This window comes from Falco punctatus (assembly GCF_963210335.1).
Source record: "Falco punctatus genome assembly, chromosome: 6".
NCBI classification, from domain to species: domain Eukaryota; kingdom Metazoa; phylum Chordata; class Aves; order Falconiformes; family Falconidae; genus Falco; species Falco punctatus.
Window position 1 is genome coordinate 56,492,422 of NC_137585.1, and position 72,089 is coordinate 56,564,510.

At 43.0% G+C, this 72,089-nt stretch overlaps 1 protein-coding gene across 3 annotated transcripts; it reads left to right on the forward strand.

Annotated features, from left to right (window-relative positions):
• Positions 1–10,741: 10,741 nt before the first annotated feature.
• Positions 10,742–43,830, forward strand: DYRK2 (dual specificity tyrosine phosphorylation regulated kinase 2). Of its 3 annotated transcripts, none has more exons than XM_080390772.1 (4): positions 10,742–17,386; positions 17,820–17,879; positions 18,665–18,801; positions 27,603–43,830. In XM_080390772.1, exons 1-4 carry the CDS (start codon positions 17,194–17,196, stop codon positions 29,202–29,204), a joined length of 1,992 nt encoding a protein of 663 aa, XP_080246898.1. In that variant the 5' UTR covers positions 10,742–17,193; the 3' UTR covers positions 29,205–43,830. The 3 variants fall into 3 exon arrangements, with proteins under 3 accessions (XP_080246898.1, XP_080246900.1, XP_080246899.1); XM_080390774.1 differs by lacking the exon at positions 10,742–17,386 and adding an exon at positions 17,461–17,537; XM_080390773.1 differs by lacking the exons at positions 10,742–17,386; positions 18,665–18,801 and having other exon boundaries at positions 17,556–17,879.
• The last annotated feature ends 28,259 nt before the right edge of the window (positions 43,831–72,089 follow it).

Sequence of the window (72,089 nt, forward strand, 5' to 3'; positions counted from 1 at the left end):
CATTTAAATATTGAGCACAGGCTAAACAGCTTGGAGAATTGTCTTTTAGAAAACTGATATTATAACGTGGAAATGGCCGATAGTGTTTTGCTTATGCATGTAGAACTGTTATCAAGTATTTACACGCTATTGTACAAAGACAATAAAACTGGAAAAGTACATTTAAATTAAATTAAATGTCCCAGACAGCTTGTCCCAGAAAATCTACCTCAAATTTTATGTGCAATATGCTTAGCCTGAAAAACACAGATGAGAGATGAAAGTCTTCAAAAACTTTGGCAGAAACTTCACGCGCAAAAATAGAAAGCTAAGGTTTTAACAAATGACTCCTGGTTCCTGAACACAGGGCTAATGGACAAACTGGCAGCTCTACTGAAAAAATATAGTCAGCTAAATATATACCATGATATCAAGCTCCCAGACTAGCCTACTGAAAACCTTTCACTAGTTTAGAAAATGTACAGTTTTATCTGTATGCTAAGAACTGCTTTATCCTACAAAAAGGATTTCTAAATTTGTTCTAATCTTGGAGATTTAATTCTGTGAGGATATGCTACCTTTTCACCTGGAAGGTACTTCATTACGTCATCCACATAGGGCTAGAAGCAGTGCCATTTTCTAGTGTTACAACCAACCTTCAAGCCAACAGCAGAACTATATTTGGAAACATTTTTGATTTGCAGGCTCCATTTTATGTCACCCATTAAGTACAAGACGGAAGAGACCCCTGTCCTAAAGAAAAATAAAACAACCTTTTCCAACAGACTGCTGTTTGAAATTTCCTGATTCATTATACTTGTACAGCCTGACTGGATATAGTATGTCTGTTCTCTACAAGGGAAGTTACCTGGTTTTAGCCTATTGAATCTCTGCAGATATAATCACAAAAAACTATCTTAAATGAGGAAAAAATAAAAGGTTGATTTATACTGGGAACCAAACTTTAAGATGGCTAATATTGGCAGAGAGGACTACGGTCCTGATGACTAAAACTCCAGCTCCCCCACCTCGGAATTAGGAAGATACATTCCATGCAAAATTTTGCATTGTTGTTCAACAACCCAGAAACAATCAAAACAAAATTATTTCCTGTGGAAGAATCTGGAGAGAACCTGGTTCTCTGTAGATGATGTCCATAATAACATACAACTGTGACATTCCTAGAAAGTGGCTGCACAAAGTCACAAGGCTGAATTTTGCCAATACCGAACATTTTATACTAAGTAGTGCCTAATATTTATGCTTTATACAACTAATTTCAACTATTATTCAAACAGGACCTTTCCAATGACAAACATACTACTACCATGCTCCAGTCAGTCATGCTGGTTCTTGGAGTGGTACCACTTTGTGCTGATTGACCTCAACAGACTTTGGCACTAGATCCAATAAGAAAAAAAATCCCATAGTCAACCCTTCTGAGAAAAAGCTCTGCGTTGAGATTTGATAGCCATAGCCTGAAGCTGAACCATCAATGCTGTATATGTAGCTGTGACAGCTTAAGCGGGCAGATTTTAGTTTTGTACGGCTAGGTCCTGGTTATTGAACAAATTTAGCGGTACATAAAATAGAAGTGAATTCCTTGGTAGTCACTACTCTCTTTAGTGTGCCTGCATGAGCCTCTCCATTCTGAAGTGCAATATTCTGCTGTCTATCCCATGCTTCTCTAATTTTAGGACCACACTATACCTACTTCTTCCAAGGACGATCTACAAGTGTGCCAGCCAAAGCCCCCAGGACTAACTCAACGCTAAGCAGAACTTCTGGTCTTCCTACCCAACGCCAACAGACAAAATGACAGAAGTGCAAAATGTATTTTTACCTGAATACCAACCATCAGAGCCACCACCACATGCATCAGAGGGGAACCTGCTATGTGCCGTAGAAGGTAGTAGCAGCAGTCAAGCAACTTCCATGTACCTTTGAATGACAAGGATGTCTGCCTTCGTCTGCCCTCAGCTTGAGGTTCCTACCCAGAGACATCTTATATCAGAAAGTCTGGCATGTGCACTTGTCATAAAACAAGGACTTTCAAGCTGTGTGCCTCAAGGCTGAAATTCCTAGCTATATATTGGTCTTCACCCCAGGAGCCCACTGCTAGAGACTTTGTGTGCCGATCTGCCAGAATGCTGCTAGGGCCCCTCGAGGGCTGGACAGCCCTGCCCTGCTCCCCTGCCAAGCCTGGTTAGCCCTGGCCAGGCTCAATCAGAAACTCTCAGGCCCTATAAGAACAAGTGTGAGACTCCCTCAGACCTCTGGATCTTCTTCTCATGTGGCAAGTACCCCTCTTGGTGTGTTAACATGCATCACACTCCATTCCTGCTCTAAGCCTTGCCCCAGGGTGTGACAAGCTCTGGTGGGAAGCCAAAGAGATGCTGGTGCCTCTCTGGATCCAGGGGTCTCCTGATGCCTGGTGCATTGGTAAGGTAAGAAAAAGCCTGAGCAGTCAGGACACTGTGTTGTTCTTCTTTATTTACCAGTAAATGCCTGAATAGCCAAAACCACATCATTAATTTATAACTACCTGCTCTGAAATGCATTTGTAATTTTTGTAATACGTACACTTATTTTTCTTTGCATATTTTATTTCAATTCATGTTTCCCTAGTATACCCATGGATACTTGCAAGCCTAACTCCCATTGATATTAAGCTCTCTCCTGACTGTGAAAAGAGGTCTCAGTAAGGTCATAAATAATGTTTATAGGCCCTGTGAGATTCTTTCTCATTGCCATGGTTGTATGAAGTCATGTGAAGTGGCCTCAGTGTACCTTGTCTGGTCTCATTCATGTCCGTAAACACTGGCAAGCAACGTTGGTGTGTTAATCTATTTTTCACCTGTGAAGCACTTGGGTTTGAATTTCATCCTTCGTATATTTTGCATTAAAAAATGCTTCTGGAAGCACAGAGGGTAATTATTCACAATCTTTGTTGCTGCTGCCCCTTTTGATTGTTCTTAGTTTGTTTAAACCCACAGGAAATGTTTTTCATGTATCCTGGTACTTCTATTTGCCTGGAACAACCTCAATGTTGTACACAGATTTTCCAAAACCAATGGAAAAACCCCACAAAAAACATAGTATCTACTTAAATGCATTCTGATTTATGTTCTGGTGGGCCCCACGCTGTTTGGAAAGATTCACTTTCTTCTCATTGGCTGAAATTTTTTTAATGCATAAAATCCAATTACATATATCATGTACATCACATATTTTATGCCTTTACTCTCAACAGTTCTGTAGTGTGACTGTGATATAGTCAATATCACATAAAATAGATACTAAACAGATACTTTATTTTGTACAAACAAGGATTTTATTTCACTGGTGAGGTAAATTGATTTAAAGAAAAATACATCTAAACTCTTAACCTGGGCAATATAGAATCTATGTATTTTTCACTGTTCAGCCCTGAGCATCAAACAAGTGAATTTACTCACTTTTTAATTTACCATTTCCCTGTCAAAAGTATTTTGGAATCATCCAGAAAAAAACCCAAAGATCCATCCTAGTCACTTACATCGACCTGAGCATAACTCACTTCATCCAAAAGAATCCAAAGACATTTCAGAAGATCCAATTCTATTAACATATTTACACAAATAATCCTACTGGGCTTGGTTTTGTACTGCCTTGTATTTTCTGTAGCTGTTTTGGTCTCTGACAGAGGCTGTGAAGTGATTCTTCTCCCACCTGGAAGTATTTAAATGTAGTGCCTAAAACCTCCAATGCTGCTGTCATTAGAAAGAGGAGCATAGTATCCCTGACAGAGTAAGATGGAATAGGATCAGACCTGAAAACTGTGAAGCACAGAATGGAATCAGTTGCTTCTAAGTTGCAGGGTAAACACCTTGCACTTATATATATATATATATAAATTAATATAATGAGCACTTTTTCCATAACTATCCAAATAAAATAATCTTTTCCAGCCAAATGATGCTACATGTAAAGGCAAAGTAAGTTAGCTTTGATATCAAGATGAAATTAACTACAATAACATAAATTTCTCTTGAAATAGAAGTATGGGTTACAAAAATAAATAAGGTTATGCTCAGAAATAAATGTCTAATAGCTCTGGGAGGCAAGGTTTTGGTCTATTGTTACTTTCTGAGTTACATATTTATTTTCTGCTATGGATGGCAAAATATAAGCTAGCTGTCAGGCAAATTTAATGAGTATTTTTGGGTTGGGGTTTTTTTTGGTTTGTTTTTTTTTTTTTTTTTTTGCAGGTGCCATATTTTCTCAAGAATCAAAACAACCTGATTTTTGCAGTCAAGGAAAAGAATGTCAGATTGTTCAACACAGTAGCAATCACAATACAAATTGCAGGCAGCAAGCAAAATCTGACCTGTGTGGTCCAGGAGTGAGGACTGTTAATGTCCATTCTGAAAAAAAATACATATATTCTGCAGTACTTTATTAATTGATCTTGAAATATTTATTAGTTTTATTGAATGCATACATCATGAATCTTATTTTCTATCTACCGACCACATGGAAATGATATGAAACATGAATGCAGGGGGAGCCTAATAATCTAGCTGGGTAGCTGAATTTGGTAATAGAGGGCACTCAAAGCAGACACAAAATCCTCCAGACAAGAACTAATTGCTGGAAGTTGAAGACAGACAAATTCAGACCAGAAATAAAATGAAAGTGTCGTAACAATGGGGATAGTCACTGAAGTTCAGCACACAGGGCTTATGAAGAATTCTCCACCACTGGAAATATGATTGTTGGGTGTTTTTTTTTTTAATATATGCTCTCTTTCAAGTACTGATGTGGGGTCTAAAGAAGGACTTTCTCGTAGTGAGTTCTAAAGCCTGTATTACACAGGTCTTCAGACTAGATGATCACCATAGAGCCATCTGAACTTGAAATCTATGAATCTGCATGTTGAAACAGCTTTGAAATCAGTGTTCTGATGGGCACTTGTCCCAGGTAGATGCTGAGAGTTCTGGGGTAATTTATATTTTGACCCATTTCCTAGATTCAGAGCTTCTGTTGTAGAATACTCTCGTGACCCGCTTCTGCAGTTGTCTCCACTTCTGACAATAGCGGCATTTTCTCATATCTTTTTTCTCTTGCTTGCAGGTAAGATGCTGTTGTGCAAGGTGAACTTTGAAAAGGCAGTCTAGATTCAGAAGCTGCTCTTCAGCTGTCTAACAAGAAAAATGCCTGTGGGCTGAAAATAGAATGGTTGATCTAGATCTGGCTGATAGAGTGGTTACACGAAGGATATCTCAGCTAATCTTCAAATACAGAACAAGGACAACATTGATAAAAGAACAATGATTAGGAAAGCTTGCAAGGTGAAAGAAACGGTAACAGAAAGGACTAATTCTTGCCTACAGCTATAACTGCTCCCTCTTCAGCATCTTGTTAGATGTGTGGGTTTTGTATCTTTTTGACAGATGGGCGAGAAAGACAAAACCTACAGGAGGATCCAATTTACCAAATAGAGCTGTCAACTTTGTGCGTCGCTTGTGTGTGACTGGAGATTACTAGAGATCCAAATAGTTCATTTTCGTCACATCAAAAGGAAGAATGAGTCTCATTGACCCATTCTCACAGCTTGTAGTGTTTAGGATATCAATCCATTCTTCTGCAGTCAAGGTCATAACTTCATTCTGAAGTTGTTTGTGCCTGCCAGATCCTTCCATATTGCATATGAAAAGCGTACCCCATATGTTGTGAAAAAAGCCTGCAGGAACCGACAAAGATTCCTTGGTATTACTAAATGGAATAAGAAACCTTAATTGTAGTATGCAGTCTATTTGCCCCCAAAGAGATCCATCTTCCCAGAGATCTGCTCCACAAGCATGTCCATCCATCCCTTCAGTGCACAGCTCCCCATCCACACTGTGCACTGACTTGATACTGGCAGGACGTGGCAAATACTGAATTCCCTCGTTTCCCCTCTTATAATCTTAACACAACCTTACCACATCCTTCCCCTACTTCTGGCTTCCAGCACTGTCTATAACAGCATCAAAGACTGCAAAGCCTCAAAAATTAAAAGATGGGGCAATTATAGCCTAAGGGGGCAAAGTCACAGACAGTTGAAGGTGGAAGGAAAGGTTAGGGCTTGTCATGGATGGGCAAAGATGCTCTCCCCACAGCAGTGCTGAGGAGGGACCCCCATGGGGGCTTGCAGCATTCATGTTATTCTTGCCCAGGGCCCTGCTGAAATTAGTGTCAGTCTCAAAGGAAACATGCAACCCTTAAAGATACAAAGCTAACTATTTTGCAAGTACAGACTATATGCACTATGAACCAATGATTAAGAAGTGGACATCAAATCATTGATTTGAAAGAGATTTTAAAGATGCAAATTATAGAAAGGTAATTTTGTTGTTCTTGTGTAATATCACTGGGAACAGCAAAGTAATGTCATCATTTCCTACTTAGAGCTGGATGAAGAGCACATTTGTTTGAAGATCTACCAGGACTGTGCTGGTACTGAGCATTCCCATCTGGGGCACAAAGAATTCTGTGTTTGCCATGATGTCTAGTACTTGTGAGTCAGTCTCATACCAGGTCCTTCTTCTGCTATGAAAAAGGCAATGTCAGGACGTTCCGTCTACTTCCCTGGGATCTGTATCAAAATGGAAATTACCCTCAAAATCACTTTAGGAGAAGAAAATGGCAGTCTTTAAATTTTAAGAACCATATGGGAAAGAAAGGCTTAAGCTCAGTGCTTCTATTTCTTTCTCTCAACTGAAGATGACAGTAGTCTCGTTGTTTTTCAAGTTTCTACATCACAGTTTGCTTATATCTAGGAGAAAAAAAAAACACACACAAAACCCAACCAACCCTTGTATGACATGTCTGGCCTAAGCTGACAAGCATACTGCATGGGTGATTTATATTTAGAGCAAGGCCCAGAGGTGTCTAAAGCAATCTACTTTCAAAAGTAGAAGTTGTCATATTCTAAAACTGCTCCTAAAGAAAACTGGACCTCAGTGTTATTTTCTGGTTAAATTATACAATACTCAGAAGAAAGGGCAACGTTTGAGAACAAACATGCGATGCCCAGAGTTTATTGAGGCACCTGATTTCAGGATGCTTTATGCTTAGAGGTGAAAAGTCAAAGCAATTTTGTTTTAGTCAGTGAGTTGTATGAACAGTGTTTATGCAAGTGATAGACATTCTTACAGAAGTTACTGGCAAGTGCATTGACTGTAGACGGCTGGCTTTTGGGGAATTATCTTTGCCTTCTTCCATGTGATGCTCATGGCGGAAGTGCTGCATTGGGTGCTATTTTTTAAGTTGATGTCTTCCTCACAGCTGCTGGAACCACAGCATGTCCCTAGGGCATGTTCTCTGCCTGAGCCTCTGTCTTTTGCAGCTACTGTCCTTTCAAAGACTTCACATCACAGTGCTTGGGGAAGATGGGAAATGAAAAGGCCTCCTTGTGGGACATTTGATTGCTCAGGGTTAACTCTTGGGGTTTTTTTCCAAGCAAATGTTTCTTCTCAACTGGGTGTGTGTTCAAAGATTGTCATGTTTCATGGTTGAGATATTCTGGTGATCCTCAGTCACCCTCTCACGTAATATGAGGGATTTCACTCCACAATGGCAAAGAAAGCATCCAAATTTTCCTGAGGATAGGTAAAAATAAACTGAGGAAGTTTCTTCTCTTCATACTCATCTGCATAGCAAACTTCTAAACATTTATGGCCTTCTTTGTAAAAAGCATGAAGCAGTCAGGTGTCGTGCCTGATACTCATGGCCACTATCAATGGCCTTCTCATCAAAAAAGTTCCTTTCCACTGCCATTAGCACCCTAGAAGTGAACACATGGGATCTGTTATATTTAACTGATGTTGTTACAGCACACCTAATGCTATGACAGCTGAATATTTACTCAGAAGCCTTCTCAAGGGATCAACATGTTTTGATCATTTCTTTTTCCATTTTAAACAATTAAATATGTAGATATATGAAGCAATGATTTTCCTTTGTCCATACTTCTTTGCGCTCCAACTTTCAGCCTGAAAAGAGCAAGCTCTTTTGAACTGAATGCCACAGGAAAACTCCCAGAAATGGACCAAAAGATTTTGTATTCTTAAGGATTTGGGAAAATCTGTGGAGAAGTCTGGGAATTCTACTTTAAGTCTTGGAAGCAGCAACTACAACTTTGTCTGAACGCCAGAAGAGGAAAACTATTTTAAAAAAAACCTCCAAAACCAGCTAACCTTGGAAGAAGTGTGGTCCATTCTTATCTGCTCCTGTGCCTCTGGTCCTCTGGTTTACTTCCATGGTTCTGGCACTTTGCTATCTCAAGTTTTTGTTTTTGTTTTTTTTTTTTAAAAAGCTACTGGCACATATTTACACTGAATTACTTCATTAAAAAGCCAGGGAGGAGAATTTGCTTTGAAAAAAATGTTTTCTCTTTCTTTTTGGCAATATATATGTATTACCTCTCTGTTCAGTGGTACTCCCCAGGTACTGAAGATGTCTTAGTCAGACCCGTGCTGTAACCTCACATCACACATGGCCTGTGTTACCTCTCAGAAACAGACCATTTAGTACATATTCTTGAAACTGCCATTTAGGATAGTTGCCAGTGTGGCACTCCATTGAAGCTTCCAGAAGGAGAAGACACTCATTTCTCTTCACAACATCTTTTTGCTGCCTGAATGAATCTTTATGCATCCGGTGTATGTATCTTTGTGTATTCATTCTGAAGTGCCATTACAACCAGGAGCTCTGAGTTTTTTGTCAACTTGCAATAAAATATTTCTCAGGAATGTGGAGTCCTTCGTGCTATATAGATTATCTCACAGTGACAAGATGCTTGGTGTGCCTTACTGAGCAATATAAGGGCAAGGTGAAAATCCTGTCCAGAAAGCTAATTGTGAAGATGTTGCAACCACGAACATCCGATGCCTGGCTGTCAGGGAACTATTCATTTTATAATCCTCCATGACAATAAATAGCAGAAGTGGAGGATATCAGCATATGAGAAGGACTCACCCCTGCAACTGCAGACTGGATAAACCTATCAAGCTGTTGGAGAGGGAAGGAAGGACCTAGAAATAAATGGAAAGTGGGATAAAATATGGATTTAACAAAAATTGATTGACCTGAAACTAATGAGCTTTCAGTTCCTTAGAAAATGTCACTTTTTTTTTAATTTACCTCTCAGGGCCCCAGTTGCCTTGCCAATAGGCTGCCACTAGCTGGGTGCCCGCTTCCCTGTGCTTCCTCGTGCTGCCTCTACTCTCATGGGTAAGTGCCCCAGATACAAATCCTGCAGCTGTAGGAGTAGGACTAGCACAGAGCCCTCAGGAAAGGAACTGAGAGAACAGCGAGTTATTTCCATTCAGGGAAGTCCCCTGAAACTTTGCTCAGCACTCTTAAGCCTACTTATCCTGCCCAGTCATCCTCACACTTCCAGCTCTCCTTTCTCCTAGCTGGTGTTCTGCAGATAGCAGGACTCCAGCCTTCACCCACTGATTCCTGGAAAGAAGCAGCCCTGTGGTAGCACCATTTGTTGGGAGATGAACAGCCATGGCCAGAAAGTGTTGCAGTGCAGGGCTGTGGTCCATCGGCAGCCTCCCCACTGACTGAAAGACAATGCTAGGAGAGAAAACAAAGACAAGAAGTACAAGACAAACATTCAAAAAACACTTTTAAAGTCTAACTTCACAAAAACAGTTGTTGTCTTCATCTTCTGTAACTCATTTGCTTTCTGGCCCAGGGAGTCATGAATCCCTGTTTCCAGATTCAGCAACTTGCAGTTTGTTGCACACCTTCAGAGGCTGAAGGTCGAATGTTCTGAACTTTCCCAAATTAGCACTTCTGCCATTAGTTTATTTTACAGAGGGGGACTCTGTAATGATAATGACTCTTCCCTGAAAGAATATGCAGATGACATCTCCAGAAGATGTTCTTAAGCTGGCCAGCTCATGCAGGGTGAAATCTCCAGGGAATTCCAGTCACTTGTGGTTTCTGTCTGTCTGCTTTGACACTTTGCAGCACACTTTTCCAGGCACTGGAATGAGCATTGGCACCTATCTTTTCTGCTACATGTGATTTCCTTTTATGAGCTAGGCACTTATTAGACCTAGCCCCAAATGTTTAATGTTACCCATTTGACACACAGCTAAATCTGTTTGCAGGGAGTTACCTGTAGGTAGCAACCTCCACCTTTCTGCAAATCAAAATTAAAATCATAGCTAAGTAAATATTTTTTCTATAATTTAAAGTCAAAATCATCACAGGTGGAACTATGTGTGAGTGGTCCTTTTGAAATCACTGGGATTAATTTCACTAATAAAGTAGCACACGTACTGAAGTGTTCCCTTGGGCCTCCTTTTTCTCTATTTGTAGAACACCTGCAGGAATTCTCTTTTGTTTACTTAATTTTCCAAATTATACAATGATTTTAAGTTGCAATTTTCTGAACTGGTTGTGAACTGTTTGTGTGTTAACGTGCGCATTTATTCCTTTCGAAGATTACAAATGATGGTAATGAATTAAAGTCTCTGTTTCATTTTCACATCATCAATTTTTTTCTCCCACTCTTCACATCTGAATACACACATCCACCAAGCATTCACACAGCAATCTAAATGAGAGGCTGGAAGCTCAAGGTACTTCCACACCAAAGGATCGGTAGCAAGGTACTGAAGTGGGCACTGGGGAGATCACTCTTAACTTTCCCTCCCCAGTATAAATATAGGCCTGCACATCCCTTCTTGTTATGCAAGTATCAGTCTGACCACTCAAGATAAATGGAGAAGGGTAAGGAGGCTCATTACTGAAGAAAACGCACTGTGTATGTTGTGCACACTACCCTTAGGAAACATGACCAGGGGCTCCTCTTACCACGTGCATTCAACAGATGTAGTCCGTGTTTCCCAAGGTAAGTCCATGCAGGGCTTACACCCTGTGAAACGGGGAGCTGAAGAACTCTCTACAGCTGTCTGATACCTTCAGTTCCCACTCGGTTTAATTCAGCACATCAGGTTGGTTCTTTTCTTGTTGTCCTAACAAACCTTGATTATATTTTAATGAGAAAGTTCTTTCCCAGCATGTAGCCTTAAATTTGCTTTTCAGCAGGTGGCTTATGGTTTAACTCAAAAGTCACTATGTAAATCCTGACAGTAGATTATACTAGTTAATAATATAACACTCAGGCCTTGGGACTTAATCTTAATGATTCATTTTCCTTTTATTATTAATAAATTCTGCCCAGAGAAAGCCTGGGTGAGGAAAATAACTTGGTCAGAGTTCTTTCTGGATTCTGAGTTCCTCTGACCCATTATCTATTAATTATGTCTCACTTTTGTACTTTTGTAGAGCAGTGACTTTAATGATTTTAATGAGCTTTATCACAAGTGAGCGAGATACATAATTTCTCAATTTCAGTGCACCCTGTGAGATATTTGGCTCCCTGACTCAGGGGAGCTGAAACCTCTCAGCACCTGACAGAATTAAATCCCAGCTTCTATGAAATGCTGCTGTGGAGAGTAACTGACTCCCTAAAACCTTTAAAGTTAAGGCTCTTTCATTACACATGTGGAATCAGATGAGCAAAGGTTACCGGGGTTTCAACAGCTGGGACTAACCCTGTGTGTGAACAGCTGGTTTTGAAACTGAGTAGCCCACACAAGGAGTACAAGAAAGATTACACCAAGGTTCTATATTGATTTTCAAGGTAGTTAGAAAAGGAAACTGAATTCAGAGAATGACACAAGGTTATACAAGTTTGTGGTTTCTCTCTGAAACAGTTTGGTAGAAATCCTAACTATCATAGCATACTAAACTTGCAGTAACAGTTATTTTATAGGACTTATTTAGGAAAGAGTAACATTCAAGTGACATGAGACAGTAGTTTTAAATTATGTCTTTGCAATTTGTGTAGCTGAGGGAATGGAGGAGCTTCACAGATGAGATGGGAAGGGTCCACAGAAGAAGAGCCAATGACACATACATAATTTCCTTCTTTTCTTGTTCCAGAGGTTCACTTTTTTCTGAGTACTTAAGAGAAGGGTGTACCAGCAGCTTAAGAGAATCAGCCACCATTAGGCTTCTTCCCTGAGATTAGTTTTATATTAATGCTACTCTGCTGACTCCATCAGGATTGCTTCTGCTGTATGAGACAAGAAAACAGGAATCTTTCTCCTCCCATTACGCATGCTGGGGCTTTACACAAAGGAGTAAGTCTAATGATCTAATTAATATTAATGGTATAAGAATCCAGAAGCGATATAGAAAACATATATTAAAGAATCTTAGAAAAATTGGTATGGTCTGGTGAAAAGGGAAAGCATTTTCTTTAATGTGCAATTTGCCAGCACTAAAATACAAATATATTGTGAGATAATCTCCCACAAAATAGCTGTAATACTGTAAGAATAAAAACCTACTCATATGCTTGCAGACTCATAGGATCTCAGAGTATCTCTTCAGAGTGTACTCACCGACCACTAAAAAAACCTTTGTTGTGTCTTAATACTGTAATAGAAATGGTGACTTACGTGTTCTTAAAGAGCAGAAAGGGCAAACCCTTGAAGAAAGAATGAGGTTTAGCCTCAACAGAATACACACTGGAATAAAGGCCAACAAACATCTGGACCTGGCAAGCCAGTTTAGCCTCATATATACCCTCATGTCAGTATGAATATGTACTAGCAAACTGATTTGTGGCAGTGATTCTTTACACTCTTGCTCTGAACACATAACCTCATTTTTCATATTTTTATGGAAATACAGCTTTATCCTAAGTTACAGGGGATGCTTTGCTGGGGATTTTTTTTCTGGGGAGGGCAGAGAGAGTGGAGTTGCAAACCTTACATGTATACCGCACACTGAAGTGCATGTTTGAGAGCTAGTGGAGCCCTGACCTGTGCGCTTTCCATCTGCAATGCTAGCACTTGTAGGTTGCTGTATTTTGAAGTGCCTACACTGTTCTGCTGAAAGATCACACTGTAGTGTACACAGTCCTGCTCATGCCTAAATTATCCACAACACATTAACGGAAACCTGGTGCTGATTGTGTTCAGGCCCTCCTGAGACAACCACTTACTGGGCTTAAAGGTTTACTTTTAAAATACAGATTACTGGCTGAGACAACAGGCTTGGACCTATGTTTAAGCGATGGTGAGACATATCTTAATTGTTTTAATGTCTCCAATTCAGCATCGAAGGTCTGTGTCACAAAAACAATGGGGAAAAGCATGTATTTTTAAATGGCTTAGATCCTAGAACATTTTAAAACGTGCTGAGAGTATCGATTCTCCTTCTTATGCAAATTCTGCTTAGTATGAAAGGATGATTAAAAGGTGGCAGAAACCCACATTTTTACTTTCTTCCTTCTAGGCTTGTCTTGCCTTTCCTTTTCACAGAATCATAGAATCATTTAGGTTGGAAAAGACCCTTAAATTCATCAGATCCAACCATTAACCTAACACTAGTAAGTCTACCACTAAACCATGTCCCTAAGTGCCACATCCTCCACCCCCATCATGTTTGAGGAGCCTCGTATTTGTTCTACCTAGCGGTCATTTATCTACAGCCAAAGTAGTTTGCTGTGCCCGGCGAGAACAGTCAGAGCATAGCAACGTGCTGAGCAACGGCTGCACCCATCACTGTGGGAGCCCCCAGAGTCATCATCTGAGCTTTGGACATGCATGGCTTCTCAGGAATTCCTTGGTGTCTGACCACATAAGCATTTGCTAATATCACAGTGGCAGAGATGCTGCGTGACTGACCAGCCAGCCTCTCTTGCCCTGCAACTACATACCAAAGCCCTGTGTAATTAAACTCTAACCAGCATCCACTTTGGAGAGGTAAGAGGACTGGCATGGGACATTTCACAGTGATGCTAAGCAGGTACAGTGTTCTAACAGGATAACTGGGACCCAAGGCCGCCCAGCAAAACAGACCTCAGCAAACCCCTCACAGTTTGCTTGGAATTAGTATCTGTCTTGGTCACAAGGGCCCTGACCGAATGGCTCAAGAAATAAAGCATGCTCTGTATTTCTCCTCATTGGACTAGCATATTATCCTCAATAATGCATTTTAATGTACTATGTGGGCAGGAATACTTTTAGGCAAGGTTTTACAAATAACGTCTTATTCTAGACTATTCTGGTTCTGTTTTGTTGTTGGGTTTTTTTTAATGAATTTTAATTTTCTCATTCAGTGGTTGTGACTTAACCACTTTATTTTCACCAAATAGTTGGTAATTTTTGTTCTGGAACACTTTGTGCAGTTTGTCACAGGAGGATGATATCTGTAACAGTCCAGCCTAAGCCAATCAAGACAGCTGCAGTAAGCAGCCTTTGGATTCCACCTCCAGCTGCTGAGCCCTTCATCTCTTTCCTTAGGTGGCCACTGTGGTGCAGTATGGGTACTGCCTGTGCCCCACTGACTTGGCACATTCCAGTCTGCAGGCCTGTTTGGGTACCCACCTGTAAAGAAAGGTTTCAGACATTTCTCTTCAGAACAAGCGCTTTGATGAAACTGCCTCAGAAGCCCCTTGCAAGTACCTGTTGGAGCGAGTCGAGAGGAGGGCCACAAAAACGACCAGAGGGCTAGAACGCCTCTCCTCTGAAGACAGGCTGAGAGCTGTGTGTTCAGCCTGGAGAAGAGAAGGCTCCATGGAGACGTTTCAGAGGCCTTTCAATATTTAAAGGGGACTTATAAGAAAGATGGGGCAAACTTTTTACAAGGGCCTGTTCTGATAGGACAAGGGGTAATGGTTTTAATCTAGACGAGGGTAGATTTAGACTAGATATAAGGAAGAAATATTTTACAATGAGGGTGGTGAAACACTGGAACAGGTAGCCTGGAGGAATGGTAGATGCCCCATCCCTGGAAACGTTCAAGTTCAGGTTGGATGGGGCTCTGAGCAACCTGATCTAGTTGAAGATGTCCCTGCTCATTGCGGGGGGTCGGGGGCAGGCGCTGGAGTAGATGACCTTTAAAGGTCCCTTCCAACACAAACGATTCTATGATTCTAAGCAGTGTGACACTCATGAACACTCAGTAATTAGTTTGTAAGAAAGGGAAGACTAATCTTCTGCCATCACAGCTTAGTTCACACTTTGGGGTAATAAAAGCTAAGGGAGAAGGAAAAAGGATCAAGAAAACCCTGATTCACTTGCTGTCTAATTTCTGAGCACCGTGCTCCTGCCAGGTTATTTCAGTCCTAGGAACTGAAGTCTGTCAATCTCATCTCTTGTAGTACTAGTCTGGAAAGTGCTGATACGTTCAGTTAGCCAGTATCAGAAGGAAGAAGGTTTTGTGGCCACCCAATGGGATTCAGATTCCCAAGTGTAACTCCCGGTGCGAAGGAAGTAATCTTTGCTTTGCCTTTGAGTATTTAGGCCTTGCTTTCTTCTTTTGTTTGTAGATCTTCAACTATGATTTTGAAGAAGGCTGTTAAAGGTGTTGCATTTGCAACTAAGGATTTCACAATTTTATTAGCATGTTCTTCCTCTCTATCAACCTAAATCCTGCATGAAAGAGGCTTATAAATTCAAGTTTCTTGTATTGTGTTCAGAAGGAACCAGGATGGGCTTGCCTTCATCTTGAATTCCACTTCAGACTCCACCAGGTACTGTCCTCGACAGCAGATGCCAGGATGGATTGCAGAGGGAAAAACAGACGGAGAGAAAGAGAAGCATGTAGGCAGGCCCAAGCCCACCCTGAGGCTTAAAGACTAATGCTGAAAAATTAGAACACACACAGTTTTAGAAAGGGAATAGCCCAACAAGTAATGTGTAGTGTGTTCCCACTGACTTCATTAAAAGACTTTACTATGTGATAGGCGTCCCACATAGTATTCATAGTAGTCCAAGATTGTCTGAACAAACTGTGGGAAGCATACTGTGAGTGGTACACCTGGCGGGAAAGCAGTTGAAGCAGGGCTCTTGACAAGGTTTCTCTTATCTGGATGTTTAGGTGTGACTAACCCCAGAACCATGGATGAAACCACCTGTGACTTTGACAGTCAGAGATGAGGAAAGAATTCCTGCAGGCCCTGTGAAAAGATCATTTATATCAATTTTGTTTTTTCTTACCTAGCTTGAATGTGAATAAGCTTCTTCCCCCTTCCCCTCCTTAGACTAACTAGAAAAGCATTGTTTTCTTGCCATTCCTGAAACATTTAAGGTATCTCACAAAGAACAATAATACTATCATAGCGTGTGATATTCAGATACTTCTGATGTGCACGTGCTATTTGTGAAAATTATGGGAAAATACTGAGAGTAATCAGAAAACAGCATTTATACACCTGGCACAAGGAGCATTGGGAGTGCCTGTGGACATCTGGGGAGATACTGAGGAAGACAAAGCTTGCTTTCTGCTACAGCGAAGGGAAAAGTTTAGATGGGTGTGGGCAGCAAAAGGTTTGTTTTCTCTGTGGGACAGGAGGGTTTAGGGAAATTATTTGTTTCTTTGTACCAGTACAGGAAATGTCTTTGTTTATGCATGTATCTGCGGCAGTGGAAGAGGCAAAGTGATGGATTTTTTTATATTTTGTTTTTTGTCTTAAGCACAGGGGAAGGGGAGATTTATTTTTCTGTCTTTTCCTGTGGAAAGGGATGGAGGGAGGTCTGCCTACATTATCTACCAGCTGTTTCAGAAAGTCAAATATGTGTGTCTGCACAGACTTCAAAAAGGGTTGAGCGTAGGTAGGGGAGTTCATTTCAGCGCTGTCCCAAGCTGAGCAAATGTTTAGATGTCTATTTTTGGCTCTAATGACGTTCTAACTGACAAACCAGGAATTCAAAGCATTGTATTCCACAAAGCACGTTGTACCTTTTGGAAAACAAGGCCAATAACGCCCCCCGCACTCTCACCTCCCTCATTCTCCGTTGTGACTCCAGGGCAACCCCAAAAGCTCTTTCCCCTCAAAGCCATTTTTCAAGTTTTCACTGCATTCCACGTTTCGAGTTATTGATCCTTCCCCCTACGCTGTCACCTTTGTCCTTCGTGTGACAGAAGTGATCCCTGCTGCCTGAGGAACTGGTGAACCCCCAGCTTCTCTCCCCCCCCCTCCCCCCGACTCCCGCCCAGCCGACGTCCCCGCCGCCATCGGCCCCCTCCCCGCCGCACACACCGGCGCTGTCGGGGCGGGGGGCCGGCCGGGCTGCTGCCCCCGGGGGTCCCAGCCCCACAGGGCGGGGGACGACGGGGCAAGGTGCAGGCTGCCTGCCGCCGGCCAAGATGGCTGTGACCCCGGGGGTGACCAACGGCTGGGCGGGCACGCGCGCCCCCGCTGCCCCCCCACGCCCAGGGCCCGGCGCACGGCGGCCGTTGGGCGCGGGGCCGCGCTCCCCACCCCGCGCCCAGGGAACAGCGGGCGCTCGGCGGGAGCGGCGGGCCCGGCCGCCGCCGCGGAGCGGAGCGGAGCGGAGAGGTAGCGGAGGGGAGGGGGCGGCAGGGAGGGACGTAGGGAGGGGAGGCGGCCGATGGGGCGGGGACTGTCCTTCCAGTGCGCTGTTTGTCCCTGTTCCGCCGCGGGAGGAGGAGGGTCCTGTCCGGCCGCCTGCTGCTGCCCCCTCCTCCGTGTGAGGGGACCGGGGCGACCGGGGCGGGGGTGGGGGAGGTGATGAGCTTGGGCCGGGGGCGGCGGCGGCGGCGCGGCTGCTGCTGCTGCTGCGGCGGCGGGAGACGACGGCGGCCCGTTGGAGGGTCTGTCCGGCCGGCCCGGGGCCAGGGGGATGCAGCGGAGGACGCGTCTGGGTCTGGGTGTAGCTGATCGGAGAAGAGAAGCAGCCGCCGACCGGCGAGGCCGAGGAGCAGCGGGGGAGAGCCACCCTGACATGCCTTTTCCTCTCCCTCCTCTCCAGCGGCCATGTTAACCAGAAAGCCCTCAGCTAGCGCCGCCGCTGGTGCTGCCTACCCACCCGGTAAGGAGAGGGCCGCCGCGATCGTCACCGCGCCGGGCTGCGGGCTCCCGCGTCGCCACTGTCGCGCCGGGCCGGGCCGGGGGGGGGTGGGGGGAAGGCTCGGCCGCCCCACTGCTGCCCCCGCATCTGCCGCCGCAGCGGGGCCGTGTGTGTGGGAACAATGATCCACCCTCCCCCTGGCAACAGAGCCCGGGGGGCCGGCGGGGGGCTGCGTGTGCGGCTCCGGCGTGCTGCTGCTGTGCGGGGTGGCGAGTTCGCCTCGGAGAAGGGGCTGGGGAAGCAGGGGGGAGGTAAGAGACATCACTTAGAAAAAAGACCCAGGGAAAATTGGGAATCGCTGCGTTTGCCGGAGCGGCCGCGTTTGACAGGGGGCAGCGGTGCTCGTCTCCTCTTCCCGCTGCAGACTTGGGAACTCCTGGCGAGTCCCCGGCGGCGCCGGGATTTCGCCGGGCCAGACGGCTCGGGGGGGAGGGGGGGGCGGGCGGCCGTCCAGACCCGAGGCGTGTGCGGGGCAGAGCCAGCTCGTTCTCCCGGTTAGGCGCCTGCCGGTGGCGGGTTAATCTCGGATGAAGGGTTTAGCCTGGCGAGCGCGGCCCGCCCGCGCTATTAGCCGGATCGGTGCGTGAGTGCGCCGCGGCGGCGATTAGCTTTTAATGGCTTCTGCCTGAAGCAAGCCGGGCGGCGGTGCCTGCGAAGCGCCGGGGCCGCCGCCGCCCCGACGGCCGCGCCGCCTGAGGGGCCGCCGCCGCCGCCGCCCTCCGCGCTCACCCCTCTGCTCTCCGCAGGCAGGGCAGGGGACAGCGGCCGCCCGCTGCAGTCTTCCCCGGGCACCGGAGCCGGGGTCTCCCGGGCAGGAGCTGGGACCGGCCCGCCGTCGCCCCTCGCATTGCCTCCGCTCAGGGCCAGCAACGCCTCCCACACGGTGAGCCCGGGCACGGGGCGGGGGGCCGGGGCGGGGCGGGGGGGAGCGGGAAGGGGCGACCGAGCCCGGGGGCTTGCCGCGCCGCTGATTCCCTTGCGCTGGGTGTCCCCCGCGGCGGGACCGCGACCTCACGGGCACCCCGGGGCGGGAGAGGGCAGGGGCTGCGCCGGCGCCCCGTCCCGCCTGGAGAGGCGCTGGGTGCTTAAGCGAAGTGCGGTTCATTCCAGCGGACTCTGATTAAACGTGCCTGGTTTTTGTGAGGCTGAGACCCAGTGACTGCACTGAGAAGCAGCTTTCTCCCTCCCCAGCCCCCCTTCACTCTGGTTTTGTGTCTACTTTTAAGCGACAAATTCGATCTTCCACACTCACACAGAGGAGCTGTTCTGGTAAATGCATTTTTTGAGGTGACATTATTTTGGCAATGAGGTTAGTCGCTGTGATTAAAGGGTCTCATGAACTGTGGTGAAAATGAAGGCTGCTGCCTCGTTTTATGTCTGATCAGCTCAGGCCGATAGCTGTCTTCCCTAGAAATAGCTATCGTACGCAGGGACAGTGATTGGATGGATCTGACTTTACCGCTGCAGTAGTTTACCTAAAGAAATAAGCACTGATGGTATGAAAAGGATGTTATTTTCCGGTTCTGTGATATCTCACATTATCTCCCACTCCTAGTTAATCTACTAGGAATGAAACTTTGCAAGTATGCCGCTATATATGGATGAGAGAGGGTATCTCTGTCCTGAAGGCATGACAGAGTAGAGAGAAGGGTCTATATGCTGTCATGTTAACACTAAATATCTGAAATTTTTATTGCATACATTTCCTTTTAAATTATGAAAGATTTCATACTGATCCTGAAAAGCATTGATGGCATATTTTTCTTAGAATTAATGAGTTCTTAATGGATGCTCACATACTATCTTTGTAAACATATGGCAGAGCTTTAAATGGTAATGTGATTATGGACGAGTGGAAGGTGAAACTATGCATTTAGATATTAGGGTTTCAGTGACTTTCTATGTTGCTTCAGGGTTAAAAGCTTCTTATTCAAATCCATTTATAGCAAGAATTGGCTTAAATAAAAAAAATATCTGTATACGTAGCATAGTGTCAAAAGGAGTGATGAATATTCTGCAAATTCAAGGTGGAGCTGCATACTTGAGATCAACATCATTGTATATTTATGTAGCTAGGGTACATATCTGAATTGTTCCTGAGCAGCGAAGGGCAATTTTTTCACATTCATATACCGACCAGTTCAGTGCTGGTTGATTTTAGGGTTGGGGCAGAAGCTTAATTTTTTCATAAAAACAGAAGAGAAGGAATGTAGTACAAACAGCCTGGATACTGATCATGAAACTGCACATACAGATGGGCCCACAAATAACAGGGGCCCACATGTAAAAGATCCCAGACTTAATTTAGGATTTGTGAAAGCGTGGTGGTCCAGCTATATGTCTGGGACTGCTTACTAATTTTGGAAGAACAGAATGTTGCTATTTTTATACACAGATTTATAGGGGGGTGTGTGTATTATATATAGTGTCTGGGCATATATACATACATATAAAAAGATGAAGGCTTTATGAAAGCATGCAAGAGTTGTTAAAGTTACATTTCTGTTTCGACTTTTTATACACATATTGATATGTATGTATACATATGTTTTTATTTAGCATATGTGTATATTATACACATAGAGGTAAAATACTTACGGAAGCTCACAGGGTGATCAGGCATTATATTGCTGTGTTTCATGTCCCTCTAGATTTTGACTGTTGCAAACTCTGCCTTTCCTTTGTGATACAGAGCCTACTCTACAGTATTTATTTAGCCTTGGGTACTATTACAGAAATACCTCAGACTGCCTTTCTGAATTTTGTAGGTGGTTATTTTGTGGTTTGGCTAACATAACTTTTTGTGGTAAGGATCAGATGTGACATCAGAATGGTGGATTTTAACATTAAAAAAAAAAAGGGGGGAGGTATCTTTTATGTGATCTTTCTATAAACTTCAGGCCTGCTGACCTCAGCTGACACTGAGTGATTGAAACCATTGGTTTTACATCCCACTACTTCTTCCAGTCAGACCTATTTAAAAATGGAATATTTCAGTTCTCTTAAACCATTTTCCTTCTTTGTGTTCATTTGCTTATTCTGTTTTCATCCCTGTTGTATCTATGTGACTTCTGTAATAGCTAAAAATTGAGAGTGTTTTTCTTTGTGTTTCTAGCTTTCAGAAGGTACAGTTTGCCTAAGTGGTTGAACTTTCTGGTGGCTGGGTGTAAGCATGTGCATTGTATACACACAGGCTGTGAGGAGAGATTGAGACTGAAGATAGGTTTTTGTTTAAGCTAAAAAGCTTTTAATTCAGACAGAAAAGCAGCATACTACCTGTCATACTCCTTGCAGTAGTGACTTGTGTGATCTAGCCTCCAGTGAAACTGTGGTTTAATACTTTCAAGTGAAGTTGCATTGTTTGGTAGAATACAGTAGCATGGGTAGAAGAGGGGAAGATGCTGTTTTATACAGGCTTGGTGTAACAGGGCAGAGGTTTTGGCTGCGGTCTCTGCAATCACAGCAACCTTTGTTGATAAGCAGGCTGTTGTGTATTGTACCAGGGAAAGGTTTGGTTTATTAAAAAAAAAATAAATAATTGTGGCTTCATCCTAGGCTTACTTCTGTCAGCTTCCATCCCTGACTATCTTTTTGGCTCATGATGGAAAATGTGAACTCATGTCCAACCCCTTGTCCTCTTCATTTTCCTCTCCAAAGTCATTGATTTTTCTTTTGAAGCCTTAAGTTCTTGCCTTGATGATTAGAACCTTTTTCCATTCATTCTCTCCTGTTTCATTGCAGTGTTCTTACATCCACTTGACATGCTGCGGTAGAGATTATCTTGCTTGCCTACTGCTGTGCTCACGTAAATCCTCACGGGTCTGTGAGTCCCACTCCCAGACTCTCGTCTGTCTTCTGCCTACCTCCATCTCTGTTCTGTCTTGTTTGGCATGTATCCGTGCATTCTGCAGTCTTCCTGTTTCTCTTGCAGTAAAGCAGTTTTAATCTTTTTCTCCTGTCTAATACTGTAACAACCACCCATTTACAGTACATGATTCAGTGCCCTCCCTCTTCAAGCCCTTTTGAAGATTTCCCTACAGCAAGCCTGTTTTCTTTTGCCACCAGGGATGAATGTCTATCCATATACTTTTGCATCAGTCATTCAGTCTTAATCTTAAAAATTTGAAATTATTTTTTTTAAAAAAAAACCTAATTTACATTGTAATGGGTCATAGATCCCTGGACTCTGCTGACATGAAGATCTGGTGGGTCACATGCTGAAAATTTTTATTGTGGGCAGCTGCTTTAAAGCGTGTAAGCCCAAAGAAAATATCTTTCTACTGTGGTGTTTTCATGTAACAAATTGCCACAGAAATGCTGTCACATCTGAGTAGAAGTAACTATACAGTCATGGACTTCCCTATATCTAGATTTCGTTGGATGTTTTTTGCTCATAAAACTTGTGTCTGGGGGGAATGTGACGCTATCTTGACTTCTAATGGGGGGGGGGGGAGGCTCTGAAATTTGGGCTCCCAACAGGTGGTGACTATGCTGTGGGGACTGCAGTACATCTGGGCACATCTCTCGTATGTGCACACTTCAGCTTACCTGAAGGGTTCAATTTAGTGTGCATTAACTGTCCTTTTTGGTTTCAACATGTGTAATGCATGCACGGTATCCCAGAAGTATCCAGACTCACTGCACTTGTGTAGTCCTGACAGGAGAAGAAAAATTTATGAATTGGTTTCGCTCTTGAGGCATTATTGTATCTATGAAAATATTTGCTATATAAGGTCAGAGTCAACTTAAAAAAAAGTAAGCTTATATGGACCAGATACAACATCAACAAAATATCCAAATGGTGTGTTTTTTCTACAGCTCTTGTTGAGCCACAAGCTGTTTAGGACAAAGGCTTAGTCTTTTTTGGTGTATAAAATGCATACTCATAATAAAACCATTATGATAATCCAGCATTATTGTTACCGTACTAATTAGCAACTGGTTTTAGTTTTGAACAGAGGAATGCTGCGAAATTCCTTTATCAAGGAAAAAAAGGCCTTTTGTACATTTGCTCAGGCTGTAGTCAATAAAATAGGCAGCGAAGCGTGCTACACCTGATACCATGTGCCTCTAGCGTGTTAGACACAGCAGCACTGAAACTGGCATGCCCAGAAATGCTGTGAAGGAAGGAGTATGTAGTGTAACATTTATTCTTTAATTTGGAACACTATTTCTCCCTTGTTCTCATCTATGCAAAGCAATAGGAGATAAAGACATCTTATTCCTGTGCAGTATTGCAGCAGGCTGTTGTGATAGCTTTATTAAGATTCATTTTGTAAACCTTTTGTGATTCTGATTGACAGCAAAATCTTCTTTTCTGCAGTTTTGCTCAAAATAAAATGATAGTATGTAGCTGAAGCATCTGTCTGTCTTGGATAGTTTTATAGGGTGCTAATATCACACCAAGTGAATTCTACAAAGATGGAATATGATACAACTACGTAATGTCTTGAAGCCTTTGAGAAGAGGTATATGCTCCTGTGATCTTCAACCTTGTAGTCATGGTCTTTAGAAGGTCTTGAAAAGATCATTGCATTGGCTGAGTGTTACTGCAAATGAGTTGTCAGTCGATTTGCCTTCTTGTTAGCAGGGTGGCTCAGTTTTATGCTACTTTGATGTTGTTACAGGTCTGTAGTCTAAGTATATTAGGTTACTGTTCTACTGCTGTCCTTAGGCCCATTTTTGAAAACAAAACAAAAAAACAAGCCCCAAACACTCCCCCAACCCCAGGAAAAAAAAAAAAAGTGTGTGTGTGTTCTGGTGGTTTTGTTTTGTGTACGGTCTTTGTTTCACAGGTTAGGTGAAAGTTTTCAGCATTGCCATTGACTTCCATAAACTGAGCAAACCAAAGTTAAAGCAAAATCGTAGTGGTGGTTTTGAAGTTCGGAAAAAACTACTGTGGGGAAAAACAAAATGGTAACATTTACTGTTAGGTCATTGGTGTTGCCAGAAGACTCAGGAAGGTTAGTTCTTTCAGTTTAAGCTTACCTGTTATTTCAGTATGTTTCATGGAGAAGTGTGTACATCAGTAAGTTTTTGAAGATGTATGCTATAAAAATACGTAAATCTTAGAAGGTATAGATGTGTCTCAACACAGGCAATAAAACGTATAATAAGTGATCTGCATGAGTGCATGCAGGTTGTCAGCTGTGTGGGCTGTTGGTTCTGGAATTTACAGGCCCATCTGCAGAAGCAAAAGGGAGTATGTTATAAACCTCTCAGGGGTATGGTTTTGGATGAAAGGCTGGTGGAGTTTCCATGTACTGTCAACAGTTTGGTACTGGACTAAGAAGGCGGTAGTCCTTTGTAGCTTCCCAAGCCCATTAGTTGTGGTTCAGGAAACTTAGAACGTCACTGGTGAAGCCTGTGGAGCTTGTAAGCAGTGCAAGCCTGAACTTGACAGCAATCTCAGACACCGGTAGCCACAAGTAGATAGGCATAGCAAAATGCTGGTGAGAATCCAGCCCTCATCCAGGTTGGAAATAGAAGAAGTGGTGATTCTTATGCAGGCAGTACCCTGAGATGGGAAAAGTCCATTTTTCATGTTGACTTTGTGGTTGTGATGTGTCTGATAGCTCTGAAACTCCTGAAAGTGAGCTCTCTTCTCCCCCACAGCTTTTGGAATACAGCCTATGCTAATTTGGTGTCTTCCACAAAAAAAGCCAAAACAGTGCTACTGTCTGCATCTGCATTTGCATTCCCCAGCAGCAGCTGACTGAAACTGGCAAAACCGGTCACTTTGGATTTGGGGTGAAGCTGGGATAATGCTGGTGATTTCATTCTGCTGCTTGGAAAAAAAGTGCCAACTTGTTAGCAGCAGGAGAAACCATGAGGCTGCTTGAAGGTGCAGGAAGCAGAGCTACATGGTTTACACTTCAAAATGCGTTTGCAAACATGCTTTTAGGAAAAAGAACTCTTTAGTCTGTTGAGAGTGGATAAATGTTTGGGTTCTTTCCAAGCCCTGATAAAAAGCAAATAACTGAAGTCTGAAGAATTCCCCAGTGCATCTGTTGAAACAAGCAGTGCTTAGGAAGGACGGAAGATAGTTAACTCTGAAAACAGGTGACTCAAGTAAAAAAAAAAAAAATTCAAGATGTGGACTGTGGCAATGAGTACTTGGGTTAAGGGATTCTTCAAGATGGTTTTCTCTGCTATTCTTTTTCTTCCTTATTGTCTGTACATTGGTATTGTCTACTCCCAGTTTGTTCAGATATGTTCTGCTTTATTGTAGGACTAGTGCTGCAGAAGAAATGTTTCTGCCTGGAATTCCCTAGCTTGAGTGCTTTTAATCTGTACAGTTACTCTGCTGCTTCATTGTGCATTTCTTATTTGCACACTTTGGCAGTATTGCATGGGCTGAACCTCTGACACATCTTACTAACTAGATCCAATTCTTCTGAGTTGCATCATGTAGCAGCTCTTGGGGCCAAATTTTTTTCCCCAGTAACTGTTGTTTATATAGGGGATCAGGGCAGCCTTCAGGAAACTGCTACTGCAGTGAGCTTCAGACTTGACCTGAAGGAATTGCATGTAGGCATGATAGGCTCATTAAGTTCCCTGATGATATAATTCCTGGTGCTTTTTAGCCATCAAACTAGGAAGGGAATTAATGTTGATATCCGGTATACCTTCACTGTGCTTAAATGTTACAAATGTCTGTCCTGAATTGCTATTGTGTGGTAATGCTTTCTATGAGATCGATTAAATTTGATAGTGTGAATCTAAATTGCTCTGCAAATAAACATACACAGTACACTGCAATGGCAAAATAAAATGAACCAATTATTCATCATGAGTCAAAATGGAATCAGAAGAGCAGTGAACTCAGCAAAAGCAGTGAACTCAGCAAAAGCGGTGCACTCAGCAAAAGCAATCTCTGAGAGCTCTTGTTCTTGAGTTGTGTGAGTTTCAGAGCTGCAAATTTCAAAATATTATCCAAAGGTGAAGCTGGTGTCCAGATGTCTACTCCCTACTTGGGAACAAGTTACTGAATTTACAAGAACATGCTACTGCCGTATCATACTGATACCTTAAAAGAAGCATAAAGTACGCTACAGTCTGCGTTGCATGTCCTGGTTTTCTCATTAGGAAGCACTTCTGCGGCTGCAGCACAGATTTCATTGCCTTATATCATGGCACACAACTGTCATTTTCTGATTTCATTTCAACAACCTTAAGTGAACAGGGAATGTGTTATCCTTAGCTGCCTAGAAAAAATAAGGTTCAGATTAGAAGTGCTGTCAACTCTGGCTTGATCATCTGTCTGACAGTATCAGTGAACTTCTGGTTAGTAATTTGGCATAAATATTAAAACTGGTGAATCAGCTGGAGAGACAGCATGGGAATTCTTCCCATGCTTGCATAAGACCAGGCAGAAGACAAACTAATTATCCTTTACTTTAGAGCAAATGAGGAATTCTAAGGACAGCTATTTTAGTGGCAAGTTTATGCTTGTAAATTTCTTGTTTCTCCTTAAAAATCCCAGGTTTTGAGCAACAGTTGTTTTCACATCCCAGTAGTTCCAGTGTTTCTTTATTTGAAAATGCTGAATGCTGCTGTTTATTCCCTTGTGAAAACTGTCAAGCACAAATGTAATTTCTAGAATCAACTAATCTTTTTTTGCATTCCTTTAAAATAAGGTTACTTGCATGTTCTTCAAGGCAAAGATATTCTTCTCACTCAAGTCTGCATCAGGCCCTAAATCTCATCTTGGTTAAAAGTTAGTAGAAGACTGGTTTGGGAAAGTGCTAAAGGATATGATTGTGCTTCATTGATCTGAATAGTGACTCAGTTGCAAGCAGTAAATGGCATCTCCTGGACTTCAGAAATATGCAGGTTCTTCTCCTCTTTGTGCATGCCACAGTACATTCCTTATTGCGTAAGATTGTATCTGGAGGTTTTGTTGTACAGCAAATTTAGGAACAAGTTAAAAATCTTGATTTCAGGTAACTAGGAGAGCCTTAGCCATATAAGTTCTAGCAGGCATTATATATTGATGTCTAGCATCAATAAAACTTCTACTATGTTCTGTAAAATCTAATGTTCTTCAAGCATGCTTTTAGTAGGGCCTGTAGTGATAGGACAAGGGATAATGGCTTTAAACTAAACGAGAGTAGATTTAGATCAGATATCAGGAAGAAATTCTGTACTGTGAGGGTGGTGAGACACTGGAACAGGTTGCCCAGAGAAGCTGTGGATGCCCCATCCCTGGAAGTGTTCAAGGCCAGGCTGGATGGGGCTGTGAGCAGCCTGGTCTAGTGGAAGGTGGTCCCTGCCCATGGCAGGGGGTTGGAACTAGGTGATCTTTAAGGTCCTTTCCAACCCAAACCCTTCTATGAGATTCTATGATTCTATGATTACTATGTAGCAGGACTGCTGCCTTGAAGATTCCTTGGAGGAATTGTTAGCTTGTCATGGTAGCATGTCTGTGATTGTCTTGTTGCAAACATTTTAGAGAGTCATGGAAGTGGTGTTTGAGAAACAAGGATCTGGAAGATGTAATAGCATCCAGCAGTATCACAGTGTATGTGCTGTATTTTTTGGATTATCTGTAGACAGCTGGCTTCTAAGAAAATACTTAGTCTTGAGGTGATTTAGGCAGGATGGCGGATTGCAGAATGAATGGTGGAGCACAGAGTTCATGCCTTTCTTGTTAACTGGGTATGTATTTATTTTCGATTTTAGGTTGGAGGCAGTAAGCACACAATGAATGAGCACCTCCATGTTGGTAGCCATGGACAAATCCAGGTTCAGCAGCTGTTTGAAGATAATAGTAACAAGAGGACGGTTCTGACAACACAGCCAAATGGACTTACAACGCTAGGCAAATCTGGATTGCCAGTGGTTCAAGACAGACAGTCAGAGAGTGCTCACAGACGACAAGGGAGCACCAGCTCTTTAAAATCTACAGATGGAACAGGGAAGGTGAAGGCCTCTGTTATGACACCAGAGCAGGCAATGAAGCAATACATGCAAAAATTAACAGCTTTTGAGCATCATGAGATTTTTAGCTACCCTGAAATATACTTTTTGGGTCCAAATGCAAAGAAGCGGCAAGGTGTGATTGGTGGTTCAAACAACTGTGGGTATGACGATGACCAAGGGTCTTATATACAAGTACCCCACGATCATATTGCATACAGGTATGAAGTCCTGAAAGTTATAGGAAAAGGAAGCTTTGGGCAGGTGGTGAAGGCCTACGATCACAAGATGCATCAACATGTGGCACTAAAAATGGTGAGAAATGAAAAACGTTTCCACCGCCAAGCTGCGGAAGAAATTAAGATCCTGGAGCACCTCCGGAAACAAGATAAGGATAACAACATGAATGTTATTCACATGTTGGAAAACTTCACATTCCGCAGCCATATCTGCATGACATTTGAATTGCTGAGCATGAACCTGTATGAATTAATTAAGAAAAACAAGTTTCAGGGCTTTAGCCTGCCTTTGGTCCGCAAGTTTGCTCACTCAATTTTACAGTGCTTGGATGCTTTGCACAAAAACAGAATCATTCACTGTGACCTTAAACCTGAGAACATTCTGTTGAAGCAACAGGGTAGAAGTGGTATTAAAGTGATTGATTTTGGCTCCAGTTGTTATGAGCATCAGCGTGTCTACACCTACATTCAGTCGCGTTTTTACCGTGCACCTGAAGTCATCCTTGGTGCTCGTTATGGGATGCCCATAGATATGTGGAGCTTGGGCTGTATTCTAGCAGAGCTCCTCACCGGTTATCCACTTCTACCTGGAGAAGATGAAGGAGACCAGCTGGCTTGTATGATTGAGCTATTGGGCATGCCTTCTCCAAAACTCTTAGATTCATCCAAGCGAGCCAAAAACTTCGTGAGCTCTAAGGGTTATCCCCGCTACTGCAGCATCACAACCTTGTCTGATGGCTCTGTTATACTTAATGGTGGACGCTCTCGGAGGGGAAAACTACGTGGCCCTCCAGAGAGCAGAGAATGGGGTAATGCGTTAAAGGGATGTGATGATCCCCTGTTCCTTGACTTCTTAAAACAGTGTTTAGAATGGGATCCTGCTATCCGTATGACACCCAGCCAGGCTTTGCGGCATCCCTGGCTAAGGAGACGGTTACCAAAGCCTCCGACTGGGGAAAAGGCCTCGGCAAAGAGAATTACAGAGAGCACTGGTGCTATAACGTCGATTTCCAAGTTACCTCCAACTTCAAGCTCAGCTTCAAAACTGAGGACTAATTTGGCGCAGATGACAGATGCCAATGGAAATATTCAGCAAAGGACAGTGTTGCCAAAACTCGTTAGCTGAGTTTGAATAACCCAATGCTGTTAATAAAAGAGATACAATGTGGCTGAGCCTTATTTGTATGAAAAAGTAGCTCAGATATACATTTTTATTTGCTCAATAACTTTATTCATTTTTATCTTTTAGCACTCATTTTAAATGTAAGAAATGTTGGTTTTGTTTTTATAAAAACACGGGGACAATGCTTTAAGTTTTTATACTTATTTTTTAAAATGTTTGTCTTCTACAGTACAATTAGCCTTACTGTAACTAGTGTGACACAGTAATAAACATCAGTGGCAGGCCACTGGTTACAACATGACTGTCATGCATTGCAGCGTGGTGTCAAAGGTATTGACCTTTCTCTTCCATGGTTCATATTAGGTTTCACCTGGGGTAAACTTGTAAGACTCTGCCTTTTGGATTTTGTGGGTATGGGTCTTGATTCTGTGAACACTCACACCTATGCCTGACTGGATTCCAGGGAGAATACTCAAAAGAAATACAGTTCAGCACCTGTAAACTTGTAATTTGAAGTGGAGCCATAGCATGTTAGTGTCATTTTCTGTATGGTAGCCCAGAGAAGGTAGTGGTATCACTAACAATACAACCACCTCCTATGGAATGCTTTCTGTATTCAAAAGTAATGGGTTGTGATTAAAATGCAAAGCATTTAAGCATAATGCAAAAAATAGGAACTTACAGTACTAAAATGACTCTCTTACCTTGCATGCTGTGTAGTAGAGTGAGAGGAATGGACAGTCTCAGGAGGAGTGAATACAGAACTATGTTCCTCTGAATCTGAAAGTGAGTGATGATCTGGACTTCGTTTCAGGTATATAACACTGAGCATTCACACTGGGCTTCTTTTTTCCCCCTCCCCTCTCCTGTTTTCTCTCCCAATGTGCAGCTTTGTCTCCCTAAATCACATAGGCAGAAGTGCTCATTCTCTGTTTTATACTGTAACTTCCAGACTGTTATGCTACATGGATTTCACAGATTGCTTTTATTTTTTCTGGCAATGTTTGTCTGAGCAACTGTGACCTCTCTGGTACATATACAATTCAGATCAAATTTGCGTGTAGGGGCAAACACTATATTACTGCATTGCTTTCTGTAGAAATGTACTTCACCTTAGACAGCATAATGGATGGAAAGATCTTCAATGGAAAGCTTTTCAGTTGGCAGACACCATCCTAGATACTTTCTAATAAGGGAGAATTATGAATGGGAAGGTAAATGGTTGGAATTTGATTTAATCTTTGGCATTTGTAGCTGAAAATTAACTTTGAAGGAACAATTAGAGATGTGCAGGTTTGTTCACGTGTGTGCTAATGTTGTGTTTTCCTTTTTTAAATGCATTCGTGGAAGAAAGATGGGCTTTACTGAGGAATAATATTCGTGTTGTAGCATGTTTTCAACAGGAACAGTTTGAGATTTAAGATCAGTATTTCATCACGTACAATGGCTGTGGTCTAGATTGGATGTATAAAACATGAAAAGGGAATTTTAAATGAAGTAGAACATAATCTAGAAGAGTTTGTGGATGTTCAAACAAGACATACTCGAACAGATAGCATTAAACCTCAATAACTTTAAGCAACATTTATATGCACAGATTTTGCTGAGTTACTTGTACAAATTATAAAAAATACTTAAAGCATGGTCCCCTAAGAGGCCAAGAAAGTTTCCGGTTAAGTTCTCCTTCATATTCATTAATTTACCACTTACAGCTTAATTTGGTTGGTTGGTTGGCTTGTTTACCTTTAATTTAATGTAAGACTGGGGGAGGGATATAAATAAATACAAAACAATAGAATTCTCAGGAAACATATCACTTAACTTCTTGCCAAAAAGTCAACACCTAAAGAAGCTCCAAAAATAATTTCTGAGTAGAGGATGGTATTTGTTGATTGATAACTGTAAAAATTAGAGCATCAATCAACCAGTTTTCTTTTTTTTTTAAAAAAGTTAATTTCCTGCCTCTAGTCAAATTGAATTATTTAGTGTTAAATGTTCACAACTTTATACAGTGTGTGTAAGTGCAATATGTAAACATGTATGAAATCATGTTAAAAATGAAATATACAACTAAGAAAAGTGGCTTTTGGAATATGAATATCCAGTACATTGTGGTCAGTAAATTCTAAGTCTGGAAAATAGATGTATTAATTTTAACTGACTCTTCTGACTGTGGGAATACAATAATGTGTATTTTTCTACAGTAACTGAGAATCTTTGCTTCCTCCACCACCTACTTGGCTTTACCACTCCTTTCTACCTTAACTCTTCCTCCAAAAGTTAAGAAATAAGATGCTTATTTTAGGGGCGGAAGAGGAATCACGTCCCTTAATTTATTTTAAAGGGGACATTGATACGTATTCCTGCCTTTTGTGGCAGTTTAAGGTGAAAACATTCATAATGTTCATGGGTCATTAATGGGCTAAAACCACTAAATTTTCTTTTTCATGTAACCAGTTCTTAATGCCAATAATGCATTTACGATCCATCTTCTTCGTAAATGCTACCGGAAACTTTGAGGCCAAAATATTGTGTGCAGAGCTATTTTTTTAACCCAGATACAGTGGAACTTCCTCTATACTAAAGGAGCAGCCGCATCAAGGTTTTGAAGTGATGTAGCTGCTTTTTATTGTAGCTTATTTATACCTGTATAAAAGGAGGGAGGGAGGGAAAGGACGTTGCCTCTTGCTTTGATGTGATTTTATTCTAAGGGCTCTGATAATTAGGCTGATAGAAATTGGCTTGGAAACAGTGCTTAGTCTCACATGTTACCATTGTCTGGGGATGTCTGAGCTATTTTCAGATTTAGTAATAGCACAGTGTTGTCTTTGGTTGCAGTCTCACTTGGCTCAGTTTCTTGCACCGCTGGAGTGTTCATTACCGATTAAGTGTATTGGAACAACAGAGTGATGCAAGATGTGTAGATTAACAATAGAGGATGGATTGTGCCCTTGGTGTTAACAATGTGCCTTTTGTTACAAATGCGTGTTGTAGGGCATGCATCTTGGCCTCTTTAACCCTTGGAATACTGGATAGTAGGAATGAAATCTATTTTTAAATGCTATACCTGTCTTAAAATATCCTGTAGATGATCGAGGCCTTAATAGAAACAATAAGGCAATCACACTGCTGGGGTAGAGAGGACGCTCTGTTCTTGTCGTACGTCTCATTAAGGGGTTAAAGATGGCCCTTCTTCATTGGTTGTACTTTTAACATCAGATTGATTTTTTTTTAAATAAATTTTTGTTAATGGTGACACTAGACAGAAATCAACTATTTGTAAAAATTTACCTCAAACTCTTTAGTTTTATAGTGTGATTTAATCCCAGGGCATTTGGTATGAACCAAAGTGCATTCCTTTTATATGTGCCTGGCTCTTATAAAGGCGGCCAGGGATTTTTACAATTTGGGTGCAAGGCACTTAAGCCACTTTTAACTTGGTGGGTGGTTTGAAGTTATAAATGACTTCATGGAAATGTTGAAAACACTTTAAACATAAGTAGCATCGGGCAATATTAGAATCTTTAGGAAAGGGTGTGCATTATTTAATGCTCTCCCTCCATTTTTTAGTATTTTTTTTCCCCATCAATAAGTGATGATAAGTGCAAAAAGAACTTTTTTCCAGTCAGCAAAGATTAGAATATTGCCCAGTTTAATGCTATGGTAGCATTTGAATAGAATAACATTTGTGAATTATTGTTTCTAGGGGCTTGTACATCTCTGCTACAAATTGTAATTACTCAGTTCGACTGCTACAATTACGTCTAAGCAGTAGCTTGGGTTTTTATTGGGCAACGACTTAGACACGTGACTGTAATATGCTGCAACTGTGTGTACTGAAAACGTGAAAAACGATTGAATGTGGACTGTGTATATATTTATGTATAATTTTCTGTGAGATGCTGCTGTTGCCACTTAACATTAAAGATGTTGTAGTGGGTTTTAATCCTAGTGGCCAGTTTTATGATACTGTATGTATTGTACAGCTGATGACAGGAGTTAAGACTGTTCTAGTGAATATTTGTTACATTTTATTGTTGTGGCCAGAGATCATTTCAGAATAAAATTTTATGTCCTACTTTACTTCTCTCCACTGTAGTTTGGGTTTTTTGCGGGTTGTAAAGAGAGCCCTTGGAGTGCTGGCATTTCTTAAATGTGGAAGGGCCGCCTACTAGCCTGCAGAAGTTGGTGCCAGCAGTTCCTTCAGCATGCTTACTGGTATCTGTGTAGTAATTACCCCTTGCTGGAGGATGACTCTGCTGCTGTTTCATGTGTCTTGACAGCCTTGAATATTGCCCAAAGACTGCTTTTGCCCTGAGGTTTCTAAAGTTCTTCTTAGGACTTAGAAAGCAATATACTTTGTATTTTTATTTGCCCCATACTTGAGAGAAAACATCTTCGACAGGAATTTTGCCTGCATGTATGTTCTAATTTTTTTTAGCTGCTATTATTATATTATTGTATTATTTATTTTATATTATTCTATTTATTAGTATTTATTAATATTATATTAAATAGCTGCTATTTAGCTGCTATATATTTTTAGCTGCTAAGTTTTTTTTTTTAAGTAACAACAGATCTGATTCTGTAAGAAATATTTGATTGAGAAAGGTACAGTCTGTATTCTTTTTCTTAAAACTGCTTTAAAAGAGCCTAGATTTCTGCATTGATTTTTTTGTTCAAAATGATACTTCAGAACTTGTCAGACTTTGTACCTGAAGTCCCAGGAAAATGAGAACATACTACACAAAGCTGGGAGGCTAGACTGAGCTAAATTCTGTTCACATATACATCGGGAGTAATTTCACTGTTTAGCACAGAACTGTCTTGTGAATAATTGTCCACATTCTTTTCTTGGTAAGGTCAACGTACACCCAGAGCAGTTTTCACTGAAGAGCTTTCTCATTCAGGTGAGCCCAGGCTGAAATCGAAGGATTTTGACTGTACTTTAGTGTCTTCTTTTCAGCATAGATCAGAGATTCCAGAGCACCAAACCCATCAAGATTACATATAGATTAGCGCAGTTTACAGCCCTAAATGACATCTTGTGTGAACTGAAACCTTTTGTTAATTGTTGCATTCTTCTGAGGAGAAAGGCCCCCTTTTTTTCTTTTTTCTTTTTTTTTTAGTTATTGTAGGGTTTTTTAATGAATTGCTTTTCCCTCTGAACTGCTTTTCACCCTTTCCTCCAGCTGTCTATCCTTCTTACCAGCTCTTGTACGCTACTGTCTGATGTACTTTTTATCTGAAGAGGGGTAGGGGTTGTCTCACCTGATCTCGGTTGTCTGGAGGGTGGGTGTTGACCTGTGCTGTTTGCTGGGACTCCCAGTAGCTGGTGGGGAAGCTGCGTTGCCTTCTGCCAGCACTGCTCCCTCTGGTCTCTGACAGATGTTCGGTTTCCTGGCTAAAATGGGGCCTGCAGAAAGAATCCCACCTTGAACAGTGGTCTGTAGTTGCTGTTAGACTACACAGTGCGTCCTTTTCCAAGGGAATCGTGGCCTCCTTTGGATGTCAGCTGTGCATATCCTAGTTTTACAGCAATCCAAGTAAAGAATATGAGAAATGTAATTGTCGGGTACTGCGTTATTCACCTCTAGGTGCTGCTGCTTTTCTAAAAAATACCATCTTGTCCCAAAGATCTACTTGTTGAAAGATCCAGCATTACTTTTCCTCGGAACTCAGGAAGTGAAAAAGCAGGTCGATACGAAGGGAAGTATCTGTGTAGGGCTATCTATGGCCAGGAGTTGGTATTTGGAGGGGAAAAAAGATATTTCTAAGATGAATAGGGCCAAGTTTGAGGTAAGCGTGATCTTTCCTGGGTTCAGTGAAGGTTCAAGAATTTCAGCAATACCAGGTTGAGACTGGGAAAAGTCTTAAATGCATCTCTGTGTCTGAAAACCATTGATAACCTATTATTTCAGTAGGAAAAAAATCTTTCTTGGAGAGCCTGTTGTTTTAAACTCTATGATAATAATTAAAGGATAATGTTAAAGAGTCTTTTCGGTAGCAGAACTTAACAAAATTATTATACATTTCTGCAAAAAGTGTGATTTATAATGCTGTTACACTGCTAGCACAGTCTTGTGGTTTATATTTTAATGTTCCTGAGAGAAAGAATATTCCTTGTCTTTGTCTCGAGTACATGGTACTAGACGTCTCTCTCCCAGCCATCAGATATGCTATAGAAGACTAAAAGTGGCACTGGTAGAACTGGTTTCTGTTCCATCACAGAAATGCTCTGCCACTCTTGGAGCTGGGGTTTCTCTGTGTCATTTTCCCTGTTTGGTTTTGTCTGTTTGTTATTTGTTTTTGTTTGTTTTTAAGAAGTGCTTTCCAGCCTCTGGCAGTGGTGAGTCTTGGATCTCTGCCAAATATTGAGCACTTCAGGATAGGGGGTACTGCAAAAACAATGTTTCTTTAGCTTTTTTCCTACAATGAACAGAAAGTCTAGCTTAGTACCACATTCCGAAGACAGGGAATGAACGTTCACCTCCAGCTGCTGGGTCCCTGTCTCCACACCAGCCGTTAACCTTGTTCTTTAACTTCTGCATGAAGTTCAGCAGAAATGCCAAGTGCTGCAGAACGAAATGGCTTGTGTCCATCACTCTGAGGGGGGGCGGGGAAAGACTGCAAAAACAAGGTCCTGACATCTTTCTGGAGAAAGTTTGGGATATAGCTGGAAAGGTCCTGCTGAGAAATTGTTGGGCTAGGAGCTCTATGTTAACACCCTGGGAAGTGGCAAACACAGTGTTGCCGCTAGCAAGAGTCGGAACAGGTTTCCCTTTTTTTGTAGACTGTGTTTTCATTGCTTTGCTTTGGTTTGGCTATCTGCAAGCTGGACATGACTATGCATACCTTAATTACCTAAAGGTACTGTCTGGAGTAGCTGCAAATGGTGAAGTATTACTTTATAAGTAACACTGGTGCTGGAAAACCCAGAGGTTCTCATTCAGAGGCTGTCTGACCTGACAGTGCCCTGTGCATAGCACCCGCAGAGTCCGTATAAGACTGTCTAAACACAAAGCGTTGCAGTGAAGTATTAAACCTTGATGACACATAATGTGTGAGAGAAGTGTCCATCCACCAAGCAGAAAAGAAAAGCAATTGACAATTATATTATAAAGACTTTTGGGCAAACTCAGTTTTCAAGTATAGTATTGATTTATTTAATAAGACTTTTAATTTAATAAAAAATATCTGAATAAAGAGATAATAAGATTTTTATTTCAGCTTATGTGTGGCAGTAAAAATTCCACATTTAATTTCCAACCCCCCCCCCAAGTGTGTGTGGTGCTTGCAGACATTACACTAGGTATCTAGTATAGATAAGCCATCTAGGTATAAAGATCTACTCTAATATCTCCTGACAGATGAGCAGGACCTATAAATAGATATATATATCCAGGACCTATATATATATACACATGCACACACGATTCTTTGAAAAGCATAACCAAAAACTCTGCAGGCGTTCTTTGTAGTGCTTTACAAAGAAAAGAGATGTGGCTTCGTTTTCCCTTTGTCTCTTTGAAGATTCAGTATAAGCCCAACGTCTGCACCATGCACATGTCAAAGCCAGCTCTGACTGCTGCATCCCTGTTTCACCTGTTTCACTGGTGGGACGCACAGGGCAAACCTCGGCTTTGCTGCTGGAGCCAGAGGGTGCTTGGTGAGCAGGAGGTGGGTGCCACCCTAATGACAGGTGGGCCTTATCACATGTCCCAAAGTGGGCCTTCACCAAGGGAAGAGCTGTTTTGTAGCTTACCCTGCTTGGCAACTGAAATTTCTCCCTTGGGGTTAAAGCCTGAATCTGTGCGCTTAGGCTGGGTTGATAAACTTCAGCCGAGAAAGAAATCCTGAGGCCAAGGCAGAGTTTGTAAAGCCCACAGCTAGAATAAAAGCATATAAAATAGAATCTAAACATCCCATTACTCATCACATCCAACTGTGGTACTTCCAAAATGACCGCACAGATTTGAAAGAGCTTTCCAAAGGTCTGTGCAGAGGCAGCTTTGCCCAGGACAGCCCTGGGCTGGTGGCCCTGCCTCTGGCTCCCCAGCCAGGCTGGCGCTCCTCGCAAGCTTCCAGCGCTTCTGGCTTCCTCAGGGTACAAAGAACACTTCATGGACAAACAAACAAAAAAAAAAAGCAGTGTTGCTAAGTAGAGACTAAACATTTGTGTATCGAGGGCACTGCACGCTAGCAACGGGGCTCCGCGCTGCCCTTTGCCTGGGTGTCGGTCCTGTGAGCTGTTTTGTCCCACTGGACCTGCTGCCCCACAGACACCTCCCAGGGCTGCCAGCACCCATCGGTCCACCGTGCTGGGGTGGCCTGGCAGGACTCACTCCTCCCGAGCTAGCCTGCCACTGCCCGCAGCTACACCTGCTCGCCAGAGGCAGTGGGCTGCTAGTATGGTGCTTCAAAGACAATGTTGCCGTCGTAGCATACCCATCAAGGTGTCCCAGCCCACTGGCAGGAGCTGTGTCCAGGAGCCGTGCATGCATGTAGTGGTGGCACTGGCCCTGCTCCCTGTGGAATGCTTCTGTCCCTAACAGTGTGCACAGGAGAGGGATGCTTCCCCTGTCCTTCCCTGTCCTCCAGAATGACAGGGTGATGCTCAGGCACGGCGTGCTCACGCTGCAGGGAGAGGGGAGCGCTCCCCGTGCCAGGGCTGGTGGCATCAGGCAAAGCAGCCTAGCGCTTGTCAGGGTGGGATGAGAGGAGGCAGTAACACGCTGTTCTGCTGGCACGGGGGGAAATGTTTCCAATCATAAGCATTCGCAGATGGCCTGTCTTAATTAGCTTTGACAAGTACCTAAGTTGCTGTAAGTTACACCACAAATGGGATCCTGAAGCTTTCATTTCTTGTCACTTAAATAAAGCTTTTTCCCTCCTCTTGGTACAGCATTTCCATTTTTCTTTCCATGTAAGGCTCTTGAGAAGAAACAAGATCTTTATGTAGCTGAGGAGCTATATTTTGATTGATTAAATGATTTATAATTAGGAGGTCACTGCTGCCAGTGCTATTCGTATGTTGATTGAGAATTGCCTGCAGCAAATCAATGCAGGCAGAGCAGCCAGAGAGCATGCTGGTGTCTTCTCACAGCAGATACTTTTCAACCCTGAATTTCCTCCTTCCTCTGGTACTGACTCAGACAAATTATCTTTATGGCCAGCAATTCTACAGGAGTTACAGAGTTGTACTCCAAGGGCCTCCAGTGAAATACTTACCCGTGTGGTTATTTGTGATCTGGTGTGTGGGTGTGGTGGTGCTGGTAGCCTCTTCAGAGCCTGGGAATGAAAAGTGCCTGAGACCAAGCTGAAAGCAAGTGTGCCTCTACCTTTGAAGGATGTGAAGCGGAAACCTTTCTCCACCTGGTAGAATCCACTCGGCCTGCTTGCCAAAAAGGTGGCTCTGGAGTGGGCTTGCTCGGGTGAGGTTAGAAGCAGGAGAGAGACAGCTGCTACGGGCCTCTGAGAAGATACAAATCTTGGTGGTTGTCTCCTCTGATGGAATTATGTTATAACAGGCACATGGGATGCTCTGACCAGGAAGGAACTGAGCACATAATCCATCCCTGGCTAATCTCTGGCTGTAGCAGAGGACCAAGAGAAGACTCTTTGTTCCCATTTTCTTGGTTTTCCCTTGGCTGATGTGGGTCTGGCAGTGCTGGGCAAACTCCCCTTTTGGCCAAAGCTGAGGAAATCCTCTTGAGCCAGCCTCTCTGTTGGAGATACAGGGAGCATAGTGGGTGCAAAGGAAGGGCACTAGGCAATAAACAAGGGATCACTTTTTTCCTCTGAGTACTTTCATCCAACTCTGTATTGCATTGGACTCGAGTATCAGCAAACGACCACCTGCTTGAGCCATGAGTAACCTATGTATTAAAAAAACAGATTCAAGCCACATAAACTCAGGAGATAAAAAATAAAAGTTACCTGTGGACTGCTATTTAACTGCCTTCGTAGACCTCAGCTTTTAGAGTTTTACATTTGTGTATTTCTTTTCTACCTTCCAACCATGACAAGCAGAACCGTTCTAGGAGCATAGAGCCTGAGAGACACCCACTATTACAGCAGATACCATGTCATAAAATCCCTTCCCTAAATTTACTAATTTTCTGCTATAAAACTAATTAGCTTACTAGCACCTACTGCTTCTGCTGGAAGACTGCTATAGAACACCATTTCTCTAATGGTCAGAAATGGGCTCTTAGCTTAAAATAGTTGATGACTTTTTTCACGCTATTTGTTCTTGTGCTGATATTGTCTTATAGCTTAAATGATTCTTCAGCCCTGCTGGTATTTTGGGCATATATTTATAAAGTGTAATCATATCCACCTCGGCCGTTCTTTTGCTAGGCTAACCCTCTTAAGCTATATTTGTCTCATGAGTAAAACTGACTCCCCATTCCCATCCTACTAGGTCTCTGCACCTGTTCTAGCTTGAGTTCAGCTTTCTTAGAGCTGTGGATGGCATTCTGCTTGCGATCCCGCCAGGAGTAATACAGTACAAAAAACACCCCTTCCTGCCCGCTGTGGTACTTCACTCCGTGCATCCCAGGATTTTTCTTCTCTGTGTCATGCCGGCAGCTCAGGGCCATTCCTCAGTCCTTTGGCTGCTCCCTTGCCTCTCCTTCCTTCTGCTTTGTACAGCTGATGAGATGCAAATTACAGCAAAATTTCTCTTGGCTGGTATATAACTGCTTGGCTTTGTTCTATTAGATCTCCATTGCCTTATCATGAGAAATGAAACCCTGCGATTCTCATGAGTCTATGTAATTTGAGAAGCTAGAACTTTTAGGGAAACGTTAGAAATTATGTGACTGTAAGAAGAAATAATCATATTCAGCATTCATTTTTCAAAGATACGTTTCATGATGTGATGCAGTTGGCTCTAATCAACACCGATGGATCAAGGTGTTGCTGTTACACCAAAAAAAATAGTAAAGATGTTTTTACTGTTATGCTGCCAGCTTTCATGATTTCAACTGGTGTTTTTCCCTCACTCCTAGAATTGTTATTATACAGTTACATTTTCTGACCTTTACTCAAATAGACATTTCTAGTCTCAGAGCTGTATCTGGAAAGAAGTATGTTTTATACCCCAAATCCAGAGAACAATTCCTATGAAGTTAAAAGGAACAGGTTAGAAAAAACAACAACAACAACAAAGCAGATTTAAATCCTAAACTAATGAATTTGCAGGACATGTATCAATATTGCTGAGGTTTTCTGAGTGTTCAGAGTCCTCAGTACTATCAAAAGCATGTGAAGTAGTGTGATTTGAAGCAAAAATCCTGGTTTTCTACACACTTAATCGAGAGTTTCTTTATGGAGAGACATCAAGCTACACGTGGTAGTGCTGTTGTGCCATAGCTGGCCATCTTGCATCAAAATGTCTTACAGTGAGTGCTCAGGTACACTGTTCTTACCCTCTTGAAATGGCACAAAGAAGGAAGATGATAATAGTAAACCAGCTGTGGAAAGCAGGGAATATTTAAAATTGCTGGGGTGAATTTATTGCCAATGAGGAATGAATAACGAGGCTGAACTTCATAACGCATGCTCATACCATGGGTCATGAGAAAGCCAGGTACAGGCTGGCCCCTGCCTTTGCCAATTCCCAGTTCTGTGTCACGCATAAAAGGTTGCAGCTGGTGAGAAGGGTTGGATGTGCCAGCTGTGGGCTTCAGTAGCATTCTCTAATGACTTTAAATCAAGGTTTGAAGGCATTGTTTTCAAAGGTGGTATGTTTAGACTATATTGAGCCCTAGTGGTAGCTGTTCTGGATGATGTATATCCCACATGTAGGGATTTCTCTAAAGAAATCAAAGCCCACATTGATGACCAGGAAGGAAAACTCAGTGTAAATCTTTACTGCCCATCCTTCTCACTCTATGTAACAGCGAACTCCCTTCTGTACAGAAGAATGGAGTTTTCTTGCAAAGGAAGACTTCTGCTTGGGATTGTTTCTTCTCTTCTCTTCAGTACAAGGTTTCCTGGACAAGCTGAGAGAATACAGTGAATGGAAGGGCAAGAAAGTATTATGGATGGCTTCTTTAAAGCTGGAAAAAACATTTTTCAAGCACATTTTGAACATTTATTTTGAAATATTGTCAAAAGCATGAATTTTTAAGTGTTAGGGTTTGCTTTTGTTTTGCTTCCCGTGCTTCGCAATTTTTTCTTTCTTTCCTTTTTGGCACTCACTTATTTTGCCACAGGAACCTGGAGAGAGAGAGAAAACAGATTAAAAGTGAGAGGAGCCAGAGGAAGGCAGTTTAAAGGAAACTGAAAACACTGCAAAAACTTTGCATAGAGCTTTCATTTTCGGACACACAGAAAATAAACTGAAAAAAAAAAATTGGTTAGATTAAACAGGTCTACATTTGGATTTTCTCTACACAGAGGTTTTATCTGACTAAACCTCCAGTCCTATGAAGATTTTATTGCCTGTTTAGCTTAATACACAGAAACATTTATTATTGCCAGGGTAGATTAGGAACCATGTTCAAAGGGCTTCTGTGAATCTTCTTAACAGCTCTGAGATCTAACAATAAGGACCTTAAGGCCAGAAGAACCCACTTCTTGTGGTGGCTGGAAAACAGGACAATGTTACAGTCTGGCTTTGGATGAATGACTGAGGAGATGACAAACAAGGCCTGTTGCTGAATAAGTATAAACATTCACACCCAAGGGTTTGCTTTATTTTTCAAGGAGGGCTTAGGGAGCTTGTGAGTATGTTTGCTTCCTGAAGATTATGTTTGATTATGTCAGTTTAGGACAATACAGTTGTTTCTAGTTGACAATGAACGAGATACAACTATATTCTGGTCTGAGGCTGGGATAGATTTTGGGTTTGGCATTATTTGCCCACCTAAATGCACAGAAGTAACAGCATCTTTTTTTTTTTTTCTTTATTGCTGCCTTTCATACCAAGGTAATAATCTTGCTTAGCTTAATAATAATTTTAAAATTATTTTTAATTAGAAAATATTTCCTGCTAAGGAAATAAAGTCAACCTAACTTTAGCCTACAGAATGGGCAAGGGAGCAGGCTTGTAAAATAACCTGCTCCAGGAGCTGGTTGGTTTGTGTCCGTTGGGTGATGCAAAAAGCCAAGGTGGAGAAGGAACCTGGTTTGATGCCTGGCAGCTGCTGTCCAGCTGATGTAATTCAGTAATAGCCAGTGACAGGCAGAAACTATAGACGATACAAATGATAATTCCTTGGGGAGCTCCAGACATAAATAATTCATCAAAATGAATTTTATAGTAGGGGTCAAAAGAAATTGAAGAAAGCCTGAATGTTAACTCTCTAAGGGAGGAACTGACAGACTGCTTTTGTACAAACTATGCGGGGTGGGGTGGGGGTGGAAAGGGGTGGGATACAGGAAAATTAAATGTAAATTAAGAATATAACATTGTTCCAATTAGCCGGAACCATAGTAAGAGACACAAAAAATAAAAAAAAGGAGGGATGATTAAGGAAATGTCAGTAACTGAAACTGCTGCTGAATAACAGTGCTAGAGACCTGCTGGGTAATGGCATCAGCAGAGTGAGTTGCCACTGGCCCATGCTGTTGCACAATGTATATATCATAGAGTCACACAGAAGAGTGTTTTCTTAATAATCAGCACAGTAACTTACATGTAATCAGGAGCTGATTCATCTCCCCCAAATATGTTATGTCTCTGATTAAGGAAATGCTGTCTGCCTGTGTGGGAAGGATGGAAGTGCCAGTGTGGGACATTGCTGTGGCTCCCACAGGTGACATCTGCAAGAGACTAACCCACAGGGTGGCTGAAGCCATTCCCCGCTGACTGTGCCATGGACTATATTGCGCTGCATTGCCTGGTGCCTTTCTGGGGCTGCATCCCAATGTGAGGGGCTTTGGGTTTCCCACAGCACAGCTTCTACCTCCAAAAATGCCCTTGGAGGCTGGTTTTCTAGGAGGAGGAAAGCCGTCATGCCCCATGCAGCTCAGAGTTCCCCAAGGAAAAACAGCAATGCCTCAGCTGAGCAAATTTAAAGTCCCTTTCTTTGGGACTGCTTTTAAAAACATTTCTTGGTGAAGCTCTTTTTGAGCTTGCTTAGCACAAGGTGACTATTTTTCCACATACCAGGCAACTGTTTGTATTTGGGGTTTATGTTTGCCTTAGTTTGTGAACTCTGACTCGTCAGCTAACTTCATCTGGACCAGAGGGGTGTTTTTGTCATATTTGAAGAAATGCTGGCTTAGGTATAAGTTGTTATAAGCCTGTGAAAATGACATGTTGCTTATGTGCAGTGCAAAATTTTCCACCCAGGCTCATATTTTCAAAAAAGGCCTCTAATTTTGGGTATCCAAATTTAGTCACTTGGAGGCTGACATGCAGAGATATTGCCTGCCCCTGAGTCTGAGCATGTACACTTTATGGTCCCCAGAATAACTTCTCCAGGCTGGTCTGCTTCGTTGCAGAGAGCAGCCCTTGTTTTGTGCTATTCTGGATTCGCATTTTGTCACTGTCTAAGAACTGCTGGGTCTCACATATAAAATGTTTTTCACATCGTTCCCTGAATGTGGGAAACTTTCTTTTCCAGGGACTTTGATATTGCCTTAGATCAAAGGTCTCCTTCCTATCCAGACCCAGCGGGAAAAAAAATTAAAAAGAAAAAAAATTAAGACTTTATTTTCCTGTATAATCATTTGCAGACTGCAGCAATGAGAATAAAAGGAGAGACACTTAAATCACCTCAATTAATTTAAAGCAAAAAAAATGTGGGAGAAGGATCATCCCTTGTTACAGAAATCCAGGAGGCTGGAAGGTACCTCACTGTACATGATGCCATCTGAAAAAAAATCAGTTTGGTACCTCTTACTCCTGTTGAGTAACCCAGAGAAAATTTTCTTTGAACACAATGGGGTGAGGGGAATCAGAAAATAAAACATTCAAAATGTTAAAAATTTTTGTGTGCTAAGCTGGTGAAAGGCAGGGTTTGCTGCTTTCTCACTTTGTTTTCCCTTGGCCTGCTTGCACCTTTTCACATGGAGGCATTTCTCATTTTCTGATCAGATAACAAGTTAAAGTGCTTTGTTCTCTGTTATACACAGAGGTTTTGCTGTGATTTAGGGAAAAAGGATGTGCATGTGGTAATGATGTACCAGTTTCCAAAAATAAATGGAAGGATACCCTGGTGAATTGTGCTGATTGCAGGATTAATCCTCTCTCTTATTACTGAATACGTGCCAGGTGCAGGTAGTGTGGAAGGAGGCTGAAAAAACACAAGGGACTCTGTAGGTTTGGTGGTTTTTTTTCCTTTAAGACAAAAAAAAAAAAAGCTGGCTTCTACTGTCAGTTATACTGAAATTGCCAGAGCTGGATGAGAAGGAATGACATGATAAATACATGCCCTGTGGCACATAATAGGACGTGCCCTTGCCTGGATGCTGGTGTCTGTCCAGGCTGATTCTACGGTGGGAACAACCAAGCGACCCCTTTTACTGTGTGTGCTTCAGAACCGCTCCTTTTAATCCACTAGGTGAAGTGTGCACCACTTCCGTGGCGATATAACCTAGAAAATAAGGAAGGAGGAAAAGCTGCTGCACCATTTTTCAGAGAGCAAGAGGCGGCTGAGCCCTGTGCGAGGGATGCCAGCCGTTGCCAAAGAAGAGCATGTTTTCTTGACTGAGCAAGTAGCAGAGTCTGAGAAGCAGAGTGCTTGCACAAGGCCGCTTGCTGGGAACATACCAGTGAGCTCTTCTCACGTTTTCTTGTGCAACAAACCCGGCATTGATTGACAGTTTTGCAGATGTACATGAGGATAAAGAATGGAAACTTTCAGCTCTCGTACCACAAGGCAGCACAGTGCCAGCTTTTGCCCATCTCCTGTGATGCCCAGCTGTGGCTGTTGCTGTCTGTCCCCATTAATTCACTCTCCTTTTGAAGAACAAGGGGTGAGGTTAGAAGTCACAGTGTGGCCCTGATGGAGCAAGGGGCGGTGGCAGGACCCCGCAGTGTATGGGGCAGGGGCCAAGGTCCCCCCCAGCTGCTGCCATTGCCATAAGACTGAAGACAGCTTGCACAGGTCTCCTGCTGCATGGCTCGGCCAGCGAGCCCTCGGGCTAGCAGGCACTGAACCATTGCTTGTAAATGCCCTGAACCAACACAAGCAGAAAAGAGCCAGGAGCGGGAGTCAGAGGAGGAAAAGGGGTTTCCTTTCTGTGAGGTCTTGAATGAGCAACAGCAGGTGGAGAGATGCTCCTGTGGTCGGTGTGAGGCAGGTGTCCTCCCACCAGGACACCCCACCACATGCACAGGGGGTCCCAGAAGACACGGGCTGTGTCCAGTCCACAGTAGAAACCCCCAAATGCTTATAACCCAAGTGTAGGACTCCCAGCAGCAGTAGGTTACTGCTGGACCATGGCTGTTCCACCCACAAAATCATAAAAGAGTGAGATAACAAGTATTTTTCTCAGTTCGCCTCTCCATCCCTGGACGTCTTTTCCTTTCCTGCCCTCATAGTGGGAAAATATAGTGCTGCTTTTCCTTTTCACAGCCAGACACATGGATGTGTACCAGCACTCCCTAGCTGCAGCATATGATACATCTTACGTTTTTATTTATGTCTCCCTTGCTGTCAGCTGCCCGACCTTCGGTGTTGGCACAGAGATGGCAGCAGGTCCCACTGGCCTCTCTGGAGGTCCCATAGCATTACCCACATGAAACGCCTTTGAAGTGAGCACTTTGGTCCAGAGTCCCAGTACAAGAGCACGCACCAAAAACCTGACACTCCCACGGAATAAAATGCTGGCAGTGCTCTGCTCTCACTGCCAGGGTAGTTAAACAAACCCTTTCCCTGTGTGGGGTTTAAACAAGCTGTCTACTTGCTGATGATATCTGGACATTACTAGAGGGCAATTTTGCTCATCTAATTCTCCAGAGAGAGATATTTGTTCCATATGTTGGAGCTAAAAAGGAGCGTTCGTTTTGATTTCTGTGCACCAAGACCACAACAGCCACTCTACAAAGTGTTAAGTGCTTCGATCATTTTTGTGGGTGTTGCTTTTCCCCATGCATTTGTCAAGTTTGATTAACATTAATTTCCATTATTTCCTCTGAAACAGAGGATTAACCTGTAGGAAATTTTTATAGCTAGACTTCACTCCAAGGATAGGGTGCCTGCTTCTTTAGGTATGAATGTGTTGGCGACGTGAGACACAATGATGCGGTTGCATGAATTGCTCTCCATAAAGGTCGTCTAACCCTGTACTCTCTGTATTGATCCTGGGAGTGACAAATTCCATCTGAGGAAGGCAGCACTTTGAGATATTAAAGTGCAATTTATGGATTCGTTTACTGGCGTTCCAGAATTGATTTTCTTAAATGTTGTGGAGCATATCTGATGCAAATCCCCTGGGATTTGGAATACAGTAAAATATCATCAATTTCTAGTTCCCTTTGTAATCATTTAATGAAGGCAGAATGTCCTTTGTTAAATGGGCCCTTTCATCCTCTGGCTGAATTAGGTGCAATTATAATTAAACTTTCGTTTAGAATTGGAACTAAATTAAAATCATATAAATAACTGAATCTTCAGGATCGCTATTCCTAGTTAATAAGGTAATGTCTCTTGCTGGAATAGACTTTTTAGGATGCATTAATAACTCCTGATTTCTATCACATATTTATCTAAGGCAATACATTATATTTCAAATGATTAACAGAAGACTCCCATAAGGAAGGATATAATAGAGTACTCTGTTAGATATTGAGTAGTTTTAACTGGACTGCAGATTCTCTCAGTGCCTCCTGCTGCTGCTGCTGAAAGATGATACAATAAAATCTGCATTGCAATGCGGTGCAACGTTTTATCTGAAACTGGGTGAGGTTCTTGGAGTGCCATGCAGAATGCTAGATCACTGGTTTGGGTGACCTGAATACGCGCACGCCTCCCCCCAGATAGCATCATTTCATTACTTTTTATTTCCCCCCCCAGGGCTAGTTTGATATGTACTTCAGAGGTTTTGCACGTCATTCTGCAAAGCAATCAATGCCTAGGGTTTAGGAATCTGATTGTGTCTCAGAGTAATACAAGCATTACTCTTGTATCTTATACTGAACTTTTTGTAGATATTTAACTTTTATATCAGAGCTCCCCACAGATACCATGCTCAGCATGTGCTTATTTTCAACGTGGAATACAAACACTTCATGTGAAGCTACAACTATGGAACATCCAACCACTCTTACCTACTTCTTCATCTCTGTAGTACTGCCACCAGCTTTGGAGTCCACGGCGTTCACTGTCCCAGGGTGACAGACAGCACAAGAGCTTGGATAGGCTCCACTTACTTGCCTTCAGCTTCCCTGAGTCCTGCCAAACCCAGCTGGGTGACCTGATTGTGGGTCACCCCAAGTGACTTTGGCTTCTCTAATGTAAGTACATACCAGCCTGTATGAAAAAGAGGGGGAGATGTAAAACAACAGCAGAAGTCATGAAAATAATCATCACTAGGACGTAACAATAGAAAGTGAATATAATCTTCTCTTAGGAGATGATAAGAAAAAGGAAAGCAAAACTATGGAAGGTATTAACCACTTTTTAAAAGTGTTCTGATGATAAGGCTAGCACAAAAAAACCCTCATATGGAATGTAATTCTCCGCTGGCAAGCAGCAACTTTGGACACCGTTCAATCATTCTGATATCTAGCTGCTCATTACTATCATATGTAAAAGACAGCACAATTGAACGTTGAACACTTTACATAACTACACTTTTGCAATCTGCCTCAATATTTTTGCATCAGAAGTGTTTTAAAATGTTAGATAGTCAACACCAATAAAACAATAGCCCTCTCTGATTTACTGAAATGTATAGAAGTATAGAATTTTCATGCCAGAATATATCTGACAAAGTTGTTTTTCACCAAGCTCAGGCCCTCTTATAGGTAGGTATACTGTTGACCAGTACAACGTGAATCCAATGTCAATAACAACAAACCCAAGAAAACCAAGATCTGATGACTGTCTGTTGCAGTGAATTCCTACTTAAGCTCAGGATATCTTACTTTCTGAAGATACTAAATGGAAACAAACTTCTAGGAGTGACACAAAATTAAGTTAATTTTCTTAATTTATCAAACCAATTTTGAATAAGTTAACTGCAAATCTGCTTCATTGGTTGATATAATTTAAGATCGGTATAAATTAATGAATAAATTAATAGTGAATAATGAGTGGAATTGGAGCAGTACATGAGACAGTGGCACAGAGCAACTTTTGTTTTTAAGACTTCTTAATTGCAGAAGAAAAAAATATACTCTCACTCTTTGAGAACTGCAATCATTGTAGCAACTGAGCTGAATCTTTTGAGGATGGTAAGTGCAGTAAAACAATGTTGTGGCTTGCTTTAATTGCTCAGATCAAGTCCCCGTTAGCTTTCTGGCACAGATCTGCTGGAATGGATTTCATCATCTAGGGGCTGTTCATGCTGGTTTTTGTAATCAAGTAATTTAGTAACTGTAACTCTGTGAGTCCTGTATATAATTTCATGTGTGCTGTTACAACACTTGTATTGCTGATCCTTAACTTTGGAGGTGGGAAGTATTGGTCATGAGGATGGGAGAAAAATGGGCAGTGAGCATAAAAAAAAACACTCTTTGGTCAAAACCAAGTAGCATTTTGTAGCTCTTTCTGCACAGATGTTCCTCCATGGCTATAAGTTGTTGTGCTTCTGTGCAGAGGTCTGAATCAATTAATTATGTTTTTTTTTAAAGTAAAATGACATCTTTAAAAAGAAATCCTAACCCTCCTTTCAGTCTCACTAACTGTATACAGTACAGGCTTTGTACTGAAGGTGCAGGATGTCTCTCTGCTGCTTGCCCTTTGCAAACAGCAACAGAAGTCATGTCAAGATGTACGTGGGCTTTTAAAAAATCATACTATGTTTTCCTCTTATACGAAACATTCCCATCCCCTCACCCCCCTACCTCTTTTTACCGTGGAAAATGGAAAAAATCAGTGACTGTTTTGTATTCCTTTAGCTCTTCTCCAAACAAAATAGTTCACAATGCTGATTTTTCCAGAGGTAACCACATTTTGGCAGAATTTGTGCTTGGGCAGATTTTGTGACAAGCAGGCACCTCTGAGTGACAGTGGGAGGTGTACTCCCTGGTTTAGTGGGTGGCTTGTTAAATCTCCTCTCACATGGAGTCTCATATTACCGTCCCAAACGTGATAACTAAAGTAATTTCCTCCTTTTGGGACCCTCTCCTTCCTATCCCCTTTTTTAATAAGAGGCAGTGACTTACATGATGAATGCAACATTGAAGGCACTGTCCCATCAACATTCACACTCTGTAACAGCATACTTCTAAAAATGGTAATTCTTGATTCTCCCACCTGGCATAACTTGTGTTTGTTTTACCACAGATGCATGGAGCTGATGATTTTTATTCAGCCATTCCCAGTGTATTCAGATCTCATCTCTGAGGTATTAAAAGCAAGATGAAACATTAAAATCAATACAAAACTGAACTTGGTTTGGAAAGAACAGTACAAAAGCTTCAACGCAGCTGAGAACTCTGCATTTCTGCTGTGTTACTGTGTCCTGCACCTACTTATTCAAGGCATAGTACCCTTCCCCTGTCTCTCCAGAAATATGAGGTGCAGTGGTGCACTCCATCTGCCCTGGCCTCTGATGGGAAGAAGGGAAGGAGGCTGCCACTCTGCCTCCCCCCTCAACCCACTGCCCCCATCCCCACACTCAGCTGCTCTACAGCCCACCCTCCATGGGGTGCTGGTTGAGCTGCTCGATGCAGATTTGGCATCATTCATGGTGCATCTTCCAGGCTCTGACTCATCCTTCTGGTTCTCTGGGGCTATGCAGCTGACCAAGGGGAAACCTGCCTGCATGGATTCTGACAACAGCCATGTCTGTTTAAGAAATCTATATAAAAATGCCAAAATTCACTCTATCTGACATCATTCAACCTTTCAGGAGAAAACAGCTCTCTAGGATCTTCTCCTTACGTAACTACCTTTGGGCTGGACAGTGTTCTCTAATGCTGGGCCTATCAAAAGGAGCACAGGAAAGCCCCAATATCCCCAAGCTGTCTACTTTAAGCCTGGGTAATTTTATCAGGAGTCTTTAAGAAATTATAGAAGGATTACAGAATCACAGAATAATTTAGGCTGGATGAGACCTCGGGAGATCATCTGAGCCAATCCCCTGCTCAGAGCTGGGCTAACTTACATCATGTGGCTCAGGGCTGTGTTTGGTTGGGTTTTGAATATCTTCGAGGATGGAAACTCCACAGCCTCTCTGGACACCTGGTCCAGTGTTTGTTCATCCTAGTGGTGATGGGTTTTTTCCTAATGTCTAATTGAAATTTCTTTTGTTGCAACTCGTGTCCACTGCCTGGATAAACTTGCTGGATGAAAACCTTCATGCAGTGTGACATCAGGCTCCATTTGCTGTGTCTGTATGGGTGAAATTGAAAGTTCTTTAACTGTAGGGCTACTTGGACTATTTGAAATCAGTTGTTGGTCTCAGTCCAGTAATGGCACCTGTGTCACAGAGCTGCCAAGGTCATTTGAACAGCTTGTAACCTTTCTAGCAGACTGAGCAAAGAAGATAAGGACTAAAAGGACAGACAAAACCATCCCCTTCATGCCCAATAGAGCTCTTTCTAGGCAGGCCTAAGGGAAACTTGCCAGCAGCCACCAGTGCTTTGCTGGTGTCTACCCTGAGTTTCATCCCTTGCTAAGGAGAGGGGTGCCTTTTGCCAGTGCAGTCATCACAGCACCTTCTGTGAACACCAGAGGCTGGCCCTCGGCACTCACCGAGCTCCAGCGACTGCTGCCAAAGTGGTGCTTTGCAACACGACCCGTTCTCCCAGCCCATCTGTCTCCTCCATCTTGCCCAACACTAGCCCTTAAGCTAGTACGGGGTTGGCAATACGCTCCCCATCCCATCACATACACCTCTGTGCAGTGAAGAGAACGGAACGGTTGCAGTCCCGGTGTGAAACCCATCTACCCACCAGCCCACCTTCTGCAAAGCACGGGTATTCTCGTTTGCTGTTCTGAGGAGTGCCAGGAATAGCACAACATCGTATCCTGTCCCTAACTATTGCACACACTTCATCTCGCAGATTGCTGTAGGGTGGACCTGCCTTCTTGGACCAAATTTTATCTTGATATTTTCCCCCTAACCATCTGGACAAATGGGGTTCCTACAGACTCCCTGCAACAGCTATCACTGCAGAGTCTGCAGTCCAACCGTGTTCAACTCTAGTCATAATTTATTTTTATTTTGCCATGGCAGAGTTGGTTATCATTTCTTTGGCTTTTAACTTCCTTGTTCTTTGTCTTGATGACAAGAGATCCTGCAGTGATGCAGAACGGGAAGCACAAGGGATGGAACACCCTATTAGTAGTAGCATAGTACTACAAAATAATAAAAAAAAAAATCTGTAGGAAATATTCAGGGGATTTGAGAAGGTAGGTAGTGTGCCAATAGCCACTGCAGTACACCAGACACATGGGGACATCGTTGCTGGGTAAATGTTCAGTGCCCATACAGAAAAAAGTAAATCCAGCAGAGATAACCTTCTTATCCAGAATAAACTGTAACTGACCAGAGAGGTTTCCATCTGTCCATCTATAAAACTCTCACCCATAAGGCCCTGACCCTGGACAGTTGCCTAGGGCAAGCTCCGCACAGGCTTTTTGTAGTGAAGGTGCAGGATGTTTCACTGCTGCTTGCCTTTGGCAGAAGGGTGTCCCATCTTTCCCAAAACTGCTGATTCCAGCATGAAAAGTGGTCTTTCTAGGTTGCCTGGAGACACTTTCCCACCTCTGGATTTATCTAAAAACCTTTCTAGGCAGAGACACCCTTGGGGTCTAATACCATTTGATTTCTGCTCATCTCTGAGGACTGAGACAGAGACACAGACAGAAAATGTCCTTGATTTCAGGCATTCCTGTCATAGACCCATCTGTGAAGGCCAGAGCAAGGCTCTGCTGCTGCCTTGTCAACCTTCAACACACAAAAATGATGAGAGCAATTTTTTTGTCGGTAAGAAGTACCTTCTTGGGGGCGGGGGAATTTTCTCCCCTTACTCAGTGCAGTGTTTTCTGACAACAGAGAGGGCATATAGTTGGAGTTAGGCTTTCTCAAGTCTGTTTTTGAGTGTTTTTCAGGAGGAAAACCCCTTCTCTGACAGATAAATATATGGCTAATCTTGCTTGGTAGCTGCCAGAGTTGTTTTCTAGTTCTTTACTTTAGCTAATGCTTTTCCATCTCTTCCTTCTCCCACCCTCTGTGTACTTAAAGTTCCAGTGTTCAAGTCTAAAACTTAACCAAGTCTAAAACAGAGAACAAACCCTGTATGTTAATCACCAGCAGAGATGGACATTCCTCAGGGCAACAAGGGCTCGAGAAAGTCAGAGCACTGTTTTCACTGAAACACTTCTTGTATTAGGGAAGGGAAGAAAAACATGACGGTTGCCCATGTCTTGGCGGGGATTTTTAGCTAAGGTCTCCTGCATGCCTCTCAAACACTGAAGAGCATTCTGGACATCTTGGCCATGCTGCCAGACCTTGGCTCCTGCATAACTGCTCTGACTTCCAGCATACTTGGAGCATACGCTGACTTCAAGGGTGTTTGTAGGTTGAAAATCCAGCTGCGCTTCTGAAGCTTAAACACAGATTCAGGAATCCAGCTTAAGCTTTGATTTTTTTGGAAAAGTATGCCTTCAGTCAACAAAGTGATACAGGACTTGGCCTGGCTTTCCTTCAAAAGCCAGGAGCGCATTATAAAACTCACACAGTCTCTGTTCTGCTGTGAGCCTGCCTTCAGAAGACTGTGGCTTTCTCAGATAAATGGAGCCTTATCTAATTAGCTATTTATATATCAGCAGTCCCCATAGAGCGCTCAACACTGCAAAATTATATCATAGGTGTAAGGAGGAAATTAAGCTTCACGCTTTGAAATGGAAGAAGGCATTAACAATTCTGGCAATAACTTGTTTATTGCTGCGTCCCCTCACATAGGCTCTCTTTGTGATCTTGTTTGACCCCTGGGCTGAGCTCTGGAAAGTAAGTGCAAAAGACCCAACTCTGCATTTTATTAGAGGCTGATACCTCCCAGCTACTCGCTGGACCTCTCATCCCTCTCAGGGTGGAGATGCAGCCCAGCTCAGCGTGGAGCAGTCCTGAGCCAGGAAGGAGCCAGGGAGAGAGGAGCTAGAGCCCTTCCACAGCTGCTGCAGCCTGCCTGATTGTCTGCTGCACGTTTGATTGAGTTCACCAAAAACCTCTGCAAGCTACTCATTTGAGATGGCAGTCTAAAGGGTGAAGACTCTTTGTCCTGTTTGCAATCCAGCCTGCCACTTAAGCATTTCCCCCCCTTTCTTTAGTCGTCAGAATTAAGTTGATATCTCTTTATCACTTTACAGACAAATGCTTTGATAGGTGAGCACTCAGCAGCCATGGGGATGAATACAGAACGCAGTAAATATCCCGACAGAGAGATGATATTTTAAAAATATGGGATTGTGCTTGTAATACAGAAGAGGAGGTGAATTTCTGGTTGTTGGTTTTGGCAGAGGTGGATCTCTTCTCTTCAAATTATTATCTTCTGTGCTGAATGAGTACTGACATTAGTTAGCCAAGCTGCATAACAGATAGAGGTTATTAGTATTCAGTAAATAGATACGCTTGCAGCTCTCCAGCCCTGGAAATCTGCAGTGAAACTATTCCCCCAGGCTGAAGGAGGCTCCAGCTGCTGCGCTGACAGCAAGAGCCAGAGGTGAGGTCAAGGTATTGCTTAGGGCCAGCCTGCTCCCTGCAATGACGAAGACTTCTCCAGGGGACACAACAGCCTTTGCCCCTGAAAAGGCTCCTTGCCAGCAGCCAGAAAGAATCACGGTCCCTGCTCTCAGACGAGTATACGTTCCCTCTGTATTTCCACAAGGGATCTGGGTATCCACAGACAGTAGCAAGGAAAGCAAGAAGCTGGCAGTTTGTTAGAGCCACCCTGCAATGTTGCAGGAAAATGAAAAGATTTTGCAGAAATGTGTCAGCAACCCTCTGGCAAAACACAGTCAGAAACCTGGCTGCCTTGCTGCCAGGCTGCCTCAGATCTCCTAGGATCCTGTGTTTTGAAAGAAAGAGGAAACCAAATTGAATTAAAAAAAAAAATTGACAAACCATTTTTTGTAAATCTAATGAAACACCTCAGTGCATACATTAATTGGCTAATGCCGACACAAACACACCTGGAGAATGCTGATACTGGGATGTCTGTAAATCTTGCTCAAACCAGTGGCATGTGCATCCTGCTGTACTGCTTCTACAGCAGACCCTGAGATGAAAGCCTTTGCCCTTCCTCTCCCTCATTAGCTTTCTGAAGGGTGATAACGAGGGAAATTCAACACCCAGAGTGCACTTCCACCGCTTCTTTCACGAACTGGAAGACTTCTGCTAGTTGTTACTCTTTCTACTTGAAAATCTTGCTTTCACCCAGCACTGCACATCGGTGGGTCACTTCAGCCAGCCTCTTTACTAAACCATATTTATTGCATTCTGCTGTATTACAATTGACTGGACCCTGCCATTCCTCATCTTTATAACAACAATAAACCCTTAAAATTAAAGCAATTTCATTTTGGATAGAAAAATGTAATAAGCCCTTGAGCAAGCCTCTAAAAGGTCACAGTTTTTAAATAAATATTAAAATCGATGCATGATCTTGGTGAATTCTGATGAGAAATCTTTATTAAAAACTGGTCTTACTTTTTAATAAGAGAATCTGTGAGTCCAAACATCGAGGGTTTTTATGGGTATCTACATGAACGTACACACACACACACCATTGACACATGGCAGCATTGGTTGCGATTCCAGTTCTGAAGTCTTTCACAAACTCTAGTTAAAGGAAATATAAATTGTTAATGTGATTTAGATCAAGGTAGCAAGATGGTGTAAAAGGCAAGGGGAATTTTTGTCATAAGCCTCGTTACTAGAAATGTACCACTAGTATTTTCACGTAATAGTACTTACCTGAACCAGAGGTGGCAGGGGTCTTGCTGTGCAGCGTTATGTGTAGAAAATCAGTCTTGGTCTTCAAGTACCTGCAATGTGCAAAACAAAAGGAAGCAGGAAGAGGGGCAGTGTGAACCCTCTTTTCCTCCCGTGGGAGTGGAAGCGCCAGCTTGTTGCACGACCATCCTTCCTCAGATTGTTTCTTCTGGATAGCTTGTGGGGAAAGTAAGCTTTGAGGTGGGTGGGTGAAAGTTGCTTCCATGCATGCTGGAAGAGATTTTGCTGACAGTAAAGGGAAAAGTGGGAGAAGGCAAACATGAGCCTGTGGGAAAAACGGAGATTCAGGTGACTGAGGATGCTCCTGGTGATGGAGTGACAGTAATCTTCTGTAAATGATTCAATGTGACAGGAATTGTATCCCAAAGGGTTTTGAGAGGTAGGACAGAAAGCTGGCGTTTGGGGTGGTGGAAAGTGAAATCAGTGGGAGGTCTGACTTGAAGGAGTCAGGAAGGAAGTATAGTAAAAATGGGCTTAGCAGCAATACTTATATTTATTATTTTTTTTTTATGCTTGTGGTGGTCATGATGTCAAAGGAAAGGACAGCAATGTTTCCAGAATAATTGCAAAAGAGGAGGAGAGGTAACAGTCAAGAGTGTGGAAGAGGTAAAAATCCAGTAGGATGAGGGGAGATGGTTTTGGAGTTACACGGGAAGAAGCACTAACTGTAAGAGACAGCCTGAATAGCAGGGTTTGGTGGAAAGGACAAGCAGAAGAAATCAGAACATGGGCCAGAGACATGGACCACGTGCTGTTCCTGCCATGATGGGGGAAAAGCAGAGATGCTAAAGGATGTACCACCCTGACAAAATCCTTTGCCCCTCGAAAGTGAAGAATGAAGCTAAAGCTCAGTAGATAGGTCCTAAACTATTGGAAGTGCCTTATGTTTAAAAATATAACAAAACCGTAAAGCTTTTCTCTTTAAATACCATTTGTTTATCTTTGCATACCTCTCAGCTTGCACAGTGAGATTACCATCCCTCAGCCTCTCTGCCTGGTTGCAAGCAATGAATTTCTGCTTCTTACAGCAGCTCCCATGCATTTTATGCAGGTCCCTCTGCCAGGCTGTGCCAGGCAAGCTGGCAGCACTCCGGGGATGAGCTGGCTGTTTAGTATGGCCTGACAAGCTTCAAAAATGTTGTGCCTCTTTGCCCCTGCTTGACTTATTATGCCAGGGCCATGTTGTGCTCAGGTTATATTTTGTTTATTATGTAATTGCCTATTTCTATTCAGCAACCTCAGATACTTCCCATTGAAACTGCTCCTTGTCTTTTGCATTCCTTTGCTCTGAATGGTGTTTAAAGTACAGCTTTGGTTATCTGCCTTTTTTGATACCCTTTCTGCTCCTGCCATAGTGTAACTTGTGACACAGTTTACACAATATAATGAGGGTTATCATTGGGGTGATAAAATCGCTATGTTTAAATACCCTGTTTGAGCTTATTACCATTGGAACAGACTGTGCGGTTGCTGACATTTTCACAGTGGAGCCTGCAAAATTGCCTCATCCTCCTGGGTTTCTGATCTTAGCCTGTGGACTGTGGATAATGTGTTCAGAACACGCATTTTGTTGCAGGCGGAATAAGGACATTATTCCATCTCTTCACAGCCTTTAGAGAACTTGCCCAGAAATGAGAAATGCTGTTGAAAAAGCCTTACCTTGCAGGAGCTGAGGTTATGGCGTGGAATGATCAGCACGCAAGCTATGGCACATGGTGTGCAGTACACGCCATTACCTGCTCCACGTCTTAAATTACAGAGCGGAAATCAGTCTTGTAATCAGCCCCTGATTATGCTATTTGCTGTTGTTGCACTGAAGGAGGAGAGCATCTGCTTCTTCTTTTTAAACACTTGTTTAGGAAGCAAGTCTTCCTGCCAAGAATATAAGTGCAGGACTGCTTGTATCCTGGCAAGAGAAAACTGGACTGGGAGATTAGCTGAGGCCCATGTGAGGTGTGGGATCCTCCTGGAGATGGGATGGGGGAATATAGCTCCATGGCCAGCTCCCTGGGTGGGGAAAGGGGCTGTCTTCCACCCTCCCACAGGTTCAGAGAAGCCTTTGTCTTCTTTGCAGCCCTTCTTCTGCAGGGGGTTGTTGCTGTGGCACAGTGCTGGACCCATCAGCACCAGCCTTCTATGGCTTTTGGCTACCTTGCTGTTTGTCCTTACTCAGGAACCTTTTCACTGTGGTTTTCTCGCTCTACTTCTGTCCCCTGGGACAACTCTTTGACTTGTTGTTGTAATTTGCCGGGTCTCCAGGGTCCTTGAGTTGAAATAACAAAGTTGATGCTTCCTTCTTCATACTTTCCACATCCCCTCTCCAGCAATAGTGAAAAGACCAGGAACCTGGCAAGGAGCAATGAACTGTCCACTTCAACAGATCCAATCTGCGCTTCCTTTCTGGGAGAACAAGCCTGGGCAAGGGCATTGTAAGCTCTTCAGAGTGCAACAGTCTCACTGGTTTTGTATTATTCAGTCAGATTTTTAAAGCAATTGAGCCTCTCCTTAGAGCATTAATAATTGTTTGGGATTTCACTTTAAAAAATAATGGAATAATGGCAAGCTAGAACATCCAAATAACTTCTAAATTAGAGCGATCGGTGCCAAGCGTATCAGTGCCAAGCCAAAAATCCAGAGCCTTGGACAACAGATCGTTCAGCTAGTTGATGTATATTCATTAATTGGTATGGGAGTAGGGAGGGAACAATGCACAAATGGAAGTGCATTCTTGTTTTCTGTTTATGTATACAAATATTAAAATGGAGCTGGTTTTGTTTCATTGTTAAATTCCACAGTTTTTTTCAAACATACAGTCTTAGTCCCAGCAAACAGTTGGAGAAACAATAGCTGATTTAATTTATCATCTTTTTCATGCACAGCTGTGGATGGGAAGGAAAGCTCTGTTTTGGCATCAAAGACCTTCACAACTGAGCTATGCTAGCTTTCAGCTGTTTTAAGAAGAATGCTTGGTTACTAATCTTTGTGTGAGGAAGTTCAGAGCTCCTCGAAAGCTGGAAAGGTTGAGTTCACAGCTCAAAGTCTGTTCCAACCTGGGGGCTGGCTCCCTGTGTGTTGGCTCCTCTGTTGCTTAGCACTGCCTGTCTTTCACAACATTTAATTTAAAATAGGCTTCCAAGACCATGTGGAGAGTGGGCTACAAATAGTAACTTGCAGGGGAAGAGTCAGCCTCGGGAGGGTTTCCCCTACTTTCTGAAAGCCATCACTGAACAACGACACAAAGTTTTTATTTAATGGTTGTCCATCTCCTGTGATCTTTAAGATAGAGCCACCCAATTAAATGCCTTTCTGAGTGTCATTTTACTACTAATCTTGGGCTAAGGGATAAAGGGATAAAAAAAGAACAGTCTATGATTTGTCACTCAGTAAAAGGGTGACTGGTGGCTCATCTTGCATTTATGCTCTTAACTTGAAGTTTGCCATAAATCATTGAATCTGTGTGAACTCAGTGAAGCGCAGGTACTAGCGTATAAGCCAGGTGCCAGACTATGCCAGTACATGCATGGAAGTGTTGGTGGCTTGTTCTCTACCCTTTCATGATTTTCTATTCCATGGGTCTCCACGGAGGTGAACTGGAACTGGATGATCTTTAAGGACCCTTCCAACCCAAACCATTCCGAGTCTACAAGTCTACGAAAAATCCTATTTCCAAACCTCTCCCAGTCCTGTCAGTTCTGAGTAAAACACTCTTCAGAAGGGAACCAGAGGGAGCAAACAGGAGGGTTAAGATTGTTCCATGAAAGAGGCATGACTATTTCTGGTACAAAGCAGTGGGATGCTCAGTGCACAATGGAGACAGGAGAAGGAAAGGAGGGAATATGGGGGAAGGTGACATGCATCAGTGTGATCATGCAATCCTGATATATAATGCTCTGTTTTCTGGCAGGCTATCATGCATTATATATTTACTGCAGTCTCTTCATAGAAAGGGGAGTTAAGTGTCAATCTGTCACATTTCCTCCATGTGTGGTTTTTGGGCTGGGTGATTTTTTTCCATGGCAATGCAGCTCAGGGTGCAGCGCCAGCACCCACCCCACAGGACCCATCTGGGGAGACCTGGGCATCATGTGTCCCCACAGGACTGCTGAGCACCAGCCTCTGCCCTGCTGGAAGCCAGGGCTGTGGGTAGGTAATGTAATCTGCTATCTGTGAGAGGCGCTTTCCACAAATGTGTTTACAGCACTTTGGCAGGGCATCTGTTACTACCGTATTTGAACTGCTTGTTGATCTGAGTGTGTGGGCTCCTGCCCGCTGCCTCAGGGTCTGGCCCCAGCCGAGCACCAAGGGGATGCCGTCAGCGGGGATGCTGCTTGCAGAAGTGCCTTGGCCAGCACCAGCTGTAGTCACAGACCTGGAAAACCTCTGACAGTGGCTGTGAGAGGGACACAGAGCAGCTTGACAAGGACAGATGCAGGGCATGATGAGCGGTCCTCGAATGCAGTAGCCTGCCACACACTGGAAACAGTGGTACAAAAAATGAGCAGAGACAGGTTTGGATGCTGAAGATCAGTGATGAGAGAAACACAAGCATGAATTTCCTGCTGATTTTTTGCTGCTTTGAATATTACTGAAGTGTCTTGCATGCTGCCACAAAAGGAGATGTTCAGTTTCTAGGGAGCACAAACTAACAGCTCAGCTGTGCTCAGGCTTTTACAACTGCATGATGTGGAAAGTAAACACTACACCCAGCTGAAAACTGCACCTTGCTAAAAGGAGAGTGAAAAAAATGCTAAACTGACTATTTAAGCCTGAAAATCCTCACCAGAGTTGAGATCACTGAAGACATGATGGTGCTGTCTGCACATAGCTTTGTCTGAGTTTGCTTCACTTTAGAGCCTACATCTGTTAGCTAAAATTACTGTGATATGAACAGCATAAAGTAATGGTGTTGTATGGGACAAAATTGACTAGAATTGAAAAGCTGAGTGAGGGAACTGCAGATTTTCTTTCAAAGCATTTTCATCGTAGGTGGAACCCTTTGGAAAAAAAACCAAACCCACAAAACAACAAACACTTGACATTTTGGGCAATTTTTTTTTTAACGTCCTAGAAAGTATTTCTGCTAAGAAGATTTCCAGAGCTGTGTCCAGATCTCCTTTCAGTGATATTAGCCCAGGCTTTAAAGAAGAACAGGCGAGTTCTTTCTTAATTGTTTTTTAATTGCAATCTCCTTTTAAATTGTTTTGAAAGCTGCTTTGTTTGTGGTAAAGAGGACCACTTCTTCTGGTCTCACCCAGGGAACAGCAGCAGGATGCAAAGGCGCAAGAAAACTGAATACTATATTCCAGTACAATGTATCTATTAGCAAGGGACAGGAGCCACTATTTTCCCTTGAGATTTAAAACAAAAGAAAAAAAACGGGATGAGAAACCAAGCCCTGGGCACTGTGGGTGCCCCAACATTTGCTGCGTGGGCTCTCTGTGGTGCGGGCTGTGCCACAGGCGCACTGTGCTAGCACTGTGCCCAGGAGCACCCCTTCGCCTCCCAGCTCTGTGTGCCTCTTCCCGTGCACCAGATTTGTCTGCCTTTCTGTGGCAGGGGGTTGTGGGGAGGCACTGGGAGATGCTTGCCGTGGGCATAACTACTCTGCAAAGCAAGAAGGTTTCCAGCCCATGTGCAAGAAGAGCTCATTTTAACTGATGTATACAACCATGCAGGTAAAATAGGTTAGCACTGCTGGCAATGCTTGGTGCATGGAGGGAGCCAGGTAGGAGGAACCTGTCTCTGAGTGACTATATGTCCTTAAGCTTTCTGCAAGTGTTCAGAAGCTTTTCCTCAAGGTTTTCCCTTTAACCTAATGCAAAAGTATCCAGAAAGCCAAAAAATTTCAAGGACTCTCTGCACAAGACTCTACATGTTAGAGTTCATTCTCACAAAAAGTAAAATCCCACTTCAAAATTTCTGGGAGTTCAAATTGTCCTACAACAATATTCAAAAACAGGATTATTTTTTTTTCCCTAGAGCTTTCTACCCTTATGCTAGTTTTTACTACTTACCAAACAAAGCATTATTTTCTTCTGAGCTGTTACTATCAGAAGGAAACCCAAACCTGTAATTAAAGTGCTCTGTGTGTGTGTGTGTCTTCACTACATGCTGCTGTACCTGAAACCTAGTGCCCTCGAACTCTTCGTTGAAAGACAACCCTGCAAAAGAGGAAAGGAAATTGCATTATTTCAGGGAAACCAAGTTTCCAAAAACTTAAGGGCTGGTCCGACGCTACACTCAATTACGTACATAAGGCAAAGCAGCAGTGATTTCAAAGCATGGTGCTCATGTGCTTACTTTACTGGGGCTTCAGCAACTTTTACCAGCACCTGAAATGCTATCTATGCAATCTGAAAGAGAATTTGACCCACAGAGGAATCCCTTCTGTACATGTGAGTCTGTATCTTCCTCACACGAGGACCTGTGTGACTGAGTGTCTTGAGGAGCCTTGGGTCAGCATGAGGTCTGGGACCAAGTGGTTTGTGGAGACCCGTTAGAGGTCCTGGCCTAAGGACTGACATGTGGGTTGCAGCTGGGCTGTGTGACACTCTCTGGAGGATATTTGAATATTGTTGTCCTTCATTGTCTATACCTGGTTTTGTACTGATCTCATATTCACAGTTACCCATATCTTCAACCAGCCCATTGCATTTTCACCTTCAGATCGTCTTGGCCTGACTAAAATATAATATGAACCTCCTAGACTAATACTCTCCTTTTTCTGCTTCCATTTGATCCTGGACCCCAGCTTATGCTTAGCTAGTTTTTAATTTATGTTTTATCCTGCTGCCATCTAGAAAATGCCTCCTTGTCTGCAATACAGTTTTTCTAATCTGCCTGTCAATTCCTGAGCCAATCTTCAACAAATTACTCAATTTTTTTGTTGTTGTAGCTAGTGGATATAGTGCCAATTTAAGTTGATTTTGTCTATTTTTTTGTGTGAAATGGACAGCTTGCGTAGTCTGTGGAAAACAATTTTAATAAGTTTGTGCCATACTGTGAAAAACACATGAGAATGTACTTTTAAAACTGAATTAAATAAAGCTAAAACTTTTGGTTAAGGTAATACTTTACCTTTGCTACCATGCAGTTAGACTGATTTATCTACTAAAACATGGATTAAAAATAGTGTTCTGGGCCTAAAAGCTTCAGTTGTGTTGGGATTTTTGCGTATGGTAAGAGGAAACAATTATTACAACTGATAAATGTCATATCTGTAGCTTAGTATAGAAGAGTGCTGTGTTCATACAAGTTCTCTTCAGGGAGAACAATAGAATAAGCAAAAATCCCATATTGCTTTATTTTGCATTCAGTTGCATGATTGCTATTTATACCAATGCCTTAAGCTTATCTCGAAGTCACTTTTATCAAAGCCACTTTCAAGCTCACCCTGATAAATGTCAGTTGTTTTGTTCACCCTCCTTCTGAAGCAAAAGTTAGTTGTGACAGTCATGAAAGCTGTGTATGTCTGTGAGCATAAGCAAAAAGTGGGTTGGTTTTTTTTACATCAACAGCCATAAGAAGGTTTAGTTTTGAATAAAATTTTTTTAAAAAAAAATTATAATCTGTAAATTAAATTTCACACAAAAAACCCTGCCATGAGTAAGAAACATTTGCCCTCAGGAGTTTTTTATGTTGGAAAGACCCTTCCAGCCAGCCCTGACTCTTTCTTCTCTACTGCAATATTGCCAATGCAATACAGCAATACTCTGTAGATGACAGGAGGGGTTTTTTAAAAGCAGGGTTGTTTTTTGCTGAAGTCCCCAGGGTGCACATTTCCAGGTTTTCCCAACACTCCCAAGGACAGTGATTTTCTTGCTTTACTAACAGCCCCAGCAGGAGCAGCATGCTGGCTTCCCAGGGTGTTTGCCTGTGCCAAGAGGGAGGGGAGCCAGCCTGGGTTACAGCCCCAGGTGGCTGCTGAGACCAGGCCAGCCTCTCTCAGAATCTCAGAATCACAGAATGGTGGGGGTCAAAGTGGCCTCTGGAGATCATCTAGTCCAACCTCCTGCTAAAGCAGGCTCCCCTAGGGCAGGTTGCACAGGATCATGTCCAGGCAGGTTTTGAATGTCTCCAGGGAAGGAGACTCCACAGCCTCTCTGGGCAGCCTGTTCCAGTGCTCTGTCACCCTCAAAGTAACGAAGTTTTTCCTCATATTCAGATGGAACTTCCTGCATTGTGGTTTGTGCCCATTGCACCTCGTCCTATCGCTGGGCTCCACTGAAAAGAGCCTGGCCCCGTCCTCTTGACACCTGCCCTTAAGATATTTGTATATATTAATATCCCCTCACACACTCTCTGAGGCCTTAGTTATGTATGTAACTCCCTTCGAGTGCTGTTTGCATAAGGCTTAATACTGGCTTTGAGGAACAGCACTTAGTTTTTCAGATTAAATGGGAGACCCATTTGCATAGTTCCCAATGCCAGGCTGCTGCGGGCTCAGGCTCTGTCCCACTGCCCAGCATCTCAGCCGGGAGGAGCATCGCTGGTCCTCTGCCAGGGCCATCCCAGGAGGGCTCTGCTGGAGGAGTCCTTTGATATTTTGGTTATAAAGAGCATATTAAACCTGCTGAGAAGGAGAAATTGTTTGCTTATGGGTCTGAGGCAAGATTGTAAAAGCTTTAAAGCTGTGTGTAATGTGGCAAGATGATACTTTTTCGGAGGGATTAGATTTGTCACATATGCATGCAAATTCAAACCTTTGCAGCAAGCTCCTGTTATAATTTTTGACGTCAGAGATGATTGGCTTGATTACAACAGGGGAGCAACTTTAAATAATCTTTCCTATCTGCAGACAACCAGTAAGTTTAATCCCCTGAGCTCCAGTTCCTTATACAAATAACAGTGCACCATATCGACCATACATACATCTGCTATTTGCATTCCTGCTAACAGAAGGCTGCAAAAGGAGTTCTGACAGCAAAAAGCATCTATTTCTGCACTCCTTTCAGGGTCTGTTTGTAGACACTCTACTTCAAAGTCTGTGAGAGAGACAAACCTGATCTGCTGCTTTTTGCCCCAAAATAGCATTTCAGTGGGGAAAGTGCCTCATCCAGCCTATCTGTGATAGACTTCACTCCTGGGCACGTTTGGAACTGATGGTGCTGTGGGTGTGGGGGAAGGGGGCCTGCCGCAGCTGAGTAATTAATGTCTTACAGTACAGGCTTGATCCCAGAGGGTAAAAGTCCAAATGAGTCCGGTTGTTGCGTCCTGGTCTCTGCAGCTGGTTTTTCCATGACGAAAACAAAGCCTGTTGGCAGACGCAGGAAGGAGAACGTGCACTGCCTGGTGCCGTGCTTTCCCTGCCCTGTGTCGAGGTGTAGGCGTCCCTGAGGTGTCCCCAAGGCCTCTCCCTCAAACATCATGTGGCTGTAAAACGAGCACAAGCGTAAAAAAAAAAAAATAGCCTGATGATTGTAGAGTTTTACTAGTGATAGGATAGGAAAGAGAACAGCTTCATTCTTTCGCCCTCCCTGGAGATGAGAAAGAAATAAAGACAGGCCAGGCTGGACCAGCTCAGGCTGCCATTTCTGTTGAGCTAAATGTAAACGGGCAGACTTCAGCCTCTGAAAGATCTTTAAGCAGTTGTAACAGAGTGGTGATACTGAATGCACACGCTCACAGGTCAGTTCCCCATACCATGTACTTTAAATACAGCTCCCTGAGCTGCTCCATTCAGGGCCCTGAAGTGATATTGGAGTGATAGGATATAAGGTTGTGTGCCTGTCAGCCTGGCCTCCCCCAGCTGAGCCTTGCCAGTAAATACAGTGGATTTTTTCTACGTTTGTGAATTCCAGAAGCAAGACTGTCAGCCACCAGCTGTAAGTGTAGGAAACTACTTATCCCTAAGATGGTAACAAGGCAAACAGACACCTTTTTTTTTCTAGCGGGATTATCTACCCTCATCAATCACATCGCATACTTGTGAACTAAATTAACAGTTTTCCATGTCAACTGAGGTTTTGTTGCCCAAGCTCAGCTGTGATCACAAAAAAACAATGGAAATGTTTGCACACATAAACACCAGGCACCTAGGCAACAAAATAGAGGAACCTGACCTGCTTGTGCAGGATGTGAAACGAGCTACTAGAGGGAGGGCAGACGCATGGTGGAGCAGCTAAAGTCACCAGAGCACACATACTTAAGGGTAGGCTTTGCTCAGAAATAGAGGTGCAAAGGTAGAAGTAGTGGCTGTCGATGAAGGTCAGGGATATGAAAGTGGAAGGAGCAAGGGGTGCTGTAGCTAAGAGAAAATTTATTTTTGTCCAGGTAAGTTGGGAGAAGGAAGAAAAACCTCTGTTGGGATAGTGCTGAGAACTTGCTAAAACACTTCCTTTCCTTTCCTTTCTCAGCCATTACACAACTAAACCTACAGCCTTCACGCTTCCTTAGCCACCATTCCTTCTCCTTTTTCCTCTCTTGCTGCCTCATGAATCTCCACCTGAACTCATCTGTCTGGGTGTCTCACTGCATTTCTCCACGTCTTTCACTCCCCAGACCAAACAGCCTCTCGTTACAGCCTGCAGGTTATAAATAATGCATTGGGAAGCTTCACTCATTGTTCACAAAATATTTGACCTGGCTGGCAGCACGTGCATTTTGTGTAGTTGGTGTAATTGCCTGGTCTGTTGAAAAATATGCCCAACCTTGATATTTCGAGAAGGCAAATCCTGAGAGGCATCTCTAGAGAGAATGAGACATCATCACTGCCTCCTTGTGAGAGCAGCAAAGCCTGGCTCTTACTGGAGGCCCTTAGAGCCAGCATCCCTGTGTCCCTCCATGCACCCATCCTTCTCCAAGACATTGCCAGCATTGGTGTGGGGTCTCTTTATGCTGAGCCAGGTGTGCCTCAAGCCCTGAGAGGGAGCGTTCTGCAAGAAAAAGCTTGGTCACCACCTTGGGCAAGTTCCATGGCTTTCCTTGTGCTCCGTGGTTCTCCATGCAGGACAGACCTGAGTTGATGGGGGTCGCAGTATCCAGCCACATAGGTGGTCTGAAGACATTTTATCCCAGTATTTATATGCTTTTCCATGGTCATAAGAAGTCTCAGCTCATATGAAAAGGTAGAAAGAGCATTTGGCAACTGGGAATCTTCCAGACTTGGAATAACTGAGGGACTAAGGCACCCTAAACACATACTCCTGGGAGATTTTACAGATTGATGATGCTTAAATCCATTATGTCTGGAACCAGATAGATGACATTACATCTAATTGTGGCTCATTTGCACTAACACCCTCTGGAACTCCCTAATGCATAAAAGTTACCTGTCAGGCTCCACATCCGCCTGGCAGGACCATTTCTTACACCCAAGGCTGGCCAAGGAGTGCTTTCTGTGTCAGTGTAAGAAAGTCCATGCAAATTGCTTTCTTGAGCTAGATTATATTGCTGTAATTGAAGGTTCAGTATTTAAAAGAAAAATTGACTAAATACATTATTCTTCTGATATTATAGAACATAAAACTTCTAGGAGTTAAGCCAGGAGGCCAGTAAGAACCAAGGAGCACTGTATGTTACGAAGAATAATAATCTGCCTGTGTTAAGTGTCTGTATGATGCGGGGTAAATGAGTGGTTTTAAAATGTGTTAGTATAGATTGAATTGAGATGAATCACCTTAATTTTCAAGGACAGCCTGTCTCTGGCATGGAGAAAGCCAGCCAGTACATCCAAACACACGAATGTGGGAGTTTGTATGTTTGAGTCTTCACTCCACCAGGGACTCCTCTGCACAGGATGCCTTTTACGCCTCAGCTGTAGGGGTGAAATGGAGTTAAAAGGTCAAAATACTCAGCAGTTTCACAAACAGCAGCCCAGTGTTCATCTTTCTTGTAGCGGCCTCATGGAGAGCTGCCCAACTCAGCCTGCATCTACCAGGATATAGTGCTTGGGAAGGTGGGTAAAACATCAGGTATTTAGCTTGTGCCAGGCTGTGTATTTCCCTGGCCACCCTGGTACCAGGATCTGCTTTGTGCCTGTTATGGAGATACCAGGGGAACTGGAGGGTGCAAGGTGAGTGCGTTAATAGGAAAGAGATAACTCTGGACACCTTGGTCTGCTGTGGGTGAGAACTGTAGATGGCTACAGAAGTACAGTTAAGCAATCACCATCTCAGCTTCTGCTTAATATGTCTTTATCAGCCTCTAATTACTGTTCAGTGCAAGGCTCCCTGCTTGAGAGAGGCTGTGGAGCTAACAGCAGCATGGCTCAGGGCTCAGCTGCTGCTTCTGTCCTCCTGCAATCACGTATAGGACTTGGGAGTGTTACTGCTCTCTGAGCAGGACTTCTTGCTACAAATGACGGGTTAAGTCAAAATGGCTTTGCTAACTTTGCTTCCTCTGCCAACAACTTTGAATGAAGCTGATCAGAGTCCCAGTGCCTCTACTGACAGGATCTGGCAAGATTTGATCATTAGCTCAGTTTTTCTCTTGTCAGTAAACTCAGGGGCGCATCCCACCAGACCTGCTCTGTCACAGCTCCTGCTGAGCATTCACGTGGCAGCTGTGGTTTGACTGCTGTACCATCAGTATGCTGGTGACATTCTGCTCCGTGACTTTTTTTTCAGCAGATCCAGGTGGTGCCATTTCCCTTTTTCCCCTGAACCTGGCCAAAACAGAGGGCTGGATGAGAATCAGCTGGCAGACAACTTGGCAAGAGGAGGTGCGAGGTGCAAGGAGATGGGCAAGAGGAGCAATCCAGGATGTGGCTGCATGTCGTGACTGCACTGTCACAGGCCAACTGTGACCACCTTTGCCAGTTAGTTTGGTCATTTTTGAGTACTTCCAGAATCAGATGGCTTTTGGGTTCCTACCTAATGAACTTTCCAGGTAGTATCTTCCGGCATAACACTTCAAACAACAGGATAGACCCTGATTTCTCCTGGTCTCACCTTCAGATTAGAGTATTGCAAGATGCTGCCCTGGCAGCTGCCTGTGACAAGCCTGGTGAGGCTTCCTCAAGGAGAGAATCTGGGGACTGCCTGACCGTGCAGCCCTAGGGCATCAGCAATATCTCACTTATTTCTAGCTGCTTCCACAGTCCACTCTACCGAATCTACCTCATCAACTTTATGGGATTTGGGCAGCTCCCAGTAAGAATTTGAAGCACTCACCAGCCAAAGTTTGGGACCTGGAAACAAACATAGGAGGCTGATGTTTAAATCAGACTTTTCTGTAAAAAGCCTGGGTTTGGCACTGCCACTTTATTTCATCATTTTTGTTTGCTTGTGTTTGGGGTAAACACCCACTACCACCACCACCTCCTTTTTTTTTAATTGCTTAACTTTTGTTTTGGGGGAGCAAGAATCAAAAGAAAAGCTTGGAAACTCAGAGTTTCTGCTTAAACATTCCAAAAGTAGGCTGAATTGATTTTCATATTTGTGGAGATCTTATCTAAAGAAGATAAACATTCAAAATGCAACAAAATGTTGCCTTTAATATGAAATTATATATCTAGATAGGCAACTTATATGGATATATGAAGTTAGGTTTTTCTGACCTGTTAGTAATCCTGAGTAAACAGTCACTTGAATGAGAAGATGAACAATGTACAGCACAATGAATGGAGTCAGCTGAGATGGTGATCAACAAAAACCTCCCATGTCAGGGGAGGTGCATACTGTCTACCTTGGATGCTCTGAATTGCCTAAATGCATACCTAAACCACCCCGAAGGACATGAGGTGATTATCTTCCCTCAGTGAGCATTTCCGCGAGCCACTGGAAGAGTGTTTCATTTCAGAGAGATACCTCTAATCTGTACTTTTTTTCTGGCGGCCCACTTCGGTTTACCTTCCAAAGACAGGCATTTTAAATCACATTTTTGATTTATTGTTGATGAACATTAGCTGGTACGTTGGATCAATGTATAAAGAGGAGTCTGCTGCAGTGGGGTTTAACAAGGTGGTGTAGGGCAATCTATTTATTCAATTTATAGTGGTAGAAACACACACCATAGCTACTGACTTATTCTGACTATAAATAATGTGTATTTGTCACTTTCAGCACTGAGGGAACCTGAGCAACAGGAAGGTCTATTTATCTGCAGTTTTAGCTTACTCCATGCATCACTGATAGTGGAAATGAAACACAGAAAAAAAGATGAAAACTCTGCCATAAGCTTCTGTGGAGCTTTAACATACTGCAAGACGTTCCTGCAGGGATTTCCCATCTGCCTTTACCTACCAGAGTTACAGGAGCTTATCTACCCACAGCAAACACAAAGATAGAAATGCTTTCAAGATGTATATGCTTCCCTGAGCACTAGACCCTGCTAGAGTTTTCTTTTATCCAAAGATTTTCAAATTTGGGATGTTTGGTCTCCTACATTGCAATCAGAATAAATTGTTCCCATTTTCTGTGCATTGTTTCCTCTCCCTCCTGTCAATAAAAAGGAATGAGTGGTATTCATGACCATTTAAGAATGGATGCAATGTGCTATAAAGCATACATTTCTAAACAGTAAACTTTGTGCCAAAGTTCTTCCTTCTTACCCTCCCCACTTTTGTACTGGCAACTGGTTACACTTTGCCTCTGCTTTAAAATTTCCTTCTCCATGCCTTTTCCGTCATGAATTCTGTTGCAGCTGGCCTTTATGCAGTACAGATGTACTAAAGTATATTTCCCTATAAACCTCCAAAGAGCCAGGAGTGTGTAAATGAGTGCTTCTGTTGCATGCCCAGAGGGTGCTTTTATGCTTTGGGAAACCACTGCCTGCAGCTGAAAATTCCAAAGGGTGTATTCGCAGAGCTCCCTGGTGTCTGCAGATTGATGGCAAAGGGAGAAGAGATGTGTAATGAGCTAGAGATGCTCGGGAGTTTGGAGAAAGGGCTTTGGAGCAAAAATGTTCATTGTGAGGATGAGGGGCAGCAAAAGGCCTGTGTCGCGTTTGGAGCTTTTTTCATGCAAACCTGCTGACCCCTCTGCAAAGATGTGAATTTCTTCCTTGTAGCTCTGTTGATTGAGTTCCAGGATCTGTGGCTTCAGGGATTCCTGCTGAACTCATAAAGTCATACAGGAAAGATTTTAAAATTAGTAATAAAAACATTGGCAAATAGTTGTAGATGAAATCAACTGTTTGCTCTCTGAAATAATCTCTCGGGGTCTATCTCCATTGCCTCCACAGCTCAATGCCCTGCAGAGATGTGCAAGCCAGCACTGCATATGAGCTTTGTCTTGCTCATAAAACAAGGATGGGGAGTGTGACTAAAATGATCCCCATGTTGCTTTACATGTCCATTTATGAGCCTAAAACATATTCACAACAAACACTGTCAGCATTTTGTCCCTTCTTGTCCTAACCAGATGTTTTTGTACCCTGGTTTGCTGCTGTGAGAGATGGAGGGACAAGTGGGAATACTCAGTGCTGGTGTCAACTGGAGGTTGGCATCATTCGGTATTGCACAGTCGTGTACTTTCATGAGAAGCAGTCAGCTTCACTGACAGCTGATCTGGAGCCAAGACACCAAAAGGTTAAGGCGCAGCTTCTCTGTGGCTGCTGCTGCTCAGTTTCCCATGGCTGGGGAGGGAAGTGGGGAGGGACGATCCTGCAGACCCAGTTTGCCCTCTCGAGTCCTCCCCTCGCTCACTGGGCTGCAGTGCTCTACCATATTAGGAGCTTATGGAGCAAAGCCCAGGAGCCAGGATCAGGAACTCTCTTGTCAATCTGAAGAGCTGCTGCTATATTTAGTAACAGGCACATGGGAATAGCAGCTTAAATGTGGGAGGGGGCTGCTGGAATGCCAAAATGTGTTTGAATCCACTTGACTCTTGATGGAAACTCTCAGATTGTGCTATCTTTAGAGGGTCTTGTACAGAAATAAATCACATTTTCCTATTTTTTCAGTAAAAAGAAAAGCAATTCAGCTGACATACCTCCACGACAATAGTTCTGATGAACAGCAATTACTGCATGGCAAAATAAAGCCTTCGTTAAGTGTTTATTTACCCTCTTGTTTCAAGTCGCATGCAAACTAATCAGCAAAAGTGTATTGCATTTAAATGCAATTATGGCAGCCACTATAATGTGAACAACTTAGTTGTGATTTTCTTTCTTTTTTCTTGTTTTCATGGAGTCTTACTTCAAGATAAGTGAAAGATACACCTTGTGTTTTAAATGTCCAAACAGGAAAGTGAGAAAGTACTATTAGGAGCACCAGGACTTTCATTTGCAATTAGTACATTTATATTCCTCTCTACAAACAAACACCTCCCCTTACATCTAGTGACCATAAACCAAGAAAGAGCCTCCTAAATGATTAAATTAATGAAGGATTTAGTGTGGTAGCACTCAGATGCATCTGATGAACCACACTTTGTTTTAATGGAAATATACAGCTGTTCTCCATCCAGAAAAGCAGGTTTCCTGCTTTTCAGCAAGAGCGGTGTTCTGTGGTTTTCTTTCCCTGTTTTCCACAAGGCTGAGTGCTCTCTGTGAAGGTCAAGTGACTCCTCCGAGGTCTGGTAGTGAGTCAAGAGCTAAACATGGAACCAGGATTCCCCTAGTTCCCGCTCATCTGCAAGTCACTTGACCACATAATCTTTAGGAAAAGCACATGGGGCCAAATCACCATCGGGAAGGCTGAGGTGGGGAATTCAGGTGAAATCCCCTTGTGGAGATTGATTTCCTCAATCCATCCAGGAAAAGGCAGAAGTTTGGCACTAATGACCCATGGAGGGGGTTATTTTTTGTTTTTTGCTGAACTAGGAAAAAAAGAGGGTCTAGAGTCCCATGGTCCTGATCTGGGTCTTGAATGCCCGAACCCATTGCCCTGTGTCTCCGCAGCAATGCCGTGTTATA

Coding starts and splice junctions, on each gene's coding strand:
- DYRK2 (XM_080390772.1), top strand. CDS start 17,194: ATGGCTGTGACCCCGGGGGTGACCAACGGCTGGGCGGGCACGCGCGCC. Junction 17,387..17,819: donor GAGCGGAGCGGAGCGGAGAG/GTAGCGGAGGGG, acceptor CCTCCTCTCCAG/CGGCCATGTTAACCAGAAAG. Junction 17,880..18,664: donor TGGTGCTGCCTACCCACCCG/GTAAGGAGAGGG, acceptor TGCTCTCCGCAG/GCAGGGCAGGGGACAGCGGC.